Source organism: Coenobita brevimanus, chromosome 29 (genome assembly GCF_032717465.1).
Source record: "Coenobita brevimanus isolate Jiangsu-jjx chromosome 29, ASM3271746v2, whole genome shotgun sequence".
Classification (NCBI taxonomy): Eukaryota; Metazoa; Arthropoda; class Malacostraca; order Decapoda; family Coenobitidae; genus Coenobita; species Coenobita brevimanus.
The window spans coordinates 31,889,693-31,961,781 of record NC_136982.1 but is presented as its reverse complement, the minus strand read 5'-3'; the positions used below and the strand labels follow the sequence as shown (position 1 = coordinate 31,961,781).

Here is a 72,089-nt window from a genome sequence, read left to right as displayed (position 1 = left end):
AAAAGACGGAGATGGGAAAGGAGAGAAAGGGAGAGGAGAAAGGTGGAGGGGGAGAGAATAGAGGCTGGGGGGGGGATAGGGGAAGGATAGGGGAGGGGAGGGGGTTATGGAGATGGGGGGAAGGGGGGAGGAGAGACTGAGAAAAGGCAGAAGAGATGGGTGAGGGAGAAAAGGAAATCCTGTGAGATATGGGGAAAGGGAGGTTTGGGGAGGCGAAGGGAGAACAGCGAAGGGAGAAAGATGGAAGGTTGAGGGGGAATGGGAAAATGTGGAGGTTGGAGAGGGAGGAGGAGGAGGAGGAGATGATAATGAGAAAGAAGAGAGGGGAACAATGAGGGGAGGAAAGGGAAAGAGAAGACAGAGGCTGAGGAAGAGGGGAAAGTGGGAGGCAGAGGGGAAGAGGCAGGGGATGGCAGGGGGGAGCTGAGGCCAATCAGTGCTGAGCCTCACTACTTGTGGGTGTCTACTCTTAATCTCCCCCTCCACCTCCTCCCCTTCCCTCATCTCACCCTCCCTCCCTCACTCCCTATCTTACCTCCATGCTATAACCCATTCTTCCCTCCACGCCTCCTCCCTCCCTCCACTTTGCCCTCCCTTCGTTTATCACCTATCCTCCCCTCCCCTTCCCTAGCTTTCCTCACGTCCCCTCCCTTCATCCTCCTACATGTGTCCCATTTCCCCTCTATTACCTCCCCTCCCTTCCCTCACCCCTCCCTACTTACCTTAACCTCCTTCTTCCTCCTCATTCCCTTAACAGTCTCCCATCCATACTTCCCCTTACTCAGACCCTTCTCCCTTCTTATCTCCCTCACCTTCCTTCTCTCCTCTCTCCACCCTCTTTACCTCCCCACCCTCCTCTCTAAATCTCCCTCACTATCCTTCCCTTTCCATCTCCCCTTACCCATTCTCCTCGTCTCTTCTCCCTCCATACCCCCTTACCTCTCTTTCCCTTTTCCTCCCCTCCCCTCCACTTCTCTTACTTTCTTCCTCTTCCTCGCCAGTCCTCGTTGTGCAGGAGAGAGAGAAAGGAAGAGGGAGGGAAGGTAAGAGAGAGGAGGGGAGGGAATAAAGATGGAAAGGGAAGGAGAGGAAGAGTAAGACAGAACAGGGAAGAGAAGGGAGAGGACTATGGGAAAGGGAGGGAGAAGGGAAGGGAGGGAAGAGGAAGATAAGAGGAAGGGGGGATGGAAGCAAGAAAGGGAGAGTAAGAAGGGGAAAGGGAAAGGACACGGAGAGGCAGAGGTGGAAGTAGGTGAAGCAGAGAGAGAGAGAGAGAGAGAGGGGGGGGATGAATAAGTGGGTGGGAGAAAATGAGGGGAGGAGGAAAGGAGGGAGGAAAGAGGGAAAGCAATATAGAAGAGGGGAGGAGAGGAGGAAGGGGAGTGTAAAGAGTGGGGGAGGGAAGGAGGAGGGGAGGGAAGTAGGGAGGAGAGGGAGGGAAGAAGGGAGGAACAGGGAGTTGAAGGAGGTATGGCATTAGGTATTAAAGTGAGAGAGAGCGAGCAGGAAGGAGAGAGAGAGAGAGAGAGAGAGAGAGAGAGAGAGAGAGAGAGAGAGAGAGAGAGAGAGAGAGAGAGAGAGAGAGAGGTCTCAAACAAAATATGAAAAAAAAAGAGTGAGAGAGAAGATGAGAAATAGAGAAAAAGAAATAGTTTATAAATAGGAATATGGATGGAGAGAGAGAGAGAGAGAGAGAGAGAGAGAGAGAGAGAGAGAGAGGTAGTAGTGGAGGGGGGAGGAAATGCAAGGGGAGGGGAGAAGGGGAATTGTAATAAAGAACTGGGGAGGGGAGGGGAGGAACAGGAGGAAGGGAGGAGGGGGCTTGGAAGAGAATGGGAGGGGGACAGAGGAGATGGGAAAGGAGGGGAGGGGAGGGGAGGGGAGAGAGGAAGGGAAAGGAGTGGAGGAGAGGGAGGGGAGGGATAGAAGGGAAGGGAAAGGTGTGTTTATATTTACTGTTACATTATAAAGGAACGGAAGAGGGGAGTGAAGGGGAGGGGGTGTGAGGGGAGTGAAAGGGAGGGGAGGTGAGGGGAGTGAAGGGGAGGGTATAGGCTAACAGAGGAGTGGGAGAGAGGAAGGGAAAAGGGGAAGGAAGGAGTGCGTAAAAGAGGAGGAAGGGGAGAAAGAGAGGGGTATGAGGGGGAATGGGGAAGGTGAAGGGGATGGAAGAATGAAATGTGCAGGAGGAAGAATGGGGACGGGAGAGAGGGGGGGAAATGAAGAGAGGGGAGTAAGGAAGGGAAAAATATAAGGAAGGGGAGAGAAAAGGGAAGGGGAGGGGTTAGAAGAAGGAACTGAGAGGGGTAAAAGAGAGGAAGGGAGAGACGCGAAGGAAAAAATAGAAAGATGATGATAGAGGAATGGAGAGGTACGAAAAATTAGGAGGAAGAAAGGAAGAGAGAGAGAGAGAGAGAGAGAGAGAGAGAGAGAGAGAGAGAGAGAGAGAGGAGGGGGAGGGAATGAGAAAAGGGCAGGAGAGAGAATGGAAAGGAGAGGGGAAAGCAGTGGCAGAGAGGGCCAGTGACTGTGAAAATGAGAGAAAAGGAAAGAGAGAGATAACGAACGGAGGAGAGGGTGAGAGGTAGGAGGAGGAAGGAGGAAGACGAAGAAAGATGAGGAAAAATACCTATTGACAACGTAAAGGTCATGAAATTTTTTTTTTCTAAGGTTAAGTCTTCAACCAGAATACGACACGCAATCGTTGAATTCCCTTCCAGGTCCCCAAATGTACTGCTGGATCAACAGAGACAAGGAGGGAAACAAACTTTGTTCAACAGCTTGATCGGTCCAAGAATCGAACTCGAGTCCTTCCAGTTGTGTGCTGGATACGCTACCACTGCACAACTGACTCGCCCAGGGGAGGAAGGATGCTAGGGGGGAGAGGATGGTTAGGGGAGGGGAGGGGAGGGAGGAGGGTGAGGAGAGGGGGAGAAAGGATGGAGGGGAGCGGAGGGGCAGAGGAGAGAGGAGGAGGAGGAGAGGGGGAGAGGGGGAGTGGAGAGGGACGAGGAGTGGAGGGGGAGGGGGAGAGGGAGTTGAATGGAGAGATGCATGAGGTGATGGTAAAGGATGCAGGGAGGGGAGGGGGGAATGCGGGGGGGGGCAAAAGAGAGAGAGAGAGAGAGAGAGAGAGAGAGAGAGAGAGAGAGAGGAATGTGGACAAGAACATAAAGAGTGGAGAGGTCTGAAAGAGAGAGAGAGAGAGAGAGAGAGAGAGGACGAAGAGAGAGAAGGTCGGGAAAAGACAGAGAGAGGAGAATAACAAAAACAGAAAGAGAGAAAAAGAGGAAGTGGAGAAGAGGAAGCAAAAAGAATAAGGAAGAGGTGGATGAAGAAGAGAAATAAAGAGGAAGAGAGAGGAAGAAGAGAAATAAAGAGGAAGAGAGAGGAAGAAGAGAAGAGGGGAAGTAGGAAGGCACAAAGGCGACCAAGGAGAGAGGGGGAGGGGGCGAGAGGAGGGAAAGAGGGAAGGAGGAAGGAGTTATGGAGAGAGAGAGAGAGAGAGAGAGAGAGAGAGAGAGAGAGAGAGAGCACTAGCACAGACAAGGAGAGGAGGAAGCAAGGAGGGAAGGAAGGAGAGAGAGAGAGGAGATGAAGGGAGAAAGGGCAGTCAGGCGGGGAGAGAGGTAGAAGGCAGGGAGAGGGGAAAGGAAGGGGGGTTGGGAGAGAGGGGGAGACTGGGATGGGGAGGTGATGGGGGAGGCAGGAAGAGGAGAGAGTGGGAAGGGATGGCAAGAGTGAAACAGGAGAGAGAGAGAGAGAGAGAGAGAGAGAGAGAGAGAGAGAGAGAGAGGCTGGAAGAGAGGGAGGTACAGCAGGTGGGAGGGAGAGGGTGGGAGAAGGACGGGAGGGTTGAAGGAGAGAGTGGGAAGGGATGGGAGAGAGGAGGGGAGAAGGAGGCAGGGAGTGAGAAAGGACGGGGAGAGAGGGAGGGGAGGATGGGAGAGGTAATGGGGGGGGGGAGAGAAAGAGAGAGAGTGGGAAAGAGAAAAAGGATGGAAAACAGAGGGGTAGGGTGGGGAGGAAGGGTAGGAAGGGGATGGAGGGGAGGGAGGAAAAGAGGAAGGGAGAGGGGCGGAGGGAGGCAAGAGAGAGGCATGAGGAAGGGATGGGGAGGCAGTGGGAGGTATAAGGGAGAGGGGCGGAGGCAGGGATAGGGAGGAGGGAGGCACGGGAGAGGAGTAGGGAGGCAGGGGGAGGCAAGACGGGGGCGTGGGTAGGGGGTGGAGACGCTGGGGAGGTATCGGGGTGTCATGGTGGAGGGGGTGGGGAGGCAGCGAGTGAGGTAGGGACCAGGGTACAAAGTAAAGCTGTACGCTGTTTGCAGAGCTCCGCCAGCCAACCAGCCAGTCAGCCAGCCAACCAACCACTCTGCCAGTCGGCCGCACAGCCAGCCAGTCAGTTAGTCACCCAAACAGTCAGTTAGTCAGTCAGTCAGTCAAACAGTCTCTCATACATTAATCAAGCTCTTAGACAGTGAGTCAGGCCCACACACCGTCAGTTTGATGCACAGTCATCCAGACGGTTAGTCAGTCAGCTGTACAGCCAGTGTTTCAGAGAATCAGTCAGTTTGCCACACAGTCTGACAGCCGCCTGATAAGGTAGTCAGCCACACAGTCAGTCAAGCATCTAATCAGTCAATCAGCCACACAGTCAGTCAGGCACCCAATCAGTCAATTAGCCACACAGTCAGTCAGACACCTAATCAGTCAATCAGCCACACAATCAGTTAAGCACCTAATCAGTCAATCAGCCACACAGTCAGTCGAGCACCTAATCAATCAGCCACACAGTTAGTCAAGCAACAGTCAATCAGCCACACAGTCTGGCGAGCACCTGATCAGTCACACAGTCAGTCAACCACTTAATCAGTCAATCAGCCACACAGTCAGTCAGGCACCTAATCAGTCGATCAGCCACAGTCAGTCAAGAACCTAATCAGTCAATCAGCCACACAGTCAATCGAGCACCTAATCAGTCAATCAACCACACAATTAGTCAAGTAACTAATCAGTCAATCAGCCACAGTCAGTCAGGCACCTAATCAGTCAATCAGCCACACAATCAGTCAAGCATCAGTCAATCAACCACACAGTCAGTCGAGCACCTAATCAGTCAATCAGCCACACAGTCAGTCGAGCACCTAATCAGTCAATCAGCCACACAATCAGTCAAGCATCAGTCAATCAGCCACACAGTCAGGTGAGCACCTGATCAGTCACACAGTCAGTCAAGCACTTAATCAGTCAGTCAACCACACAGTCAGTCAGGCACCTAATCAGTCAATCAGCAACAGAGTCAGTCATGCACCTAATCAGTCAATCAGCCACACAGTCAGTCAAGCAGTTAGTCAACAGCCATACAGTCAGTCAAGCACTTAATCAGTCAATCAGTCACAAAGTCAGTCAGGCAAGAAATCAATCAACCAGCCACACAGTTAGTCAGGTACACAGTCAGTCAAGCACCCAATCACTAAGTCAACCATACAGTCAGTCAGACACACAATCAGTCACTTAGCCATGCAGTCAATCAAGCACACAATCAGTCAGTTAGCCACACAGTCAGTCAGACACACACTCCATCAATCAGCCACACAATCAGTCAAGCACCCAATCACTCGGTCAGCCACACAATCAGTCATGCACCCAATCACTCGGTCAGCCACACAGTCAGTCAAGCACCCAATTGTCAGTCCGCCACACAGCGAGTTAGCCACACAGCCAGCCAACTACACAGCGAGTCAGCCACACAGCCAGCCAGCTACACAGCGAGTCAGCCACACAGCCAGCCAGCTACACAGCGAGTCAGCCACACATCCAGTCAGTTAACTACACAGTTAACCAGTTTTAAATTTACCAATTTTTATAGCCCAGAAGCATTAAGGATTCACCTGGATAAAAAAATTCGAGAAAGCTGACTTTTTTCAGGAAAGCTACATAGAAGCCTCCTGAGTTAAAATCAACAAACATTCAAAACATTCCACGTAAGCTAACCGTGTGGGAAGAAAACTTCAAGATGGTCACCATCGGCATGGGGCGCGTACTGTATATAGCTTAGTGACTAAAATTCACACTTGGCTTTGTAATACCACCTTTTATGGGTTTTAAGGAGTGACAAATTCATTTCTGCTATTATTCTAAGAATTGTATGTCACACACACACACACACACACACACACACACACACACACACACACACACACACACATATATATATATATATATATATATATATATATATATATATACTGTATATAGGGAACGTGCGGCAAACGTAAAATATTGGAACTCTGTACTGACAACTTTGCCATGAATGTATAAAGTAGAGTATATTTCATCAGATGTTTTTATTTTCCAGGTTGGATACAGACTGAAGTGTAGAGGCAGAAGTACACTGATGGATAGATGACAGTGTAAATGGAACGAGATGGCAACACAAGAACAGTGTGATATTTGTGATTTTTGTGATAAGCCAATCACCTCTGACCGAAGAACTGCCACAGAAAGAGGCCTACCTAGCATTTTGAACATCAGCGCTGATCTGAGGAATGGACATATGAACATCTATCTAAACTGTTGCCAGTTCCGGCTCATAAATGGAGCAAAGAATATTACATCATGCCATCACACATGTGTCCTGCCAGAAACAGTTCCTGTTAGTGAGTCACTAGAAGCTTTCTGTAGTCAATATTCTCAGACAGATGACTAACACACAAACCTCCGGGAATCTACAACAGCATGTGATAGCAGACACTTTCTCACCTTTCGGAATTACCTAGCACACCTTTTCGCCGTTTGCTTTCACAGGTGAATACCGCGAGAGACTGGTCTGTATTGATACTGGAGTCGTGGCATCTATTTATTCTAATGCAGATTGTGCAGTCAAATCAGGTGAGGAGGTAGCTGCACGTGTCATTGGCTTGAACTACGCTGTATGCTGATGTTAAACTCAAAAGGAGTGACAAGGTTGTATCTATTGGTGCTGCAACCTGTACTGCCACTATCCGTGGCAAAGACACTGAGGTCGACCCCACACTACTCTTCATGCGGGTCACATGTGTGATAAAGAACCGATCAGATATACTGAATCACCTTAAACATGAGTTTAGCAAACAGCCATCAGCACTATTTGACGGAGGTACAATGCGCAAAAACAGCAAAAGTGGTCTTGCAAAGGTGTTGAAAACTCCAGTAGTCCCAGTGTTCACTGAAGTTCTCAAGAACCCATACTGTGTGGCGGATAGGGGACATTTGCTGTAAAATGTGACATGGCCTGTGGACTGCACATGTGATGTGTGTGACAGCTATGTGAATCACGTTATCAATAACTACGGCAAAGAATGCACTGTCTGCTTTGATGGCTACACAAACCTAACCCTGTCAACCAAGCTAGCTGAACAGAACCGCCGCACTAATCCAAATGTCTCTGCAGACAGAGTGTTTGATTTCAACACATCAGTCACAGGCCATCAACGCTCCATCTTAGCACATCGTAACAAGTAATGGTTAATCAGTAGACTGAAGGACCGGCTTGCATCTGAAGGCGTTGCTTGCTGTCAAAGTCAGGCTAATGCTGACTACTTAATAAGTAGCACAGCAATGGCATTTGTTGGGAATATCGCACGACCTGCTGTACTGGTGGCAAAGGATACATATCTGCTTGTCATGTTGGTTGATAGGGCCACAACAGACAATATCTACATGCAATATGCAAGAGACTTTGTTTACAGCATACACAGCATCCAGTAGGCAATGCATCTACACACCCGACAACACATATTGATAGAACACGCTGTCACAGGACGTGACACGGCCTCTGCCTTATATGGCATTGGCAAAAAGAAGGCCATGACAGTCTTGGAAAGCGAGGATTGGAGGACGTTGGATTGTTTAAGAAGAGCGATTCCAGCCATGAAGATGTAGCCAGAGTGGGGGAAACATTCTTACTAAGTTATATAACACCAATCCGACATGTACAACATGTATTAAGCCGAGATTTGTGCAGAACATGCAGAGGAAGAGCAAAGCATCCAGCAGCTTCCAACTTCAGAGTCTACTTGCCACATCCTCTGTTGCAAAGTATATATATACAGTATATATATATATATATATATATATATATACATACTTCGCTTAAATCACTTCACTACGATAACGCAGTAGTTGAGTTATTCTTACTCCTCCATGCAATTACATTTAACTTTTAATAGGACTTATAGCAGTGAAGGATTTAATCAGTGCTGCGTCAAACTCCTCCAGTTCGAAAAGTCTCTCCTAAGTTTAATATAATCGACTGCAGTTTGCAAGAATTAAAAAAAAAAAAAAAACGTCACTGGACTGAAGTGTAGCAGTAGTAATCGTAGTAGTGTAGGCTAACCCTAGTCTGTCTGGCCGAACAGACCCATCAACCTGCAACTAAACCTGCAGGGTTGTCTTGCGCAGTGAACTGATGTTCCCTTGCGGTGAACAGCGCCTCGCCACAGTGAGGCGCGGGGAAGAATGTAGTTTGGTTCAAGAATGGATGCCGCAATTGCGGCTTTCCACCCAGTTAACAGGGGCACCATAGTAGTCTCCTAATCACCCCGTCCTCTTCTTATATGGTTGCCACCCAGCCTTGTGAATGGTTCCCTCGATTACAGGAAGCAGTTAGGTTAGTCACTCAGTGTTGAGTAACCAAAGAAAAAGTAGGCAGCACTACAACAAGTGAGAGGATGATGGTCGCCACCGCCTACCACAAGGACTGAAGGTGTTAAGTTGTTTAATATCGTCTGGTATTGGCCAGTTTACAATGACAAAATAAGTCACTGGATTAAATAGGTTAAGAGTAAAGATTCTTATACAGTATGGTGCATTGGCATGGTGCTGGAGAGGGACACCTTCACGCGGTGGCATTAATATAATAAGGTTATTCCATGGTCCGATTAAACAACGTCCCTCACTTTTCTCCCTATTCCCCCCAGAAGGGGATGGTGGACTGTAGGAAGGGAAACTTTAGTTTGCATTCCACTGGGTTCATGTTTCAGACGAAACTTGACTAGGAAAAGAAAATTGCATCGAGTTTTCATCTACATCACAAGACACAAGCTATATGAAAGATGCTTGTGCCGATATTATTTTTCTTCATCCTCGTAGGAGAAAAAACTTTAATTAAACCCTTCCGTCAGACGACCTCTTCTTCATTTCAATCAGTTCAGAGCTGGATTCTTTTATTCACCTTCAGGGGAGATCTCTTGTAGTAAAGGAACTAAAGAATGCTCCAGTGTGAAAAGTCTGCTCCTAAGCTGAACAAAACTGACTGGACGTAGCAACAATGAAACAAAAATTACGTCATCGAGTTGGAAGAGATAAACCTCCACTACGCCCATACCATCCAGTTCACAGTACTCATTTTCAGTGAATGTTTCTTGCGGCTTGACCCACCATACAGTATTCACCCTAGCCCGTTCTGTCCTCTCCTCTTCCTCCACCCATCTCATCCCTCTTATTATTCCTCAGATTTGTAAGAGAATTTTTTTTTTTTTAAATAACAGAACGCCTGCCACTACCTGACACAGTATCTCCATCATATGTCTATAAGAGAAATGTATAAAATATACTTTATCAGTCGATCTCCAACACCCATCGTCACAGAATACTCTGAGCTTCCCCACCCTGTCATGTCCCACCATCTATCACCATTCCAACCCGAACCATCCAATTTCTCTGCCCATCCCACCCACTCACCATCACCATCCCAACCCGTAACATCCACTCTTCCCCATAAATTCCACTCACTCACCATGACCATCCCACCCCGGACCATCCACTCCTCTCTACTCATGCTTCCCATTTTTACACTGATATGATGAATATAAAAAATGAATGTCACGGCCACCAGCGAACCTGCACACCCATATTCACAAGGTACACTTCCCCAGCTCCTCTGATTTTTGGTTTCATATGCATGGCCTGAAGTGGTCAGCACTGGCATGAAAAAAAAAAATAAAAAATCTAAATGGACCTGAAAATATGTGAAAACAAAAACAATCACATCTCAAAACCTAACCACTGACAGGGTTGATTTTTGACGCACACCTTAAAGGGCCTGACCTGAAACGATTTGAGGGACCTGAAGTGAAGTGGAATTACTTAAAAGGTTTAAAGTGACTGATGTACATATGAAATGATCTGTTTGGGTATGAACGTGGTTGAAATGAACTACAGTGATCAGAATGTATATAAATTGACTATATGGACGCGGAGCTCCCCGAATCGCTCTGAAACTGCCTGAGTAGACCTGAAGATGCCTGAAAGCATTTAACAGGAGCCAAACTAGTGTAACTGGAAGTGAATTGATTCGAATGGAGTTGAACTGACATAATTAGGCATGATGAAGCTGAATGGACTTAATGATAACAGAATGATTGTGAACTGACCTGAACTGGTTTATTTGTCTAACATGACTGAACGCACACTAAAAATACTGACCTAAAATTAATTGCTTGAACCTGAATTAACAGAAACAGTCTTTAAATGGCTCTTTCCGGGGTTATCCAAGGCTAAAATAACCTAATTCTGGATGCAACACTACCAAAATTGATTTGAATGGACCTGGAATAACTTGACAAAAAATGGATGTGGAGGACCTAAGTAGGCCTGAAATAGCCGAGTCAGCCACTGGACTACTTCCTTCTTAGTCCTTGCAGTCCGATGATGCATTTTCTACTTAATTCTTGCTATTTTCAGGCGATATTATTCACCTTATGATAGATTTCTCGAACCGGAAAGTTTAAATATATGTCATTCACTACTCTCCTGGGGGCTCTCTCGGACTGAATAAAATCGTTTACCTTTTGACTATGGTTCACTGAATTTCATGCAACCGCGATTTAGTTGTCAAACTGTGCAAGTGGTCTAGTTCCATCAGGTAATAAAACACCGATTACAGTTCGGTGTGTTCTCGTTACTTCCAGTTTATTTAATTCATGTCTGGAAAGGACTCTCACGCTGAAGGGATTAGTAAAAGCGATTTCTAATCCCTCCGGTTCGAAATAAATTAAATCAAATAGAGGGAGCAATATTATAATGAAATATACATAAACATAATAGCAGTGATGTGGTTAATGTTTATTTCTCTCATTCAGATCACTTAGGAAACAACCACAACACACCAGTCATACTAGGTCGTTTCCACAGTCGCTGCTTCTTTGTTACGATGGTGACCAGCCAAACCTCCACTGCTTCTGCGCTCGCTCCTGTCATCGTTTTCACATTTGACCTTTGGCGGTGACGTTGGCGATAGGGAACCATAAACATAAGCACTATTAGGAATGGTTACTTTAGAACCCAAAGAGCGCTCTACCTCCATGGCAGTTTCCCGCACTGCAAAGCTTACGATGTTAGGGATTCGTTTCTCTGAGATGCAGACAAATCGACGATAGAATATCGATGCGACTCAAAGTCATCGATACGTTTCTTAACAAATAAACCCCGTCATTGGAATATCTACTTTTGCTGACTTTTGACGACCACATAATAATATTATTATGAGTTAGAAGTATCTTCCGCATTCAGTGGGATAAATATTATCCCCCTTCACCCTTTCATTGTATGAGTCTCCCTGAAGCTGAGTAAAAATTATATTTCGTGGTGGAGGGGCAGAAAAAAAAAAAAGTCATAATATATCTGCACCGGAGTAGGTAATGCAAGGGAAAATACATTTTTTCATTCACTCTTTCTTGCAACATTTCCATGGCAGTTTTCCCGCACTGCAAAGTACTCATTTTCACTTTTTCCGTCCGATTTCGGATGGAGGGATTGCTGGAGGGAGATGGAAGGGGCCCACTATCCTTCTCTGAATTAAGAGAACAGGTACAGTTACTTACAGTCTACCTGATAATGAACATGGTAGAATCATTAAGTCTGTTGCTGTCTGCTTTTAATTATGCAGTTGCGGATAATGATATCGTGCCATGATTTAGCTGAACAGTTATGAGAATTATTCCGTAATACTGTATACTGGCAAGTATGTTGGGCTTCAGAGGTCGCATCACTGGGTTGAAAAAAAATCATCGTTCACTGGCTCGTTATTTATCGCTATGAAATAGATCAGTATATACAGTTTATTCGCAACTGCACATCCATCAACAGGCACAATAAAACTGTGCAGTCTCACTCCATTGCAGGAGACTTTAAATCTAGAGGCTCCTGACAAACGCAAGTAATACCAAATAATAGCAAGAGGTGCTGTAACTATCATAGCCTTAAAATAACTCTTTAGTCTATCGTAACACTTTTCATTAGAACCTCTTGCTATTCATCCTCATCCTCATCCTCAGGGAGACAAGCCGTGCCTTGCCCACCAACAGAGAGCTGTACAGTGAGGAAAAATGTTTCCTTGTCTAAAGGCTCTATGATATTGATAATATGTTCCATAGGTTTCGGAATGTCTGGTTATTCTCAGTCTGTCCCTTAACATTCAATCCTTTATCGCCCCATCAGGACGCAAGGGCCTATAGCAAGGTTAGTTCGTTCAGACCATTACAAGAGAATGTCAAGTCGTTCACCCCTGGGTGACACTATATGAGAACTAAACCTCAACCTGCGGCCGGAGTGCCTTCACTCACTAGACCAACAGAGGCTCATTTGACTACAGTTACTATCCAACGTAGTAGGTGGTCTCTTAGACTACAAGAAATCACTTTGCTTGTCACTCCGCGCAGAATCGCTCTGAAGGATGCACTACGTGGACAGTGGACGCCTCCGCCTACTACCATTTTAAAAGAATCTGTCCGACCTTATAATCGAACTCAGGTTATCCGATTCGTGCGCAGGCCGAGCTAACCAGCACTATAGCATCATAATACTCTTTCATCGAGTGACATACCATAAAATACTGTAATTTATGGAATTGTAACTAGAAACAGGAGAAGGAGGGAACTGTGTTTCAGAATTCCTCGTGCCGAGTTGCAGAATGTTAGGCAAGATAAAATAACTAGACTTTTTGTTGACTGTGCGCGCTCCCTTTGTACTCACACAACAGTCCAGCCTCCCAGCCAATCAACCACCCAGCCATCCAGCCCCTAAAGCCATCCAACCACCCAGCCACCTAACTACACACATATACAACCACCCAGCCATCCAGTCACTGAGCCATCCAACTTCACAGCCGTCCAACTACACAACCATCCAACCGCACAACCATCCAACCACACAACCATCCACCACACAACCATCCAACCGCACAGCCATCCAACCGCACAGCTATCCAACCACACAACCATCCAACTGCACAACAATCCATCTACACTACCATCCAACGCACAACCATCCAACCACACAACCATCCAACCGCATAGCTATCCAACCGCACAACCATCCATCTACATTACCATCCAACTACACTACCATCCAACCACACATCCATCCAACCACACAATCATCCAACCACACAACCATCTAACCACACAACCATCCAACCACAAACCTAAAGCCATCCAAACACGCTACCAGTCACCCAACCGCATAACCCTCCAGCCGTCCAACCACATAACCACCGTCATCCAACCGCTCAACCATCCAGCCACAAAGCCATGCAACCAAACAACCATCCAACCGCACAACCATCCAACCATACAGTCATGCAACCATACAACAATACAATCACACAACCATCCAACCATACAGCCACCCAACCACACAACCATCCAACCACACAACCCCGCAGCCATCCAAACGCAGAACCACTGTCATCCAACCACACAACCATCCAACCAGAGTCATATAGCTACCTAACCACACAACACCACAGCCATCAATCCTACTGCAATCCCACTAATGAGTAAAAAAAATATGTACTGATGCAATACTTCCGACACAATGGTACTGTTATTTTGAGGCTCTGAGCGCCAGTGAATACCGGTACTTTAGAAGAACTGGGGCTAGTGAGAAACTGTACACCAATGATGATTATTATTATTATTATTTGCAGTACCATAGTAGTAGTAGTAGTAGTAGTAACTGTAGCAGCAGTAGTAAGCGTAAGTAAACTTATAAGATTTTTGTTTGTGCCCGATTCTGGGCACATACTTGATAGCTCGTTCAGTGAGGCCCAACAGCCTTCCTCCGTGTCAGACACTCGCATGCTACCGCCTCACCGCCAACACCCACCACGCATACGGAATAGATGCTAAAGGTATATCACTCAAGACTAGTATACTGATACAGCGAAGAGGCTACGTGGAAGTTCGGTAAAGTCTATTTAAAACTAATTTTATTTTTATTCATTTGTTTTTTCCTTCCTCTGTTCTATTATTTAAAGAAATAATAAAAATCACCACATTATGATCTGCTCTATCCTCGGATCGAACTCGCTTCCTTTCGAACGGCAGACAAGTTTTCTAACGCCTTTATCACTATAAACATAAACAAAGTTGGGTCAATGGATTATAGATATATATGAACAATGAAAGAACTGTATGGAGAAGGAAGTTGATCAACTGCTAAGGCCATCGTTAAATAATGCAACCTTGCGTAAAGTAACTACTGTTCCACCTTAACTGTGTCGGAGATCACGCCAACACTACCAGGAGGCAGTCAGACGGCCTACCACTGCGCCATCACCAGACAAAAGTTGTCTCATCCTGTCATATACTTGTTCAGGCACCACGGCGGACACTTATAATCGTTCCACTGACGTACGATAAACAGCAGGCGAGTAAACAATGACTTTTGCTACTTACTGATGTCTTCAAAACCCAACAGAGATCCTAGAATACTGTGTATGAGCTTCGTAATTCCTCTTCAGCTAAAACCCAGAGCGATATTCCTGACCACAACTGTACCCCGCTACCCACTGTCGGCCTGAAGGTAAGAGACAACCCCCTGGCACCGGCAAGAAGGAGTTTATAATCTTACCCAGAGCACATCCTATGAGTCAGTATGATGAGAAGCACCTATAATGTCACAGGAAAACTTAACCATTATTCCACTTTTACTGTGAAGGGGAAATTAGCATAGGCAGTATTCCACTGTAACTGTGCAGGAAAAATCAGTTAAAATTCCACTTTTACTGTACAGGAAAAACCAACAAATATTCCACTTTTACTGTGCAGGGCATATCAGTTAATATTCTATTTTTAGTGTGTAGGACAAATCAACTAATATTCCACTTTTACTGTGCATGACATATCGGTTAATATTCTACTTTTACTGTGCATGACATATCAGTTAATATTCTACTTTTACTGTGCAGGACAAATCAACTAATATTCCACTTTTACTGTGCAGGAGAAACCAGTACATTTTCCACTTTTATTGTGCTGAGGACTTTTATCTCATAGTCTCGATCCGCGCCTCAGTCAAGGCGTAATAAAAATTTATTCTCCCGGATTTTCCTAGGGTATTACAGGTTTCTTTCATCATGGGTAAGGAAGGGAAGAACAGGGAGGCAAAGACTTACAATATATAATAGGTAAAGGAAAAATCTGATATTAGATGAAAAAATAACAAAGCTAAATTGCCTAAGCAATACCTAAACAAATAAAATTAAACATTCTTAACGAGCTCTTCATCACAAAATCATGTTCTATCGTCACTGGGCACAAAACAATAAAAAAAAATAAGAAAATGGAAAATAAAACAAAGTCAAACAGTATGATGAGATTTCTACAATGTTTACTAAAACGAACATTAATACATCTCATAAAAGAGGCAGTTTTGTCATTTATTAGTCAATGTCTCAAAATGCAAGACACTAGAAGTTGTTTTTAAAGCCCGAAGTCACAATTTTTCGATCAGTCTCAGACAATAAATTACTCTGGCAGGTAATTTTTCGGCGTCGGTGTTATAACTACTCGGTCTGTCTATCAAAGGACATTAGTGCACACAAAACACTATTTATTTTTAGCAAATGTCAATTTTTAGGTCAGTGTTTTTTATGCTGCATATCAGTTCCAACACTTTTAGTTTTTCTCTTTCTTTTCGTTCTCTAATACATTTATTAGCCCTAAAATCTTCTGTCAAGATATTTAGCAAATCCACAATGATTATTTTTTTAAATCTTGCTAATTGAAAACGATTTTATTTAGCTTCAGGGTGACTGGTTGAGCTGAAAGGGTTTGATATATCCTTCATCAGCTATCCCAATATGCGAAACTTTTTCTGAGTTGAATAAAATCGCTTGGCAATAACAAGGATAAATGAAAGAAAAGAATTCGGGAGCCGAATGCTAATCGCCCGCCAGAATATGCTGTTGACAATCCAAGATTTGGCCATATCTTCATATCATGAAGGTTTCATGTTGATAGCTCAGGCCGTTCATGAGATATAATGGCGCTAAAGGAGGGCGATAAAAGCTAGTTGACCTTTGGCAGGCATTTTGGTGACCCTGACCTTGACCCCAAATGCCCATTTTTTTTTTTTTTTTTTAGCTCATCCAAGATTTTGGCCATATCTTGATACTCTGAAGGTTTCATGTTGATAACTCAAGCCGTTCATGAGATATAATGGGAACAAACAAACAAACAAACAAACAAACAAACAAACACACACACACACACACACACACACACACACACACACACACACACACACACACACACACACAGGCAAAAACATATCGCTCCGGCTTACTAAAAGGCAGGTGATAACAAAACTAAGACTTCGTCATTCTGATCAGATTTAGCTAAGCCACCCATCCATTCACTTGATTATTTACTTTCCTTTAACCTGCCGTGTGCCGGCAGACTTTGGACCCTCATGGAGCCGTGGTGCTGGCCAATTTTCGACCACTTTTTTTTTTTTGCTAGATAGGTTAGAAATGATGAGAAAACATGGAGAACAACCATAAAAGTACTCACAGAAGCCACTTAGGTTGATTTTGAGGTTGATTCTCCCTGACAGGCAGCTGAAAACTTCGGAGTAACGCCCATAGACTTGATCGGCCGCCACCAACACCCACTGAGTTGAGGTATAGGAGATTTTCGTTTTCTTCATTGGTAACTATGCTATTCGAGCCAAGGACACTCTTGTTGGGTATATAGATGATATAGGATGTGGGTACAGATGCTGGAAGGGTGCATGCGTGTCCATGCCAGTCACCTCCCGCCAAATTTGAAAATTCGCGTGTTGACGCCACTTGCAAATGCAAACCATACATGTACGGCTCCGGCACTGCTCTTGCAGCACTGAAAAATTTCATGAAGACATATTTCGGTTTCTGTCTTCTCCATCTTAATTTGTCTTATTCTTCCTTATCATAATTATCATTACCATCATCACCAGCATCAGCATCCCCCATTCAAACCTTCGAAATCCTTCTTCCACATCCCAAGAATAGTTATTATCCACATGTATCAAGTTTTGCTATGCACAACAAACCTCGACCGACAGCAGTTATTTTATTGCTGTTAAATACTGAAAGCCCAAATGAGACTTCCTACTGTATATGCTGATGATAGTAGACATATATGTGCAACAGGTTTCGAGTTACAACCCCCTGAATATCCGTGAAGTTGAGTTTGACCTTTCAAGGTCACTCTATGTCAAAAATCTTGGTGCCAAATGAACGCCCATATGGAAATTCCTGTATGCTGATAATGGTAAATATCTCTTATCTTCAAGCGGTTTCAAGTTATAGCCCTCTGAAAATTCGTGACCCTGATTTTGACCTTTCATGGTCACCTGATTACCTCCAAAATTTAATCATTTTCCTATTGGGACAAGTGCCCACATATCTTGAAAGTTTCAAGTAATATCATTCAGCTGCTTTTCCGTAATGCTGCTAACAAAGAAAGAAACGAACAAAGACACTCAACCAAAAACAGTACCTCACCAGACTCCGTCCCGGGAAAGGCAATTATACCTTCAGTTGATAGCCCGGAGGGTATAGCAGTGTGCTCAGCGCGCGCACGTGTTGTGAATAAAATAATTCTGATCCTATTTTAACCAAACCTGGTGGAAGGGCAAAGAATCAGGTAAGATTGAGAAAAATAAGTCGAAGGCCAAGGCCACATGGAAAAGTCAACTGAAGCAGTTTTTATTGCGTTAACACTGAGCTTGGTAAAAAGGTTAAGGATAAAGTGAGAACGAAAGTATTCGGTTTTGAGAACAATCAGGCAAAAGTCAAGATCACAGTGTAGTGTCAAAATTCAGCCCGTGTTTTTTTTTTTTTTTTTTTTTTAACCAAATTTGTTGCAAGGATTGAGGGTCAGCTAAAGGGATTGACCTATTGGTTTTTAGAACACTGGGTCAAGGTCGCATGGCAAGGTAAAGTTAAAGTTTTCAATTAGTCTGCGTGAAATGGTCCAAGGTAAAGCCAGGACGAAATTACTTGGTTTTGAGAACAGTCAACAACAAAGGTCACAGTGAATGTCCAAATTCAAGGACACGTGGTGAGGTCTGCTTAAACAGTTTTATCCAGTTTACACCAACGTTGATGGAAAGACTATATGTGGCAATGACGAAGAGATTCAAATTGACAATACTCAGCAAACAAAGTCGCTGGTCAAGGTCAAAGTTCGACCTGTGTGTATCTGAGAGTTAACAAATTAGTCAACACAGCTTTGACTGAATTTTAGCCTAAGTTGATGGAAGGATTAAGGGTCAGCCAAGGGGATGACCTATTGCTTTTTAGGAAAAAACTGTCACAGTAACATAATAAACTTATGTAACCTAGTTTTTCTTCGATACAGACCAAACTTGATGGGAACCTGCGGGTCAGTCAAGGCTGAAGATTCGATTAAAAAAAAAAAGGCAAATGGTTAAGGTTACACGATAAATTAACTCAAAAACTTCATTCCATTTGCAGCGAACACAGATGAAGAGACAAGAATGGAGTAATTCGATTTGGGAAACAATCAGCAGAAGATATAGTTCCAGTGCAGAATCAAATAATTTGCCTTCATTTGTCGTGTGTGTGTGTGTGTGTGTGTGTGTGTGTGTGTGTTTATACATACACTACACATACATTTCGCGGATAGTCATTCCGCCTTGTCCGTAAAGTACATGACGAGAGAGAGAGAGAGAGAGAGAGAGAGAAACAACTCCACCCAGCAAAGCACAACCAGGAAACACAAAACACACTTCATAAGTTTTAATTTTTCACATTTTTATTCACCCGCCCTGAAATAATCCATATACAGGAATTACACATTTATATAAACATCCGATAAGTGACTCAACAACTTTTTACACCAGGATTAAAGGATTAAGGTAGCCATTATAATTATTCCTAGACAATAAATATGTAAGTTCAGACCATATTCCCTTCGCTTCGATGTCATTTTTTTTGCATTTCACTCTTGACACCTCCAGACGATTTTATTTAGCTTCTATTGATGAAAGGATTGAAGGGGATTTTTCTTATTCCCCTGAGTGCAACTGCTCCTTCTTAATCGAAATATAAGTCTTGCTGCAGTCAATCTTAAACAATAAAGACACTAGAATGAAGAATTTTTATCCATCCTCTACACTGACATCATTTCAATTTGTTTTTGCCACTTCCATACGGTTTTATTCAATTTATGAGAGTTTCGAACTGGAGGGGTTAGATTTCGCCTTCATCCTCCAGTACGAGAGGTCTCTGCTAAGCTGAATAAAATCGTCGGAGGCAGCATGACTTCGCCACGACAAAATAAGAGACGATTGTGAGGGACTTAAAAACATTCCCCTTGTCTTCAGTACATTTGTCATCCCACCCAAGAGACGTGAGGGAACTGGGATGTATTGATTCCTCTACCCAGTCCACCCGGTAGCCTCACCAGTACGGTTTTTAATCCTTTTTAATCCAATAACCAAGCGCTTATAATTTGGGTTAGTAGAGATTTTTCTTACTGGACGGATTAGGTAGAGTCCTTTTTTAACCTCAACAATAAGAGAGGCCTTTCCTAAGCGGAATAAAATCGTCTGGAAGCAGCTGAAATCAATAATGGTAAGATAAACATGGTAGTGAAGGATGTTAAAATTTTCTTCTTTAATTTCATTACATAGTCTCTCCCTGCTCAGTGACGTAAGGGAGCTTGGGGATATTGGTTCATCTTCCCAGTTCACCCAGTGGCCTCACCAGTTCACCTATCAACCTTCCCAGTACAATCATTAGCCCCACCAGTACATAATCAGGACACATTTGGCTGGGACTGGAGTCATTAGCGCACTCAGCAACTCGCTCTTGGAAGCTGAGAGTCATTCACCCCGATAATATCAATAAATAAGAGGCGACTGTAAGTATCGCTCCAATGTTTTGTATGAATGTTAAGCCAGAAAACTTTAAAATAATAACAGTAATAATAATGATAATAATAATAATAATAATAATAATAATAATAATAATAATAATAATAATATCATCATCATCAAGAGTAAAAATAATATTAATAACAACGGTGTTAGATCGAACTTAACTAATTCAAATATTCGTTTTCAATAAAGTCATTACATTTTGAACTAACTTCTCCAGCTGCAGTAAAGGAGCGTTTTAGAATGCCTGCTCATTTACCCGCTGCAGACCATAAATGCATTAACCAGTGCTGATATCACATAAAAATTAGCTAATAGTTTGTAGCAGCAGATGCAATTACACACTTTCGAAGCGATAATATATGCAAACTGTTACATAAAGATGACATACCGGTTGTATTTTTTGAGATGCAATGTGACAGTGTACTAACAAGATACAATTTTAAGACAATAAGCAACCTAACAAACCATTAGAAATAATTTCCATTTGCCCCTTCAGCCTGAGAGTATCTTCAGTATCTTTATTCTGGCTAATATCAGGCGACTGTATCAAGTTGGGGTCAACCTCTCAGGATGAAGCGGCAACACTATATCCATTAATCCCCTGAACCTGATGATGTCATACATTTTATTCTGGTTTTCTCAGACGGTTTAATTCAGCTTAACAGCTGACAGGATGAATAGCTCACTCACACACACACACACACACACACACGGTCAGTGATTCAATACCGCTTAGCCTTAAACCTAATTTTATATACTTTTCTTCTATATACCTACTGCCCTTTTAAAATGTAGCTACTAGTATGTATGTTGTGTAAATACGCACTTTTAATATACGCTTGCATTAGGTCACGATACACTTGGCAGGACGGACTAGGACGGGGCCTGGTTGTGCTAGAAAGACTTGGGGTGTAAAAGAGGACAACGTGTACAGAGGGGGTGATATGGAGAGGGAGGGGGGGTAAGTGTGGAGGGGGTAGAAAGGAGGTCAAGAGAGGGTAAAACGATGGGAAGCGGGGTGGAGAGATGGGGAAAGAACGAATTAAAAAAAAAATGGACTCTATGCACTGGGCGGAGGCATTATGAGAAGTGAGCGGAGTTGGAAAGTGTTTGAGCTGGGATTGGGAGGGAGTGGGGAGAAGTGCAAAGGGGGAAAGGAGACGGGGGATGATGGCGGGGGGGAACGAGTGGAGGAAAGGGGAAAAAAAAATGTGGACTATGCATGTGCTGTGGCATTACGGAGAGTGAGAGGCGACTGGGAAGTGTGGAGGGGGTTGGGAAGAGAGAAAGAGATGAAGGAAGCAAGACTGCGGTTGAGTAGGAAGAACTGAGGAAGAGAAGGTAAAGAAAAGAGGGCTGGGAATGGCTGGATACATTTTGGGAAGTGAGAGTGGATTTTGAGGGGATGCAGAGAGAGAAAGAGAAAGAGAGGTGGGGGGCGTGGTGAGGGCCTGAGGAAGACAAAGATTCAGCTGGAGGGATGGCACGGAGTTCGATGTGAGATAACTGGATCGGCGAGAGAAGGACACGGCAGATAAGTATAAGCCGCAAGGGGAGGTGCACAAGAATGGACTATGGCAAAGAAGAAGCAACAGAGAGACTGGGAGGGGCGTGGTGAACTAGAAGATAGCGATGAACAGGCTGAGGTGAGTTGAGGTGGGGTGGGGTGGAGGTGGGGACGAGCGGGGCGGGGCAAAACAAAGGAAGGTGAGCCAGGCTGAGTCAAGGTTGGATTGGGAGGGAGGAGGGGGTGATGGGGAGAGTGGATAGGGGAGGGGAGGTTTTATGGGGAAGCAAGAGGGAATCCGAGAAGGGTGTCTTAGTGGCATTAACCCTTCAGCCCAAAGTCGACGTGTATATTTTATCCTCGTTATCTCCAGAAAAATTATTCTTCTTAGAGATATTTCGAACTGAAAGGGTTTAATTAATTCCTATCAGCCCCTCCACGGATAGGGTGCTCTCTCAGTTCGAGCAAAATCGTCGGACAGCAAGGAAAATAAAGATGAAATACGTCCTCGGGCTGAAGGGTTCATGAGGAGCAGTGAACAGGATAGCGAGGGATGGGGGGGGGGGTGCAAGGGCGTGGCAGTGTGAGGCGGGGTGGGGCAAAGTAAGGAAGGGCGGGTAAGCAACAGTGGAACGGAGTGGGAATGTGAATTTTTGCTCAGGCCTGCTTCTGCCGGATGTACAGAGAATATTCTAACATTCGGGTGGGTACCGGTACACATTCACATGTTAAAGACCACCGGCTTCATACTCAGGCAGGAACAGGTCAGGCTTAACTGAGTTGGGTAAGATTGGGATACGTTATGGTACAACTGATTAGCTGACTTTAGGTAATATCTAGGTGGCTAAAGGGAGGGAAAATTTAGCAGGCTGAAAAGCTGTCGCCTTGAGGTTCGGACCACTCGTAGTAAAATGGCAGAGGCAATCTAGACAACGCATTGTTGATGGAGGGAAGGTGCAGGATAACGTAAGATGACCAACAGTAACGGAACGGAACGGGGCAGGGCAGGGTGACCCAGCCGCAATACAATCGCCTTGCCCGGACCCATGCACGAGGTATTTATTAAGTTAGATGCGAGTATGTTAGATTAAGTCTGGTTGAGACTGGGTGGCTAATAATAAAATAAATAAATAAATAAATAAAAGACTGCCACATGAAAATTAGGGCTGATCCTAATAAAGATGGTAGGAGGAGCAGACTGAAAAGAATTACACAATGGACAGAACAGGGCAGAACCATATAAGGAGAACCACAGTAGGACGGACCGGGGCGAGGCAGGGCGAGCCAGCCGCTATACCATGGTCCCTGCCTTGCCCCATGACCGAGAGAATTAGGACCAGTTTGACAGAGCTCTGTACTCACTGAATTAGGGGTCGAGATAATACAATATTTTTTTTAATACAAAACAATGAACGAAAGGATGGACGCCTTCAAAATGTTTTCCTTTACAGTATGGAACAGAGAATGCCAAAATCAAGACACGTTCATTTAGAGATGCCTAGACACATTACGCTGAACAGACAAGATGTAATAAGTAAACTACAGAATGGAGAAGACCGTTCCTGAGTTGATCCGCTGCATATGTGAAGGACAGAGAGCACTGGTTAACTCTTACACTGATAGCTCGACAGAAAAGGAGTGCGAGTCTTCCTTGATGGGGAAGGAATACAAGCAGACAGTAACTTCCAGCATGGCAACGGATAATAATATTTATTTTTATCTACGTAGCTATTCTCTGCCTATACAAAGGAAAAAACTGTTAAGCAGATCACATTACAGAGACAACCGTGTGTGCTTTGGTGCGTAATTCAGCCCAAGTCCACCCACACTTTCATCAACTTCCATCAGCATAAATGCATTTCACTCGGCCAGCATGAACTTCACTTATTTACGTAGCCTCGCTTCATCCAGTTAGCTTGAAAAAAAACTTTCGTCTGCCATTTCATTATGATGCAAAGTCTCGAGCTTTCAGAGTTATGTACAGTGCGTATATAGAATTATGAATAGTTGCAGTCACAGTAATGGTCTGGGATGTGCCCGTACAAAATAAAACTGTGATAATGATACGAGGCTTGTTTAAGTTCAATTGTTACAACTGTTTTGGAGTAAGGTAGTTTTGCTGGCTGGATAGCAAAATTCCCAAATTAATGCACACTAAACCCGACGGTGTTGAAAATACATTAAAAAAAAAAAACACTAAAAGGCCAGATTAAGTTCTGAAAATTGCAAACAGGTGAATTACGCCAAATTGCATGTCGTGATCAGATACCTTAATTTCTTCTCTACGACGATGCATATTTATAGTTCATTCTTGTTACCTTCAGACAAATTTATACAGTTTTGGAGAGACGTATCGAGCTGGAGGGGTTAGACAGAGCCTTCAATAACTCCTCCATTATTAGAGTTCCTTCCTATCGTTAAGAAAATCATCTGGTAGTAGGTTAAGTAGAATGAAAAGTACGTCATCGCAGTGAAGTGGTAGAGAAAATGTAAAAAGAAATCCAAAAACTTATCACTATTCTACTACAAAGGTGAACATATATGGCTGAACAAAGAACATTAACAGAGCCACCAAATTACTGTCGTTATTATTAATCTGTTACAGACGAAAACATTTATATACCTGAACACTTGGAGAACTTTTACATACCGACCCAGCTAATTATCAAGTTATCATCAATCTGTTATAACTCGGATGAACACTGAACACAGAGAGAACATCAACATAGCAGCCAAACCACTCGCACTGGTTCAATAATACATTTTTTCTTCCTCTCCAGCGAGCGTGGTGAAAATGATGTTAAAATTTGCATGCCTTCATCGATGTGATGGAGACAGCAACTGCTAATTATTAACACACACACACACACACACACACACACACACACACACACACACAGAATCTGTATCTGTGTCTCTGGGAATGCCACGATCATTGTTGTCCTCTTGTGTGTGTGTGTGTGTGTGTGTGTGTGTGTGTGTGTGTGTGTGTGTGTGTGTGTGTGTGTGTGTGTGTGTGTGTGTGTGCACGCGCGCGCCTGAGTCACGTACACCAGTATCTTCGTGAATTTGTGTGTGGGGGTCCGTATGTGCCATGAACACCAAAGTCCTCGTGTGTGTGTGTGTGTGTGTGTGTGTGTGTGTGTGTGTGTGTGTGTGTGTGTGTGTGTGTGTGTGTGTGTGTGTGTGTGTGTGTGTGTGTGTCATTCGCCAGTCTCAGTGCATGCTGCGTCCATGTGTTTGTTTATATTATTGTATGTTAATCCCTGTGTTCAAATTTGCATGTGCTGATAATTTCACTGGGAGATCTGTGTCACCAGCATAGCCTCGCCTGACCACCCCGACCCATTTCAAGCCAGACACTCACTCGACCTCATTCCCGCCCCAGCCTCACCCCCTGCCTCCCTGCCTGCCACCCCTGTCTCACTTCGCCTCGCAACACCCCTCCAGCACCCCGCCACGCATCGCTCGGGGCCACAAAACACAACTCACACAGGCGCCTGGGAGCGTGTGGGGAAGGGGGTAACGGCCTTATTCTTAGAACCGAGAGTGTGAGAGTGTGGAGGGAAAAACTGAGAGCTGATGGGGTGAACCAAGAGTGTAAAGGGGATGAACAGGAGCGTGAAAGGAGAACTGAATGTGAAGGGGGGGAAAAGACGTAGGGAAAATTGAGAGTGTGAAGGGGAAAATTGAGCGTGTGAATGAAAAACTGAGAGCTTAAATGGGCAACTGACAAAGCGAAGGTGAAAACTGGGTGTGAAAGGAAAACTGAGAGTGTGCACAGGAAACTGAGAGTGTGAAGAGGAAACTGAGAGTGTGAAGAGGAAACTGAGGGTGTGAAGAGGAAACTGAGGGTGTGAAGAGGAAACTGAGAGTGTGTAGAGGAAACTGAGAGTGTGAAGAGGAAACTGAGGGTGTGAAGAGGAAACTGAGAGTGTGTGAGCGGGGATAACTGAAAATGGAAATGGAAAACGATGAGTGTGAAAGGGAAAATCAAGAGTGTGAGAGGGGAAAACTGAGGGCGTGTGAGAGAAAACTGAGTGTGCAAAAGGAAACAGAGTGTGAAAGGGAAAACTAAGAGTGTAAAAGAGGAAACTGTGAGTCTAAAAGGGAAAACACTGCATGGATGTAAAAACCAAATATGTAAAACTGAAAACTGGAGCGTGAACGTAGAAACTGAAAAGGTGAAGGCGTGGGAGAACAATAATGGTCATATTCTTAAAAATGAGTACATCAGAGTGTAAGCGGGCTCCTAATTCTGATGATCACTTATGGCACTCCCTTGAGCATAAGATTTGACCGGACTGCATGGCTGGACTACTTGCCACTCATTCAGCGGCGAGGTAGAGAATCTCAACAAACTTCACTCATCAAGATCTACATAAATGACTGTGTGATTTAAGGGCCTCTCAACACCCGCGCCATCTCTGTTGCAGGATTACGTCTATTATTCTGGGTTATTATCAAGTTTTGCTGCGCAGCCTTATTTATGGCCAATTGGCCATTACACCAACAAAATCTCAGAAAATCAAGTATAACCTAGCCGCACACTACATTTTTCAGTCTTTGTCAAGGTTAGAGCCAAAGAATGTCAATTTAGGGCTGACGTATATGGCTTTCACGGTTAGGTTACGACGGTTTAGGTCTGTTTTTTATAATAGGCCTATCCGTAAATACTGTACAACTAATTTTAATAATGACAAACTGTCTCTTCCTTCCTGGCAGTACCGCGCTTATTGGCCTTACAAACACCCCTAACACCTTCAGCTCGGCTGATGGCCAAGGGTAGTCAGACCGGAGGGTCAGTTTTAGTAGTAGCCAAGTAGAGTCACTGCTACCTCTTAACTCTGGCTTATCGAATTGCATGCAACCACGACATACAGTTGTACTCAAAAAGTTATGGAAATGACCTAGTTCCGTCAAGTGAAAACAAACTGACTATACCACCGGGACTGAAGGTAATGATATGACTACGGGATGGCTTCTGAGTGTGTTAAGTGTAGGTGCGTGGGCCCAGGTATGATATCGTGAGGGTGACATGATGGTACAGTTTGAAAATGTCCAGTTGACGGAAGTAGTTCATCCCCGGGAAAGCTAAGTCTTAGTCTTCCGTGCAAAAATATGGAGTCTTCCGATCCAGGGAGAGCAGGAATTTTCTGTAGAAAGAAGAAGCCTTCTTGGGTGTGCAGGAGTCTTCCCGGGTGAGTAGGAGTCTTCTCGGCTATGTAGAAGTCTTCATGGGTGAGCAGGAATCTACTTGGGTGAACAGGAGTCTACTTGGGTAAGCAGGAGTCTTCTTGGATAAACAGGAGTCTTCTTGGGTAAACAGGAGTCTTTTTAGGTAAACAGGAGTCTTTTTGGGTAAACAGGAGTCTTCTTGGGTAAAACAGGCGTCTACTTGGGTAAGCAGGAATCTTCTTGGATGAGCAGGAGTCTTCTTGAGTGAGCAGGAGCCTATTTGGGTGAACAGGAGTCTATTTGGGTGAGCGGGAGTCTACGTGGGTGAGCAGAAGTCTACCTGGATGAGCAGGAATCTTCTCCGGTAAGGAAGAGTTTTCTGGTAGGCAAAAGCCTTACTGAGTAAGCAGGAATTTTGGGGGGTACGCAGGAGTCTTCTTGGGTAGGCACGAGTCTTCTTGAGCAAGGAGGAGTCTTCTGAGTCCAACGAAAGCAAGAGTCTTCTGAGGATGAGCATGAGTGTTTTTGTGTATGGTTTCATGGTGTGTGATGCCATTTACACGTTATGTGGGCTGCAGTTCTGGGCTATGCAAGACTTCCATGAAAATAAAGTCCGTTATTTTAATAACAAATTAAAGAATCGACTGTGATAAGGTTGGGTATTCTGAGACACACCTGGCTCCTTTTGAGTGTTCTTGGGTAAGGTGGCGTCTGAGGGAGTAATCAGGTAATTGCTGGATAAGTAAGAGTCTGATGGAGAACGTATACCCAGACTAAACGCTGATGTGGAGGGGCACACAGATGTGGTGGTGGTGGGGGGGATGAGGCAGACAGGTGTGGTGGAGGGGCAAAAGGAAGTGGCGAAGGGCACAGACAAGTTTGTTGGAGAGGGCAGACTGGTGTGGCGCTGGGGGGAAGATAGGTGAGGTGGTGGGGGGGAAGACAGGTGAGGTGGTGGGAGGAAGACAAGTGTGGTGGAGAGGGCAGACTGGTATGGTGGATGGTGTAGACACGCGTTGGAGGGAGCAGATATGTTTGGTGGAGGGGGCAGACAGGTGTGGTGGTGGGGACAAACAGGTGTGGTGGAGGGGACAGACAAGTAGGGAGGAGGAGGTGGACAGGTGCGGAGGAGGGGCAGACAGGTATGGTGGAGGGGGCAGACAGGTGTGGTGATAAGATTCGCCATGTGGAATGAGAAAACCACATATTCAATGGTCGAGGTGGCAATAAGTGTTGAGATATCCAAACCTGAAGGGTTCATTGCGAAAGTCGCAGGCCGCAGTGACTGTAGAGGAGCTGGGGATGAGGGGATGGGGGTTATGGTAGTAGTGGTAGAGTTGCCAGTTACTGTAAGTGGTGGTGGTATACAGGTGTGGTTGTGGGACGGTGATGGGAGTGGCAGTGAATTCAGATGGCTCTTCCTGCTACCCTTTAAAATGAAGACAACTGGGTGGGACAATAAGAACCTGAGGGGGTCAAACTGGGACAGTAGGTATGTGATGAGTAGACTAGGGAGCGATATTTAAACACTGAAAGTGGAGGAGTGATAAATTAGGGATGGAGTGTGAGCTGGAACTGGATGGACTGGGGAAGGAAGAGAGCTATAAGTGGAGGGACTGGGGTATGGGAATGTTTGGCTATTACAGACAGAAAAACAAGAAATAGAAATGAAAAAGCAAAAACCTAATTTTCAAATCAAAGCTGAAATACTGACGAATAACATGTTGTAGGGTTTGTCAGGGACTAAAAAGAATTAAAGGCTGAAAATCAAATGCTCTTACTCACTAGCTTTTGTTAACTATGATTTCTTTTTCCATCAGCGACACTGGAAGGAATGTACAGAAGGCTTCCTATGTATCTCTTTCTTCTTGCAAAAACAAACTTTAATTACGAGAGCCATCTAACCGTAATTCTGTTTGTAAATCCTGGCCTTGTATTAGAACTGGATAGAATGTTGATACTGACAGGCAAGAGATTGGTGAGGCACTGGGCTGAACTGAAGGGTTAGTAGGCTGGATGTTTGAGAAGTGACAGGCTACATATCAATGGGTGAAGTTCTTTACGATTAAATACGTGGACGGGTAGCAGAGCCTATGTTATCGATATGTGAAGCAGTAGTTACCTATACTTTCATATGTGGAGGGCTAAGGTGTGCGTTATATGATTGTGAATGGAGAAGCGAATACCTGTGTTCAGAAACCCATACGTTGATAAGTGGTTACCGTTATGTAGAGGGAGAGGTGGGATGCGGGTTATATGTGACTGGAGGGGTAGTGTGGTGGAGTGCGGTGTTAAGACTGGAGAGCTGGCGCTAAGTAGCGTGCGTCGTGGCTGATGCGCTGGACACAGACGCAGCCGACGGACACCATCTCCTGGACGGACGCAAACTGGTGGTCGTGGCGCCTTACCCACGTCTTCACCGGCCGCTTCACTGCTTGGCACCTGAAGTCAGCACCCAGGCTGGAGCATGGTTCCTCTTGGCAAAGGCAGCGTGCCTCCACCACGGATGGTGGCCACACGTGTGGGCCCAAGTGTCGCACCTGCAATGTGGAGGGACACATGCCCAGGTGTGGCGTATCCCGCACCCACAATGGCTCTAAGTAGTGTGGCCGAAGGTCCACGCTGAACAGCTGCACTGAGAGGTCGCGGCATATGTCCTGGCCGGCCCGCTGCTGCTGCTGGGAGAAGTTGACCATAGCCTGCGGCACGGACACATATTCCATGTTCCACTCCTGCCGTACCTCGTCTCCCGCCAGGCGAGGCGTCACGCCCCGTCGGCACCGTCTGCCCCCTTCCTCCTTGCAGGTCTCGCTTCGCTTGGCCATGCGGGGTGGCTCCGTGGCCTGTGATGGTGGCAGTGCGCCCAGCGGCAGCAGGACGGACACGGTGGCCTCATCTGAGGCAGAGTCGGTGAGCTGGGAGGCGGTGGTGGCGTGTCGGCGGGGCAGGGACAGGAGCCAGCTGAGCCACCACCACTGCGGCGTGACCCACGGCGCCGCATCATGCAGATCACCGACGCCTTTGCCCACGCCGGTGTCCTGCGGTGTGGAGGCGGCGGTGGAGGCGGCCAGGATGGATGCGGCGGCCAGCAGGAGGTGTAAGAGGTTGTGTGTCATGGTGGCGTGCCGCTGTGCCGCCGCCGATGAGGTGTTGGTGCTGATGCTGGTGGGAGCTGCCTGGCCACACCTGCACCATCCCACATCTTATATCCCCAACCCGCCCCCACAGCCACACACGCAGGGGCTTCACACAAGCTTTTTAATCATGCCAGAGTCTTTCACAGTCTTCAGGCGCGGCCAGGAACCGGAGCCTATAATTACGGCAGCCCCGCACCCGATCAGAAGGTGTTAACGAAGCATTGAGGCAACACGCTCGCCCAGCCTCACACTTGATGCGCAATTCCAAGGATGGACACAAAGATCTAGTTTAACTTTGCAAAAATGATGTGGCGCAGTCCTGAAGCACGGGCAGATTTCACTCAACCATCGCACATATCCTGGCAGAACATATCCTGTACATCATTTAACAAAGGGACATTGTGAAAATTACGATGCTTTACGAAGATGTCTTTGTCATAAGCATCAGGCAGAGCAACACTTGTTAAAGCCTTCAGTACGATGAACTTTTGTATTGTATACTTGTCACTGTTTGACAGTTTTATTCAGCTTTGAAGAAACCTGCCGGAGTAAAACGGGTACACTTACTTCATTATAATGACTAGGAGTATGTATGTTTGCCTCCAGGGTGAACACCGCAGTTGCTTCGCTCCACCAGGGTACACCGCCACTGCGCGTAGGTTCATTGTTTGGAGGTACAGTAGAAGGAAGAAACTAAAAACTACGTCCTCTGGCTGAAGGGCAAATATTCTCTTGTAAGTTTTTATGCTAATTTTGTCCATAGGCCTATTAACCTCTTCACTAAGATGACATCTTTTTCATCGTACTCGTAACACCGAACGCACGATTTATGCAACTTGGGAAAGAATACAAGTACTGAACAAGCTAACGAGGGCAACAGGCAACCCCTTACTCCAAAAGTGTCTCCTAAGCTGAATAAAATCAGGTGGCAGTAGCAAGAATAAACCAATACAGTAAATAAAAATAAACCAATACAGTAAATATCATCGTACTTAAAGGGTAAAAACTGATCTAATGAAACTGCAAGGGAGTACTAAGGTGCGATATGAATAAGTCGCTATAACATGTGGCTAAGGAAGAGGCAAGAATGTGTAAACCCATAATACTTAGGCTAACATTCAGATTCTCCTTACCCGAATAAAATCGTCTAGAATAAAGTATAGTGATCTTTATTTTAGCTCACAACGTTAACCAAGACACTGTCTTGCCTGCTTTGATGCAGTGGCTATCACCAGGCTGAAGTAATATCGTCTGCCACTGAACAACATACTCGTAGTGTATAGACATCGTGCATCGCGGCCAAGCAATTGGAGCATCACCACTGTACCCACAGGATCGTATTCTGCTGCGTTCCATCATCTCAATACTCTCTTCAGTAAGATGACGTATTTTTCTGTGTCACTTTTATTATTCCATGATTATGCTATTCAGGTTACGAGAGCGCCACCGTACTGGTGGGGTTAATGAAGTTTAGTCTAACCCTTCATGTTGGGAATATCCATCTTGACCTGAAAAATCGTCTGAAAATAGTATAAAAAAAAAAAAAAACACGTCGACGGACTGAAGTGGCTAAACGAAACTCGAATTGTGGTGATCGGTTGCTTTGAAAGGTGCTGGAAAGAGGCTGCCTTCAAGTGGTGGCACCGATAGAATGGGTAGCTTCACTGCCCAGCTATACTGTACATACATACCTTAACTCCTTCCCTGTCCACCGTCAAGGAGGCTGGTGGACTGTAGGAGCATTACAACTTCTATACTACTACTACTGCTCCTGCTGCTGTTGCTGCTGCTACAATAACAACAACAACAGCTACTATTACTACTACCGGTACTACTACTAATATTACTACTATTACAACTTTGTGCTACAGGGTTTAAGTATGCCCAATACTAGTATATTCATTCCTGAGAAAAAAATAAGTGCCACGACACTAGAGGCAATACTGACAAAAAAAAAAATTTACGTAGGCTATTATGCTTATATACAAACATATTTTGGGAGTGCGCTTATCCTCGGATTATTATTACAATATTTTTTTCTTTTCAAGACTACAAGGGACTGACCATATTTCTTACATCTCTCTACCCTCCTTCGACACAATCCCCTACAGTGAGATCAGGTTACCTTTTCTTCTTTATCTTTTTCTTCTTTTTTTTAGGATGAATTAGTGTCTATTTCGGCCAGTCAACTAGGCTTCTGTGGGAATCATAACAACTGATAATATTCATTGTGTATCTTAGGCATTTTGTGAAGGAATATTGAAATCCAGTCCAAAAATAAAATGATGCCTGCATTTTTTTACTTTTTACCAACTTTGCAGAAAACGATATAAGTTTCACAGTCTTATGGAATCTATTTCTTCCTGCCAGAGACTGCACAACAACACAGCATCAGTGTCAGCCGTATGTATCCTTACCTTCCATTAGCCCCCTCACAGCCAGGACAATTCTTGCATTCTAATCCAGGTAACGCCAGACGACTTTATTTTAAGGGCGAGTTATAGAAGACAAACTGTTTTCACTCCTGAGAGATTACGTGGGACAAGCACTACTAGTCCCTCGCGCGGAGCAAGAGGGGGCTATGCGTTCGGTTTGGTTTGCTCGTCCTCATGTCTGTCTGTTGGTAATATCAGGGAAAAACAATTGGATAGAATTATATTTGGATAATGACTGAGGGGCATCAGGGCAACAGTTGATAAAATTTTGGCTGAAAAATGTAATATGCAGGTCAAGGGCAAGGTCAACTAACTTGGTGGAAGGACTGAGGGTGAACAGAGAATGAAGTGATTCAGTTTCGAGAACAATCGGTCAGAGGTAAAGATCACAGGGCAAGATCAAAAGGTCGGCCCATCATCACACATTATTTCTTTCTGAACTAAACTTGATGTAAGTGCTTAAGCTTGGCCATGGATGATGTCATTTTATTTTGAAAGTAATGCGTAAATGTTCAAGGCCACAGAACGAGGTTAGCATAATCACTTTTGATCCAACCTGGGCAAACTTGGTGGAAATGTTGAAGGTCTGGCAAGGATAAAGTTATTTCATTTTGAGACCACTCTACCAAAAGTCAAGGTAACAGGGCAGGGTCAGGAATATGGTGGTAGACCAAATGTTTCTCACTCACAGCCCTCAGTGGAATGCAGCCCCTCACAACACAACACATATGCCTCGTGAACTTCACTCTCACAATACAGACAGTCATTCAACATAACATCTACAAAACATCTCTGGGGGCACCCGGCTGAAGTGACTTGTTTCCAACCAGGTTCATGTCCAGATGAGCTTAGAGCCACAAGACGACGACGACGACGACGACGACGTCGAAGAAGAAGAAGAAGAAGAAGAAGAAAGTAGAAGAAGAAGAAGAAGAACAACAACAACAACAACAACAACAACAACAATGCTAATGAGGTAGCTTGTGAGAAATCATTATCCTGTTTTGAATGACTCGTGTGGGATGGCTGCGTGGCTGGTCGATCGCAGAAATGTCTTTTGATCCGTAAGAATATATCTTACTGTCGCAAAGATGTCTTATGAACACAGAAATGTCTTTTGACCGTGGAAATATGTTTTATGGTCGCAAAACTAAGTCTTGTGATTCAGTAATGTGTTATGACTGCAGAAATGTTATGACTACAGAAATGGGTTATAACTGCAGTAATGTGTTATGATTGCAGAAGTTATGTTGTATGATCGTAGAAATATTTATCATATTCCATTACACCTGGTGGTCTAAGGAGTTAATATGCTCTGACAGTATGTAGCCCATAAGGGTTTCAACGCAAGGGCAAGTTGAGGCTTACTGCTAATGTAATGCCATTCAGGGGAAGCGGCTGGTCACCCTCAACTATTATCCAGAATGAGTAGCCTAGTCTTGTGCCCCGACGTTCCTGCTGAGGCAATAAATGATGAATCAATAGGGGAATACAAATTTGGTTCCATTACGATCCCCTGTCATTATAATCGATTTGTTTTTACTTGACAAAGATCCCTAACCCCTTTCAGCTCAGATGATGGCCAAGTGTAGTCAGACTGAAGGGCTGATTTGACTAGTAACCATGGAGACTCATTTCTACCTCATGATTAAGACGGATTGAATTTCATGTAACCGCGACTTAGTATTAACGTCATGTGAGTGATGCAGATCCCTCATAAAAAAAAAAAACGACTGTAGTAAGCAGGTGTGGAGATAACAATATTCTCCTCGCAAATAAAAACCACGGATCTCTACCTATCGCCTTCCACTGACTTCCCCATGACCTCACTATGAATTCTCTCTCACTCTCAACTTTATTTGGAGTTTGTTACACCTTGGAGTTAACAGATCACTCATATCCCTATGGCTTTGTCTGCTGGGTGGGATTGCCAATATTGTTTTCCAGTATACGAGAGGCGTGGCGTGTGGCTGTGATGCTGTGGTAGGTAAGGAAGCCTTCCAGTATTACTTCCTTAACGATTTATTTCTATATTACACCTTTATTTTCTCTTCCATGCTGTTTGTATCTTTGGAGTACTAACATGCTATACGTAACTGACATGTATGATAACACGCATAAATATACTGGTGAGGAAAAGACACTGGTGAAAATCTTTAACCGAAGATAATACGGACCTGAGGAGGTGTGGGTGGGTGAGCAGCGTGAATTTAGTCAGTCTGTTGCAATGTCCGCACTAACACTGCCTACCATCATTATGGTTAATCTGAAACGCGAAACTTAATATGTCTGAAAGAAGCAGTCTGCCAAGCAAGCTGCGACATTAATCGTTTATGCATGCAGTAGCATTATTTTTGTGGTAGGTGAGGGCGCCTCCTGTACACTCACGTGATGCTGCCTTTCAGTGATTCTACACAATGTGACATGCCAGATGGATTCATGGAACCCGGGAAACGATTTACGGAGCCCGGTGGTAACAATACAACCAAACAGACGCCTGGCAGTCTAGCGAGTTTAGGCATTCCAACGAGGAAAGGCTGAAATTTATTGATAATGCCAGTCAGGGAAGAGTAACTCGTCACCTACCTCAAATATTGGGACTACCCAGCCTAGTCGCGGAGCCTCATGCTACTGGTGGTACAATCAAGAATTGGGTAAGGGACTGATATAACAGCAGCATTATTTGACAATTATCGTAACTAGTAAAGTGCGCTTTATGAACGCGTAACGAGCGAGCAAGAGCCAAGTTATCACAATTTCCCTCTGATATAAAATTATAGGCGGAAGCTCCGATATTTAACTGCTAAAGGTGACGCCCAAAATACAGTGTTACAACGGAAAATCTTTTTTTATTTGATCTCGTCAGTGAGGGGTTCACTGATTAAAGCCGAACACTCTCTTGAAAAACTTGAGATTCCAAGGGGTTCCTACGCCTTTATAGGTGAATTTTTAATTGATAACAGAATTTACTGAATGAATGTATCATTATGCTGAAAGAATTTCAATTTCACTTCACACAGGAGTAAAGTTATTAGCTTCTGCTTAGCTTGACGGTTGGATCAGGCCGGGTCGGGTCAGGCTGGGCGCTCATTTTCAAACCTAACAGAGTAAACATCGTTCATTCGCTCGTAATAATAAGTACTATCACATCACGGTCAGTAATTTCGAGAAAGGAAGTTGTGGTCGCTTGGTGGTTTCCATACTCGTCTCGCGATGTGTGAGCCCCACTCGTAGCAGAAATTTAAAGCGGACGTTAGAAACGTGTCCTTTCATATTCATACATATGTTCACACCCCATCGGTGTGATGCAGACACGAAAGGACCATAAGGTCTGTTGCTGTTTGCTTTCCTTTGTACTCCTTTGTACTCTACCACACAGTCATAGCCCTAACACTTTCTTTTTCACATCCATTACTCTTCCTGCAGAAATCCTTCCCTATTGTCATTTCATCAGTATGGGGAAGGGTTAAATTCTGCCTATCAGTTTCCCTTCGGGGGGAAGCTCCGGAGTCCTACAGCGGGCTCTGCAGTGGAGCCTACACGTAGTGGCGCAGACCATCTTGGGTGCACCTCCTCATATTATCCTGCACCTCACCTCGTCGTGGGAAAGACCCTGATTTGACCCTTATGGGATGCTGTTTACCACGAGTGGGCGTTGATTCCCCTCACGATGTATGAATATACTGTATCTGTAGGACAGTCCCACAGAAGCAGTTGCTTGCCTGTGGTCGACGAGCCTGCTCGGCTATACAGACTTGTGTTAAGCAACATCATCAACAACAACAACAACAATGGACTTAATACTGTCTGATAAAGACACCGACTAACGTGGGAAGGATATATGCAGTATCTCATGTCTTGCGGGGATGGCTCAGTCTGCTGGTGTGGATGTGAGTGTGTTAGTGGGAGTACCTGGATATGACTCAGTGATAGACGACAGACGCTGGTAACGCTGAAGGCGCTGTCCCTTCAATACACGAGAAATCGTCCGGCGGAGTGGAATTGAAACGTTAGATATAGACCATCCTGTATATGTGACCTGACCTTTTGTTTGAATTTTTACCTTTTTTGTTCGACTTTAGAAAGCGACCTTGTAGCTCCTACGACACGGAGGCTGGAGAAGAGCATGGGAGTTCCTTCTTTTCTGACAGTACGGAAAGATAGTTCACTCTTCAATAGTCGACACAGCTCTAATATTTCATTCCAGCTTAAGCCAGGCAACTTTATTAAACCAAGTGAATCATATAAGCCCACATACTAAAACAATCCGAGAATTCTATTTCAGCAAACATTGTACGATTTATTCAGCTAAGTGAATACAGGAGCCTGGGAGTGTTAAAAGGCTTACTCCAAAACTTCCCAACCCATGTGAACACAGGAAACAGAGATATTGCAATGATAATGATGACTATAACCTTGCCAGTGTGTTGTGTGAGGCCCGTTTCAACAGCTGCTGCTTACTGTTGTCATGCCAACCAACCAACATAAACGCCTCTGTTTCTCCTTCCACAATCGCCTTTGGAGATGACGCTGGTGAACACACGAACCATTAACAACAGCATTATTACAAAGATTTGTTATTGAATCCTATACGAGTTCCATAGTCGCCTAGTGAAGCTTACCTTGTTGGGGTGCCTACCATCCACTCACATGCTGTAATGCTACCTTCATGTGACTCTAAGTGATGTTACAAGCCAAATGATTTCTTAAATCAGGACACCATTTAATATGTTGGGTGGTATCTACATAATCAAATAGATGCCTGGTAGTTTAGTGGGTTAAGGCACTCCAGTCACATGTGTCCAAGAAAGATTTATGTCCGAGGGGAATTTGGAATTAACTATTAAAAATTGCATTCAGGGACAGGCGACTGGTCACTCTCATCTTAAATGTTGGGGCTAAATACAGTAACCACGGGCCCTACTCTCTGGATGAAGCGGTAAAGAACTGGATGACAGCGGCGTTGATATACGAGTAGAGCGAACAAATTAATCGTAGAAGCGGCCCTCTGTCTGTTGTTTTCTTAATCTTTACGAATTCCACAACCACGTCAAAAAAGTGTATTGGATTTGATGGAAACTCTGGCTTCCTCAGTAAGTCAACGGAAAAAAAAAATGGCCGACAAAGATGGGTGCCGTAAAAATGATGGAAGTTTCAGCTTCCCTTGCGACCCAGTAAAAATGAAACCAGAGGATCAAGTGTTCCAAAGCTTTAACAAAAACCATGAAACTCATTAAGACGACTAAACTAAAACACTCCTAGTTCTGTCTATCAGTCTATATCTATATATCTTGCTATCTGTTTATATCTATATGCTTGACCTTATTAATTCACCTGTCTACATCTATATACCCAACCATCTAACAACCTATCCATCTATCAATCTACCTGTCAATCCATCTATCTATCTATCAATCTCGTTCTCTGGCACACATCCTTTATCAGCGCCAGTCTCTCCCTCAGCATATGGTCGGCTCGAACCCACCTACATGCTGCCTTAAATATCATTCTCACTCACAGCTCTCAGTTCATCTCTCTTCCACAACAGATTTCTGAACTTCCTGTGGTCGATCAGCGGGTGTGAATCATTATCTACATCGCCATTACTGCTGTCGTCATCATCATCATCAGTATCATCAGCAACAGCACCACTACCACCACCATTATCGTCATTATTATCATCGCCATGATCATCGTCATCACAACCACCACCACCACCATCAGACGCTTCCTCCAATCCCACTCTCACTCATCTTCCTTCCATCTGCAAGCTCCTTAAATGTCATGAGGTCAACAAGAGAGTCTGAAGAAAAGACGATAAAACAGGCCAGTCCATATTACCCCAGCTGAGGTTCAGGGACCCTGGGCTTGGCTACGTAGTCCAGTATATTTAAGGCCCTATAACCAGTCTGCTTCACTTGATGGCACTGCATGACCGGAAAAAAAAACACACAGACACCTCCTGGGGGCTGATCCTGTGCTCGTGTCAGTCCCTCTGAGATGTTTTAGCCACTAGTCCAGCAGGCGTCAAAGGGAACGTAAAGAAGGACGGTACGATTAAAAGAGAGAGAGAGAGAGAGAGAGAGAGAGAGAGAGATTAATAATTTTCTAAATATGGATCAGCCTGTGTAATTTTAAGCCATCATCATCATAACTGTCACTTTTTTTTTTTAAATCAACTAGGAAGTATGAGAAAAAGTTCCGATTAACAAAATGGGATGGAGATGATTTCTACGTCCTCCTCCTCCACCTCCTCCTCCCCCTCCTCCACCTCCTCCTCCCCCTCCTCCTCCTCCTCCTGCTCCTCCTCATCATCATCATTATCCTATCTTGAGACAGCGAGACCTTTTCGGGACCAGTATCATCACAGGAAACAAGAAAGCTCCAGTTCCTTCATTCCATTATTTAATACGCATGAACTAAGAAGATGTTTGCGCTCTCTCTCTCTCTCTCTCTCTCTCTCTCTCTGAGGAACATCATACCAAAATAATTATTGCTACCCTTATCCCCACCTACTGACTGCCCTCCTAACTTTACTGAAGTACCCGCACTTGAGTTTCTCACCTCGAGTTACTAATACAGATATACTTATGAAGAATTATGAGGTGGGGTTACTTAAGTGGAGTAATTTGTGGGAATTAACTTTGTGTAGTCACTTATGTAAAGTTTCTTGTGGGATTACTTATGAGGTGTTACTTGTGGAGTTACTTGTGGGAGCTATCTTTACGTAGTTATTAAGTAAAGCTTTATATGTGGGGGGTCAATCATGTAGTGTCAGTTGTGGAGCTGTTTACGTGGAAGTATGTGGGGTTACTTATATGGAGCCGGTGGAAGGTGGGGGTGCCCATCATCCACTCACCTGATGTGCGACCTACTTCTTCCTTCACCTTTATCGTTCTTTTTCAGTGTCTGCTCTCCTCTCTTCCTATTTCTCCTATCCTCCCGGTCATTTAGATTACTCTTCTTTCCACTTTAGGTGACTCTACACTAAGTGACAATCTTAGAGGTTTCCTGTAACCATTTATGGCGTTGGGTGGAAATCATATAACCAAATAGTGGGGTGATGTGGAGCCTACTTTGGTGCCCCTGTTAACTGGGAGGAGATGCAGATGCGTCGTCCATCTAGGAACCAAAACTCTACTTTCTTCCCCACGCCTCGTTGTGGTGGGGCGTTGTCCATTGTAAGGGAACATCGGTTCACAAGATGGGACGGCCGTGCAGGGGCAGTTGCTCGATTCAGACAGATTGGGGTTACACAACAACAACAACAAGAAGCGGTGCCAAGGCACAGCAAACCTGTCCCCGGCAGTCATTTTTGTGCTGACGTATAAACGCAACAGGATATCTAGTGAAAGATGTCGCACATCAAATTTGGAGTAAATAGGGTGAAAACTGACCATTCATGCCAACTTGAAATTTTAGGCCCGATTCACCTGACACTGACCCCCCCCTACGGCTAATTGGGGGTGACCCCCCTGATTCAATGAGGCATATTATAGGATGCAGACTTGTAAGATGCACATTCAGGTTTTTGCTTCATGTCGATACGACGAATTTGAAAGGAGTTATGGGGAAAAGCGATTTTTTTTTACTTTTTTTTTTTTACATATTTTTGTGCCAGCTGCCTGGGCCTACGGCTGATTTGGCCCAAAACTTGATCAGGTGATCAAAAGGCTATAACTCATCATCCCTGTAATTTTTGTCAAAATCGCACCAGTAGTTTTCGCGTAAAGTTGTTAACAGACTGACAGACAGACAAACCGAGTGAAAACAATATCCGTCCCCGAGCCCCTCCGGGGCGGGGACAAGTAATAACTTACGTGGAGATGTCTGTGTGAAAATACCAATGTGGGGCTACTTATAGTTTCTTAAGTGAGTTGCTTATATGAGGTTACTTTTTAGGAGCTATGTAGAGTACTATGTGGGATTACGTATGAAGAGGTACTTACGTGGAGCTACCGAAATGTTAACTATCTGGAATTAAAATGGAGGTACATATGGGAATTACAAAGTTATTTACGTTGAGTTATTTTATCTGGAATTACTTATTCAGGAGTACTTACGTAGATACAAAAAGATGCAAATGAAATTACTTAAAATGTTACTTATTTCGAATTAGTTTTTCTTGCGCGTAAATACAAAAAACAGAGGTTTACAGACAGCAAACCCTTCCAGAGAAAACAACAAAATATAATGAACAAAGAATATAATAATTCAAGGTTTCGTTTAAAAGACCGAGTTCATAGGCAGTGGGAAATACAAACTAAGAACGACAGCTTCAGACTTGACCAACTGCAAGTCATACATTGTTCCGGGAGTTGACGTACTAACTTCAGGAGGTAATTCTGATGTAATACTAAGACAACTGTTCTATTCTGTCCGATTCGCAGAGGTTACCGACTTTTAAATATGAATGGCGGTAATAGAGAAAATGATCTATTTCCACTCCTTCTTATCATCCACTACACTCTTTACTGCTTTAGTTTTATTTTATTTTTTTTTTGTCAGACAACACCTACTGTAATTCCTGAATCTCTATCTATCTATCTATACAGTATATAAATAAATAAATATATATATATATATATATATATATATATATATATATATATATATATATTATGTGTGTGTGTGTGTGTGTGTGTGTGTGTGTGTGTGTGTGTGTGTGTGTGTGTGTGTGTGTGTGTGTGTGTGAGAGAGAGAGAGAGAGAGAGAGAGAGAGAGAGAGAGAGAGAGAGAGAGAGAGAGAGAGGTGCCTGGAGGAAGCAATGAGATTTAGTTACATAAAGTTACATATGTGGAGCCACTTACATGGAATTAGCCATCAGATTTACACGTGTAGAGTTGCATGTTTGCCCCACAGTAATGCGCCCCTAAAGCCAACTATACAAGACACATGAATGCACCTCAGGGATTTGCTGCTGTGTGGGTGGCTTGGTTGCAAGCCAGCGTAGCGAAGAGATGTTTACTCTACGCACAGCTGAGAAATAAGAGGCCCGACACGACCCTGCCCGGTCCAACACGAAACGGCCCGACCGCGATGGTATTCAGAGGCTAATAACTTTTCTATGTGAGACAGAGAAGAGTTTCTTTCAGCAGGTAGTAGATAAATTCAATAAAATTGTTGTTAGCTATATATTTACTCATGAGACCAAAGAAACCCCTTGGAATCCCAGCTTTCCATGGGAATGTACTGAGGGCTTCAACTGACATACTCCATCATGAAACTGAATAAAAAAGATTTCCTGTTGTACGAGTAACACTAAGTTATCTTATACGAGTTCTTACAATTAAATATCGAATATTACACTCATAATTTAACATGAACGTTATTTCCATGTTCAAGGGGTGAATTCAACAAGGGTAATCGCCCCATTTCTGGGTTTTATCATTCGATCAATAGCCAAGCGTTTACCGACGCAGTTCGTTGACACGGCAAGTCGGAAGAGGAGAAATGAACATTGTGCATGCGATAAAAGCTAAGGCGCCTCGCTATATGGACATCCAGAAAGAAAACGTGAGAGACAAAACATGAGAAAGTAAATATTTTAGTTCAGTTATTCTTCTGTTATTGTTCAACTACCTCACCAGAAATGTTGAAAATGTACACCAAGATGAAACTATGATGATAGGCGTATGTACAAACGCTCGCTTGCTCGTCACGCGTTCACAAATGCACTTTACTGGCGCGCGCGCGCGCACACACACACACACACACACACACACACACACACACACACACACACACACACACACACACACACACACACACACACAGGCAGCTGTATATAAACTTTTGAAAAAGATAAATACCATCATTCCGTGCTCTGAATTCACACACACACACACACACACACAACACACACACACATTTAGACCCATGAAGCACACATTTATATAAACTCTCTCAGGTTGCCATGCCTCACCCTCAATGAATATAATACCACGGTGTTAGCCTTCATGAAAGCAGTGGAGTTGAACCCACCGTGAGAGGGTTTGTGGAGACGGTATTTACACACACACTCAGGCCCCTACCATTCACCCTTGCGTGGATTAAATCATACGGTATTAGCCTAAATAGAGTTAACCTGACCATGAGAAGGTTAACTCTCTCTCTCTCTCTCTCTCTCTCTCTCTCTCTCTCTCTCTCTCTCTCTCTCTCATGCACTCAAAAATTCTTAAATCCACACACACACACACACACACACACACACACACACACACACACACACACACACACACACACACACACACACTCCAGCACCAAACCTATAAATAATAACCGCCCCTAACATCTGCCACTCAAAAAAAAAAAAAAAAAATGAAAAACGGAGAAAACAGGAAAAAAAACACCTTCAAACTGTTAAAAAAAAAAAAAAAACTGAAATGACACCAGTTCAATATATATTTTCAGTTATCTCTCAAAAATACATTCAACAATCTTGTGTTCAGCCATTAAAAACGTATAACATTATTGAAACACTGCTGCATTTTACCTGGGACTAGTGGTGGTGGTGGTGGTGGTGGTAGTGACAGTGATGGTGGCAATGGTGATGATGATGGTGGTAGTGAAGGTGATGGTGGTGGTAATGATGGCGGTGGTACTGATAATGATGGTAGTGAAGGTGATGGTGGTGGTAATGATGGCGGTGGTACTGATAATGGTGATGATGATGGTGGTGGTAATGGTGGCAGTGGTACTGATAATGATGGTAGAGAGGGTGATGATGGTGGTAATGATGGCGGTGGTACTGATAATGATGGTAGTGAAGGTGATGGTAGTGGTAATGGTGGCGGTGGCACTGATAATGATGGTAGTGATGGTGATGGTGATGGTGGTATTGATAATGATGGTAGTGATGGTGATGGTGGTACTGATAATGATGGCAGTGATGGTGATGGTGGTGGTAATGGTGGCGGTGGTACTGATAATGATGGTGGTGATGGTGAAGGTGGTGGTGATGGTGATGGTGGTGGTAATGGTGACGGTGGTACTGATAATGAAGGTGGTGGTGGTGGTGGTGGCGGAGGTACTGAAAATGATGGTAAGGATTGTGATGGTGGTGGTGGTAATGGTGGCGGTGGTACTGAGAATGATGGCAGTGATGGTGACGGTGATGGTGGTGGTAATGGTGACAGTGGTACTGATAATGATGGCAGGGATGGTGATGGTGGTGGTAATGGTGGCGGTGGTACTGATAATGGTGGTAGTGAAGGTGGTGGTGGTGGTGGTGGTGGTAATGGTGACAGTGGTACTGATAATGATGGTAGTGATGGTGATAGTGGAGGTAATGGTTGCGGTGGTACTGATAATGGTGGTAGTGAAGGTGGTGGTGGTGGTGGTGGTGGTAATGGTGGCGGTGGTACTGATAATGGTGGTAGTGAAGGTGGTGGTGGTGGTGGTAATGGTGACAGTGGTACTGATAATGATGGTAGTGATGGTGATAGTGGTGGTAATGGTGGCGGTGGTACTGATAATGGTGGTAGTGGTAATGGTGGCGGTGGTACTGATAATGGTGGTAGTGAAGGTGGTGGTGGTGGTAATGGTGGCGGTGGTACTGATAATGGTGGTAGTGAAGGTGGTGGTGGTGGTGGTGGTAATGGTGGCGGTGGTACTGATAATGGTGGTAGTGAAGGAGGTGGTGGTGGTAATGGTGGCGGTGGTACTGATAATGGTGGTAGTGAAGGTGGTGGTGGTGGTAATGGTGGCGGTGGTACTGATAATGATGGTAGTGAAGGTGGTGGTGGTGGTAATGGTGGCGGTGGTACTGATAATGATGGTGATGATGACGATGGTTGTACTGATGGTGATGATAATGGTTGTCATGACGGTGGTGAATCTAACAGACGTAATAATAAGCAGTGCTGTTGATGATGATGATGATGATGATGATGATAAAAAAGGCGGTGGTGATGATAATGATGGCAATAATAATGGGAATGATGGTGATGATAATGGTGGTGGTGAGAGTGGTGACTGACGGGACAGTGGTGGTGGCGGTGGTTGATGATGATGACAGTGCTGGTGATTACGGTCGTAATGATGAAAATGGTGACGGATAACCATGGTGGCAATTGTGGTAGTGATGATGATAATGGGGTGAATGATGATGGTTGTGATGCTCCTGGTGGTGGTTGCGGTACGGTGTTGATAATGGTGATGGTGGCGACAATGGTGATCAGTATGGTAGTAGTGACAGAAACAGCGATGATAGTGGTGGTGATAATGATAATGTAAGAAGAATATTAGAAATGGAAGAATCGAGGTGGTGATGATTTTCGTGGTGAAGACATGAGACAGTAATGTTACTAGTAATAAAAATAGAGGTGGTGGTAATGATGATGATGATTTTAGGTGTGGTGGTGGTGATGATGGTAACAGCGTATGCATGACAGTGATGATATAAGTGGTGATCCTGATGCAGATCTGTGAGAGTGGCCATGCTGATGATAGTGACGATGATTATGAAGGACAATAATGAAGAAGAAGAAGAATCAAATAATAATGATGATGATGACGATGATGATGTCACAGTGATAGCTGAGGTGATAATGGCAATGTTGAAGCTATGGTGGTGACAGGAAGGACGATGGAGATGGTTATTAAGGATGACAATGATGGTGATGATGGTGACAGCGTTAAATCAGACAACTATGTATAAGCCCTCCACTTCAAAATGTCTTTCCTGAGAGTTACAAAAAAAGTGATAATATTAAACGAATGGAGACTTGTTTATCGCAGAAATTGGTAAGGATCCTTTCTAAACACGAACTCTGATCCATATACCTCCCGCTAGCCCAAAATCTCCCTGTTGCTCCTCCCTGATGTAGTCTTCTGCACTTTATAGAACTGTTCCAATTACCAGTCTGCCATACACCTCATTAAGATTACTCAGGGGACATGTACTCAACTCTGTGCTTTCCTCTTACATTTTTTCTATTTTTTAACACAGAGCATGAACGTGTGAAGAGGCCTCCAGTTTTTGACGATGTTTTCTGAAGCACGTGATGATACGAAGTAAAGCATGTCTGGCCATTCTTTATCGTTGCTGTGTACACTCCATTAAGTGCTGAGGAGGCTGGATCTTGAAAAACTATGTGCTTGCTTACATTTTTCCGCATTCAGCTTTATAATACATTCATATGTTTGTATTAGTTTTATACAGAGGTAACATAACACGAACTCTGCCACCCTTTCGATAATACGCCATAATCCCAACGTACAATCAAAAGTCACCATTCCACAACACTAATTCCCTGCCTTCCTTTCTTGAGGTAATCTGTCACAGTCCTATCCACTCCTGCTGATTTTTCACACTTGATTATCTACAGTGCTGCCTAAGCCTCCTCTCACCTAAAGCTAACACACCTTGGCCTGTATTCTCGTCAGCTTTGAAGACTCTGTAGCACCACTTTTTTACTCATTTATCTCTGGGTATGGCACGTTGGGATTCTCTTGTATGATGTCTATGCAACTGTTCTAGTATTAAACATAAGTAGGAAAAAAGAAAATATACGGGCGTAATACGGGAAATATATCGCTACGAAAGAGTGCTAGACATTCCAATACGTCCATTCTCTTTTGGCCCAAATTTTCATTCTTTTGTACCTTATTTCATGCAGCACAAAGGCAGCATAAGAATGTTGCAGTTCTACATCATTTCCACAACGCTTCTTCATGATTAGCATCATACTCTAGTGTTAGCGGTAGCTCAGTCGGTAGAGAGGTGGCCTGCAGTCCTACCTGACCCTGGTTCAAATCTCCGCTGGGGCAGGGAACAGTTTAAGGATTCGAATTTAATAAAAACAGACTTTACTGATCTACCGGAAGACCCGCCGACATATTGTAAAAATACCCCCGCTAATGCCAATACACCAGTCCTGTATAAGACAGCCCTAGCATGTATTCAATCTGGACGGTGGTTGTTAGCGCCGAAGTGGTGACATGTAGAGGTGTGCCTTGGGAGCAGGCTGTGAAGCCTATGCCCAGAGTCGGACACAAAACAAAAAAATCACTTCTCTTTAGCTACATCTCTAACCTCATCGTATCTCCATTTAGTAATTTTTCCTCCTTTTCCTAGAACCTACTTTCTTCATACCCTGTCACTCATAAGCACAAGTTGCTTCAGTTCCCGTTCTTCTACTGTTAATCCATTATCTCTTACCTTCAGTCACTCCTTTCTCAGGCCAGCTTGAAATCCCTGCACTCACTTTAATTACTTCCTTCACACACAAGTCCCTCCTCTTCTGCCAGCCATTTATTTGTATGCTTTCACAACTGATTAAAAGAAAAATGGTCAGGTATCCCTTCTGCTGAACACTCATATCAATCAACCTTTCCTTGACACGCCTATCCACTGACACATAATCCATAAAAGCCCGCTGATCATCCGCTTCTTTCAGCAGTGTAGCTTATACTGATGAATAAATTTTGTAACTTACCTTGTGCTTCCGATGATCAACCTTGCTTGAAGACAAAGCTCTGGAAGAGATAAATATATAGACAGATTAATAAATAAATAAATAAATAAATAAATGAAAATAATAATAATAATAATAATATTAATAATAATAAAAATAATAATAATAACAATAATAATAATAATAATAATAATAATAATAATACTGTAATAATAATAATAATAATAATAATAATAATAATAATAACAATACTACTACTACTACTACTACTAATAATAATAATAATAATACTGTAATAATAATAATAATAATAATGATAATAATAATAATACTTCCTTCCCATGTCCCACGAGTCAGTAATCAGATGAGCGCCTAATGTGTGTACCCAGAGATAGAAAGCTGTGCAGGTGAGGTGAGGGAAAGGGGGCAGAGGAAGAGAACAGGAGAGGGGAGGGGATAGCAGGTGAGAAGAGAGGCTGAGGGCAGGGAAGGGAGGAGGAAGGGAGACTGGAGGCAAGGGAAGGGAGAGGAAGAGAGGCTGGAAGCAGGAAAGGCTGAGGGGGAGAGGGGAGAGGAGGGGAAGGGAAGTTGGGGAGCAGAATAGGAGTGTGAGGGAGGAATGATGTGAGGGGAGGCGAAGGAAGGGGATAGGAGGCTGGGGGACAGGGGAGAGGATGGGATGGGAGACTGGGACCAGGTGAGGAGGGGGAAGGAGGGAGAATAGCGAGTAGGTGAGGGGACGGGAGAGGGGAGGGGAGGGAACTGGGGAAAAGTCGAGGGGGGTGGGAAGCTGGTGGTGGGGGGAGTAGTGGTTAAGGCGATGCTCCTCTTTATTTCTCCAGCCTGCCTCTTCCCGTTCACGCAAGACACACGACAGGCTACAAATAACCCCTTCACTACACCACCTCTTGGCATCGGTGCTGGAGAGGGGCAACTTCATGTGGTAGCACCGTTATGGCCGGGCGATGGAGCTGCCTGGTTATACAAACGTCCCTCTATCCCTCCCGCTCCACCGAAAGGAAGATGGTATAATGTGGAAGGAGGCAATTGCGTTTGCAATCCACCAGGTTCACGTTCAGCTGAACCTGGAGTTGCACGTACGACTAATACTGCTACTGCTACTTCCACTACAATTGCTACTACTGCTACTACTACTACTACTAGCAGAAGTAGTAGTAGTAGGAGTGTCAGCAATACTAGAGAACTATTACTATTTCCAGTGCTTTTACTACTAATGTCTTTGTATCATTATTTTTGTTATCGACAGGCGGCTGAACCCCATGAATCCAATGATGTATTTTTTCAGCCAATTCTTACTATCTGCAGACAATTTTGTTATCCCTCCCCCCCTAGCAAGGCAAGCAGATATAGATTGTGTGTGTGTGTGTGTGTGTGTGTGTGTGTGTGTGTTCCCAACTTCTCACGAATGGCTTGAGCTATCAACATGAAACCTTCAGGGTATCAAGATATGGCCAAAATTTTGGACGAGTTCGAAAATGTGCACTCGGGCTCAAGGTTAAGGTTACCAAATGGTTGCCAAAGGTCAACTAGTTTTTTTTTCCGCCCACCTTTCTCACCATTATATCTCATGAACGGCCTGAGCTATCAACATGAAACCCTTAGGGCATCAAGATACGGCCAAAATCTTGGATGAGTTCGAAAATGTGTACCCGGGGTCAAGGTCAAGGTCACCAAAATGGCTGCCAAAGGTCAACTTGTTTTTATCATCTGCTTTTTACACAATTATATCTCATGAACGGCCTGAGCTATTAACATGAAACCTTCAGGGTAACAAGATATGGCCAAAATCTTGGACAAGTTCGAAAATGGGAACTCGGGGTCAAAGCCAAGGTAACCAAAATGGCTACCTAAGGTTAACTAGTTTTTAAAATATGGATCGGCTTTTGGGGAAACACGCGGTGACTGAATTCCGTAGAGGTTTGCAAATTTTATTCACATTTGAGTTATAAGTTGGTTGTAACTTGGCTAACAGCATATTCTGGCGGGCGATTAGCAATCGGCTCCCGGATGCTTTTCTTTCATTTAATGGACTGGCTTGTGAAACGCGGTGACTAAATTCCGTAGACTTTAGCAAATTCTCTTCAAATTTGGTTTGTTGGTAACTTGTACCTTAGCCAACAACATATTTTGGCGGGCGATTAGCATTCTGCCCCCGCGTGCTTTTGTTTCGTTATATATGGAAACATCATGTATAGTGACGGGATCAAATACAGCCTCCATTAACCCTGCCACAACCATTTCTCTCCTTAATCTGAATGAAATCGTATAGCGGTAGCAAATAATATAAAAATATGTCATCGATTTGAAAGGGCTAATAATACAGCCATAAAAATTAGCTGAAAGTGATGCCCACCGGTTGAAGGAGTTACAAAAGAAAAAAGAATAACAACCCACCTTGACCGACCCTACATATCCAAAGGGCATATTCTTTTGGGTTAAGAAAACTATGTAGCACTTCACACACACACACACACACACACACACACACACACACACACACACACACACACACACACACACACACACACACACACACACACACACACACACACACACACACACACACACACACACACAGAGAGAGAGAGAGAGAGAGAGAGAGAAAGACTGCGTGAGGATGACGTGTAGGATCTGATGTAAAGCATAATGGTGTAGTGTAATATTTGGTGTGGTGTAGGATTTGGTATAGGGATGTAGCGTAAGGATGTGGTGTAAGGATGTGGTGTAAGATCTGATGTAACGTAGAATAAGGACTGGTGTATGATGTGGCATGGAGAAGGAGGTGGTGTGATATAGGACGTGGTGTGGAGTAGAACTTGGTGTTGGAAGTGGTGTGGTGTAACTTGTGGTATAGGATGTGTGTGGCGTAAGATGTGGTGGAGTGTAGGATATCGTACAGGATGTGGTATAGGATGTGGTGTGGTGCAGCATGTGAAGTAAAGATCTTATGTAGGATGTGGTATAGGATGTGGTGTAAGATGTGAAGTAGAATGTGGTGTGGTACAGACTGTGGTGTGGTATACAATGTGGTGCCTACTGTAGGATGTAGTGTGGGATGTGCCGTGGTGTAACGATATGGTAGTAAAAAGGATGTGGTGTAAGAACAGTGTGTGATGCAGGATGTGGTGTAAGGATGTAGTGTGGTGCAGAATATGGTGTGTTCCTGCATGAGATGCGTGCTATGGTGTAGGGTGTGGTGCAAGGATGTGATTTAGGTGTGATGTTGTGTAGGCAAGGATCTGGTGTTGTATACTGTGTAATGTGGGATGTGGTGTGACACAGGATGTGGTGAGGCGTAGGATGTAGTGTGTTGTTGGACCTAGTGTATTACAGGATATGGTATGGTGTGGGATGTGGTGTGGCGTACGATGTGGTGGGATGTGGAATGTTGTATGGCATAGCATGAGTAATAAGTTAGGATACGGTGTGAGGATGTGATGTGCTGTATGATACTGTTTGGTGTACAGTAGTAAGGGTATGGTGTAAGATGTGGTGCAGTGTAGGATATGGTGTAAGATGTAGTGTAGGATAACGTGTGATGAAGGATGTATTAAGGATATGATGCAATGTAGGATATGGTGTAAGTTATAGTGTGGTGTAGGATATGGTAAGGATGTAGTGTAGTATAGAATATTGGGTAAGATGTGGTGTAGTGTAGAATATGGTGAGGTGGTGTGGTGTAGGATATAGTGAGGAAGTGGTGTAGTGTAGGATATTGTGTAAGATGTGGTGTAGGATATAGTGTGGTGTAGGATGTGATGTAGTGCAGGAAATGGTGAAGAGTGTGGTGCAGGATATAGTGTGGTGCAGGGTGTGGTGCTGGATAATGTGTGGTGCAGGGTGTGGTAGGATTCGGTGCACTGTAGGATATGGTGTGGGATGTGATGTAGTGTAGGATAAAGCGTAAGATGTGGTGAAGGGTGTGGTGCAGGATGTGGTGTAGGATGCAGTGCAGTGTAGGATGTGGTGTGGTGTATGTCAAGTGCTCTAGGATACGGTGTGTAGGACGTGGTGCGGATTAGGATGTGGTGTAGGATTTGTTTTCAGTAGGATGTGATGTACGGTGAGGTTTAAGATTTGGTGTGGTGTAAGGATGTGATATAACATATGGTGTAAGATGTGGTCTAGGATGTGACTGGTGTATGATGTGGTGTGTCGTAGGATATGTGGTGTAGGGTGTGGTGTGGGTACGATGTGTATGATTTAAGATGTGATGTAGATCGTGATATGATGTAGGATGTGGCACAGGATGTGGTGTGGTGTTGGATATTGTGAAAGGATGTGATGCAGGGATGATGCAGGGTGTGTTGTAGAATATACTATATGGTGTTGTGTAGGATGTGGTGTAAGTATGCTATGTAGGAAGTGATGTAAGGATGTGCTGTAAATGTAGTGTGAGATGTGGTGTAGGGTGTGGTGCTGAATGTGGTATAGAGTACAGTGGTGTGGGAGGCGCTGAAGAATGTGATATAAGGATGTGGTGTAGATTGTGGTGTATGTTGTGGTGAAGAACATAGTGCAAGGTGTGACGTAAAAAATATCTTGCACGATGTGTATAGTATGTTGTGCGGGATGTGGTGCAAGAAAGTAGTGCAAGAATTATAGTAAAAGGTGTGCCCCAGAATTTAGTGTAATAGTCTCGTAGCTCTTCTGACGCACGAGGAGGGCAGAGAAGCCTAGACAACTTTATCCTCTGATTTGAGTCCCGAGAAAAATGGAGAGTATGCCCATTTAACCCAACCAGCGTTAACCAGAGTCGGATTAGGAAGGATTTCGACAACAATGTTTTACCCTCAATCCATCCTCTTGATATCTTTCTCCTCTCTTTCTCCTCCCCTTCCACCCATTTCCTCCCATTTCTTTCTCCTTCCTTTCATCTTCTTCCCCTAATCCCCCTCCCCTTCCATCTGTCCCATCCCCACCTCTCCCTCCCGTTCCAGCTATCCCCTAATCTTCCCCATTTCTGCCTCTGTTCTCCTTCTATCCCACTTCTTCCGTCTTCCCCTTCCCCTTCCCCTTCCTATTTTCTCACCTCCATCTCCCTTCCCCTCCCCTCCTTCCACTCCCCCATTCCCTTCCCTCCATTCTCTTTCTCCTTCTCCCCCCCACCTTCTCTTGTACCCAACCTCTCCTCCAAACCCTTGCTTCCTTTTCCATCTTTGCCCCCACCCTCCTTTCCCTTCCCTTCCATCCATCATCCACTGTTCCCTAACCATTTTATCCGTCAGTTGACCTGTCCTGGCCTTGCATGCGATGAAAGGTCACACACACACACACACACACACACACACACACACACACACACACACACACACACGCAAGGGTGGGGTGGGTGTGAGCGTAATAGGTCATGTTCTATTTTTAATGCAGGCTCTCAAGCTGACCTCTCATAAACTGACCCGGCCTGACCTGTACCATGCTCAAAGGTCAAATATCAAAGGCCAGCTCACACATGCGCACGCACATGCACACGCTTGCCCATGCAAGCACACACACACACACACACACACACACACACACACACACACACACACACACACACACGCACACACACACGCACGCACGCACGCACGCACACATACGCACACGCACACGCACACACACACACACACACACACACACACACAACATGTACGCCGGTTCAGGCGTATTCAGCCTTGCATAAGCGTTCTTTGTTATGTCTTGTAGCTTTACTCTTGATGATTACTAACACTGTAATGTTACTCGTGTATTTCCTTGCTATACATTAATACAGAAACAACTACTGTATGTTAGATACTTCGTCCACTGAATCATCACCTCACCTATCTATGGCCATAATGTACTTTTTTTTTTTTTTTTTACCGTGAATTACTACTTTGTGTTTGCTGGGGGCATCCACCATCCACTCATTGGATATAATGCAACTTTTAGGTGACTTTGCACTGAATGGTAAATCAGTTACTATTCTGGGTGGTAAATGATAACCACATAACTAAATGGATGCCTAGTGTCTAGTGGGTTACTGGGTTCCAAATGGATGTGGCTCATCCAAGGAGTGAATGGGGTATAATGTAATGCTCACATAATATATATCAGGTAAATTTTTCAGGTAAATAAAACTTCGAGTTGCAGGGAATAATTTTCTACTTAAACACTGGGAACAGGTTTTACTAGTATCTCAGCGCAACGTGTATGAACATTGTATTGCAAAATACACATACGGTTCTGAAGTTCCTTCCTCGCTTCAGGTGTCCGCACTACGCACGAGTGGTTGTATAAACAGGTATAAAAGGGTTGCAGGGATAGTATGCACTTTACCGTGTGTTCTTGTTTAGAATAAGGCCAGTTCAATCCGCAGAAGCCTGACACAGAGAAACACCCATACCGTGTTTTATTTGTTAGAAAAGGAAGTAATTGCAATGAATATATTTAATCTTGATATTTCAACATACTCTTTGATGTTATCTAATTTTTATGGTGTCGCCGATATACAGGATGTAACTGTATCTGTATCAATATCTGTATTAGATCCACTGCAGGACCAGGCCTTCTTATATGAGGGAGAGTGATAGCCAGGTTTAACTATTCCTCATGAGGTTTGGGATTACTGTACATCGAGTAATGCACATCAAAGTCGAGGTGTTGGATTGGCTATATTTGTTTGGTAAAAGTAGTCATCAGTAGGTCCGACAGAGTGCGAACATATGTAAGTATACGAAATAACATACAACCAGCACACTTTAGATGTTCTCCAAGGTGTGGGCTCGAGCCCCAAGCCCCGGACTCACGCATCAGGAGATAAATACACAGCGAGCCACCACATTCCTGGTGTCGCAGGCACAAAAACACAAACGACTGTGCTGGGTTCTGTACAATCATACCTAAGCTAAGTAAGCTGAAGAACGTACCTGTCGCGTCAGACATCGGATGTACCAAGTTCACATTAAGAGCACATATCAGCTGATAAAGTGATCCCTCAGCGAAGGAGTTTATATCTTTGGTAAGGGTTGCCTGTCCATCTGTTTATCTGTCTGCTAACAACATTATGGAAAACTGATGCTTGGGACTGCACCAGGTTTCCTGTCAAATAATTCACTAAATCGACAGTCTTAACAAATTACTTACAAGTAGGTTATGCTGCAAAGACTTCCTTTACTGCCTAAACAAGGTGGTACAAGAAGCTCTGAAATTATATTTTAATTTATTTTTGTTTCTTCATAATATTTTTACGGTCTGCTATGGATAAACTGGAAGGATCTACATGAGCCATTCAGTCCATGTTTCCAATTTTAATTAAATATGGAACAAACGTCGAAAAAAAAAACTTCCATATTCTAGATAATAATAAAAAGGCCCTACTTCTCCACTGCAATATGTAACGTACTTTCAGTGGTCTAATTTCTCTTAGTTGCACCGTCTTTGCACACTGGCACATTGTTTTCTTGCTTTATAAATAACAAATGAAGGAAAACAAATGAATAAAAAATAATCCATACACTAGATTACGTGTGTCCTCCATGCATATAAAATCTGTAGCAGTTGGACTTGAACAGCCGTAGGTTGAAGTTTGGGGGGAAACCACTCTGGGGAAGCGAGTTCCAAAGAGATGCAGTTCGAGGAATAAAAGAATTCTGATAGGCAAAAGTTCTGCAATATGGCTGTGTGACAGTTCATTCATGAGCGCTAACAGCTGTCCGTGTAGTGCGGGGGAAAGCAAGGAGAGATGGCACAATGGATGCAACATCGTCTGAGTATTTGCCATGAAAGCATCTGGAAATAATGCTTAGTTAACTGCAAGGACTCTTCTGCAGCTAGTTCTGTAGGGATGATATGTTGCTGTACTTCACATATATTACCTCTTCAGAAATGATAACAATAATGATAAGAACACATACAAGTAACCTACTCTCAGTGTGTGTGTGTGTGTGTGTGTGTGTGTGTGTGTGTGTGTGTGTGTGTGTGTGTGTGTGTGTGTGTGAGATGGGGCAGCGGGGATGGGAGGAAAGGATGCTTTTCACGTACAGCACTTCTAGACATGGCGGAATCAAAGGCTTTCCGTCTCATTAACTCCCCTCTTCTCACAGATCTCTAACAGTTTCTTTCTTTGCACCGCAGTGTTGCCTCAATTTCTCATTACTATGTTGTTAAACTCGAAATTTTTTTCTGAACTGTTGTATGCCCACACCAAGGCGGGAACGCAGCATCAGTCTGTTTACACAGTGTTGCACCTTTCAGTCGAAATCTTTTCAGCAAAATTAATCTGCATTTCAGTCGAATTTTGGCGCAGTCTTCATAACACTTAATTTCGTGGTAAGTGAGGGCGCTCACCATCCACTCACTTGATGTAGTGTTGCATTAGATGTCTGCCTTCCTTCCTCTTGTGCCTTTCTTTCCTTCGTTCTTTCCTTGTCCTTCTGTCTGTGGGTGACTCTGCACTGAGTGATAAGCCAAATGGTTTCCCGTACACCAGGAAACCATATACTACGCTGGGTGGTAATATATAACCAAATTGTGGCGCCTGGTGGTTTAGTGGGTAATTAAAGTGCACCAATCGGATTGAGCCGATGCAGGTTTATATCCAAGGGGTGGTTGGGGTATATTGCTCACGTAATGCCACTCAGGCATGTGTGAGGCTGGTCACTCATCTTAAATGTCAGGACCAACTTGCCTAGCCCCGGGCTCCTACGATCCTCATGGGGCAACACAGGATTCGATGATGGATGGATGGATGGAAAACCTTCTGTCTTATACAGTACATGAAATATATCAGGCTATCTTTACATGAATGTCACTTCAATTTAACTTTATCTTTGTTTGAATGTTTTTAGATGGGGCAATATTTAAGAATATTCACGTCATTCGTTCCTTCTTTCTCCATGAAAAAGAATAATCATTATCAAAGATTGTCAACAATTACAAGGGAGTTCAGGATGGTCTCCGCACAGCAACAGTAAACTGACGTACACATGAGCAATTTGCCATGAAAATTAGGAAGCATGCAAGAACACAGGATTTCAAAACTTGTGTCTGTGTGGTCTGCCCTATGACCCCATTAATACCATTAAATGACGTACCGTAAATAAACAAGATAAAGGACAACCCTGATAATCACACTCACCCCTGCAATACTGTTTGTGAAAAGAAATAATCATTTACGGGGAAGGCAAAGGGGCGAACCCCGGGGATACCACCCTCTATGAAATCTGGTCCGGGTGAAGGTCTACTACTTGCAAAATCTGGCATGTCTTCGTAAACTGTATGCCGTTGTTCCCCCTGGGTGAAGTCCTCCCCGTGAGGGGTGGCTACTGAGGAAACCACTCCAACTAAAATGTGGCCCTGGTGGACGCCTCTAGCATGCAAAATTTCATGTTCCCAAGAAGCATGACTGTGCATGAAGACTTTGATCAGGGGCATCGGGGGCCGCCCCTTCCTTGTGGGTGGCTTTTGGGGTCACCCTACCTAAAACGTGGCCCCATGTATAGTATTTCGTGTTATTAGGTAAAAAAAAAAAAAAAATCCCTTCTGAGGACGGCCATCCCGCCGTTTCTGGGTGGTCGTCTGAGGTTCCATACTGCCCAAAATGTGACCGGAGTAAACGCCTACCAATATGCAAATTTTCGTGTTTCAGGATTACAAATTATGGCCGTGCATGACAGCTTCAACAGGACCGCTGAGGTCGCCTTCCTCCCCATGAAAGGCGGCCCTCGGTGGTTCCGCCATTTCCAAAACGTGGCCCGAGTGAACATCTGTCAATATGGAAAATTTCATGTTCCTTGGGTGAAAATTCTGGTTCAGCAACACCGGAGGCCTCCTCCAGCAGCCATCAGAGTTTGCACCATGTCCATAACCTGGCATGAGTAAAGCTATACCAGGTGCAAAATTTCGTGTTCGTAGTGGGAAAAATGGCCGTTCCCGAGAGCTTTGGATGGGACACCCTGAGGCTGCCGTTCCCATGGGGGACGGCCCTCTGGGGATCCATTTTGCTTGAAACCTGGTCAGAGGGGAAGTCACTTACCTAAAGCTCATCCCAAAAGGCCTGGACCTCATTCTTCAAGAAAATACACTAACTCAGAGAGTGAGTGGCGGAGGGAGGGAGTGGCATAGTTAGGGACAAATTCTGTATTTGGCCGCCATGTGGGTGCTGCAAAAATCAGTCAATAAAATATATGAAAAAAAAAAACATTCGGGAGTCGAATGCTAATCGCCCCCCAGAATATACTGTTGGCCAAGTTGCAAGCACGCCCCCTCCAGGGAGACCGGGGGAGGCCGGGGGGCGGTGCCCCCCGGGAGGGACGGGGGCAGGGCCATGCCCGGAGGTGGGCCCCCCTGGAGGGGACCGGGGGTGCCACCCCCTGAAGGACCGGGGGGCCGCGGAGCTGCGGCCCTCCCTGGGGGGGGGGGCGGAAGATTTTGGCCATATCTTGATACCCCGAAGGTTTCATGTTCATAGTTCAAGTCGTTCATGAGATATAATGGTGCTAAAGACAGGCGACAGAAACTAGTTGAACTTTGGCAGCCATTCTGCTGACCTTGACCTTGACCCAGAGTCCCCATTATCGAACTTGGCCAAAATTTTCGCCATATATTGATACACTGAAGGTTCATGTTGATAGCTCAAGCCGTTCATGAGATACGATGGTAAAACACACACACACACACACACACACACACACACACACACACACACACACACACACACACACACACAGAGGCAGGCAAAAACATTATCATTCCGCCTTGGTAAAGGAGGGCGACAATAAACAATTAAATAGAAAAAACGAGCGTGTCTGCCAATGTTTGCACAACGAAAATTTGTATCAAGTTTGAAGTGAACTGATGATGATGAAATACGTCTGAGAGAAAATATTAGAAGAGGAAGAAGAAGACAAGAATCAGGAGAAGGAGAAGGAGGAGGAGGAGGAGTGATGATGATGATGATGATGATGATGATGATGATGACGATGATGAGCAGGAGGAGGAGGAGGAGGAGGAGGAGTGATGATGATGATGATGATACTGATGATGATGATGATGATGAGGAGGAGGAGGAGGAGGAGTAGTGATGATGATGATAATGATGATGATGATGGAGGAGGAGGAGGAGGAGAAGGAGGAGGAGGATGACGATGATAATGATGATGAGGAGGAGGAGGAAGAGGAGGCGGAGGAACAGGAGGAGGAGGAGGTGGAGGAGGAAAGCAACTGAGGAAATACTGTAGGTCACCACATCATGTTGTGAAAACCAAACCTAATTACCATTAATTCTATCCTGGTTCATTTACCTACCTGCTGCCACACATCAGACCCTCCATTACCACTCCCTACTGTCAGTTCATTACCACTCATCTTCACTCCCTACTGTCAGTTCATTACCACTCATCTAGACTCCCTACTGTCAGTTCATTACCACTCATCTACATTCCCTACTGTCAGTTCATTACTACTCATCTACACTCCCTACTGCCAGTTCATTACCACTCATCTACACTCCCTGCTGCCAGTTCATTACCACTCATCTACACCTCCTACTGCCAGTTCATTGCCACTCATCTACACTCCCTACTGCCAGTTCATTGCCACTCATCTACACTCCCTACTGTCAGTTAACCCTTTGGCTACGATGTTCAGGCTTCAGGGTTTCATTCAGTCTACAAGCAAGCGATTTTAATTAGCTGGGAATATTTTGGCATTCATATGGCTAAAGTTATGCAGTTCGGCAGTTACCTTCAGCGACTACACTTCGTCTACTTTAACTGGCCTGAAACTGCCACTTCTCCAATATGAATTCATAAATGTAATAAGAGAACACTTGAATACGACTGTGTTCACAAAGAAGTGCTATGCAAAGGATGGTGAGCAATATTCTGTACTCTGACTTACGCTGCCATAATGTGGTGCTAGTCACGAAGAAGTATTAGAGAAAGGGTGCCGAGCCGCAGTATTGTCCTATTCTGTCAATGAGCTTTGAGAAATGTGGTGGGAAGGGGGAATTGCATCATCCAAGGTGAGTGGGCAAACGATAGCAGAAATGCTATGGTAATTGTGTAGAGCTGTAGCAATAGTGTCTAAAGCCACTGAGCTGCATGAAATAAGCTACAAAACGAAGAAAACCTCCGCCAAGATAAAGTGAATGATTTACAGAGCAGACGAGTATTTAGAGTATCACTGGAATATTGTGATGTTTCACTCCATCTTTCCTGCTTGACTACATCTCACACGCACTACTCTTTGGTGAGAGGTCAGAGGTCTCACACACACACACACACACACACACACACACACACACACACACACCTTCGCACGTGCATGACGCGAAGGTACCCCCTCACACACAGGCACGCACGCATGCGCGCGCACACACACACATACACATTCACACGCTCCGCGCGCGCACGCGCACACGCACACACACACACACACACACACACACACACACACAATAATATGCACCTTCGCACTCATGCACGTACACATACACGCATGCACTCACATATACGCACACAAAGCTTTCCATACGCGCACATGCGCGCACGCATTTGGAAGCATATACCTGTAAGGATGAACACACGCACACGAGCACACGCACACAATAAGGAGAACATTGAGAAAAGGATGGGATGAGAGAGAGAGAGAGAGAGAGGAAAGAGAGCGGATCGTAAGAGAGCAGTTTAATGGAGAACCCAGAGAGAGAGAGAGAGAGAGATGAAAGAGAGCGGATCGTAAGAGAGCGGATAGAGAGCAGTTTAATGGAGAACCCAGAGAGAGAGAGAGAGAGAGAGAGAGAGAGAGAGAACTATAAAGAGAAAATGGTAAAAAGGAAAGAAGAGGGCGAGTGACAAATATGAAAAGTTGTACAAAAGGGAAAGTAGTAAGAGGCAGGGTAGGGACAGTGAAGGCAAAGCGAAGGGGAAAAGGATTACTGTACAATACCTCAAGGAAAATCTGTGAAATTACTAGGAAGTAGTACTGAAAATGATGATACTAATAATATGAAACTAAATAACACTCAGAGAGCGCATAAGTCCGCCAAAGCCATTATAAAGGATCTGAATCCGGATCCATGGATATAGGATCCGGAACCGGATCAGCCTCCAAATTTAATTCTTTCTTGGTCAATTGCCCGCCTTTCTACAAACTTTCATTGATAATCATTGACAAATTCAGGAGATATTGTGCGGATACTCCGGATCCGGATCCGGCCCAAATTTATTATTTCTTGGCCCATGGCCTACCCCTCCACAAAATGAAAGAAAAAAGAAAAAAGCGTTCATAACTGTTTGACTTAACTCGCTAACGGAGAGACAGACAAACCAATGTAGGGAAAAACAAAACCTCCTTGGCGGAGGTAATACAGTGATAAAACTGTGCTTTACTTTTATTATTTCAATCATAAGTTTTACTTTTTAAAGAATTTCATTAGGATATATATATATATATATATATATTTACTGATAGATAGATAGATAGACAGACAGATATAGATATATATATATATATATATATATATATTTATATATATATATATAAATTTGTATATAAATTTATATATAGATATAGATATATACACACACACATAATATATATATATATATATGTACGCATGCTTTTCCTTCGTTATATCCACTTACATTTTGTGTGACACTGATTACACATGGTATACTTATTATTATTATTATTTTGTTTTTACTGAGGAGATGATGCGAAGATGCACTTGACAGATTAGTGACTGGCTGAAAGCAACATGTTCAAATAGCTTATTTACTAACTCAAATCTCCCCCTCAGATATATGTTATGTCAATTAATGATGTTAACGAGTAAAGAGATCATGAAGTAATGTTGCATTCAGCCAATCATCACCAACCTGTGAAGTGCATCTTCGCCTCGATTAAAAAAAAAAAAAAAAAAAAAAGAGTATAGTGCATGTGTACTCTACATTCTAGTTACGCTAACTGCTAACGAATGACGATCTGACATGTTTTTAATATATTTTTGGTGGCATATTTCAACACATTTTCGGCTAATATGTTTAACACATCGATCACATCACTGACTGATGAAAAACTACTCTAGTCTACACGTTAACTCCAAATCATTTAAATTCAAAGGTATTCCAGCTTGTTGGCATGTATGTGGCAGAGGAAACAAAATTTTGCAATATCGACACTGTCATACCCTTCAGTTATTTATTTATTTATTTATTTATTAGCTTGTCTTTAACCTATTTAAGTCTCTCATCATAAAACTGATTACGAAGGGAAAGCTTTGACTTTTTTGCTCTGAGGTGTACAGATATATATTTGGCTGTCAATATGTAACTAAGTGGTGTACATCTGTACTGCATATACCGTGTATGACCGTATCAGGCTCTTGTATGCGCTGAGGATTCTTCAGCAACAGACGTAAAGTTTTTGTTGATGTATTCCAGCATTCAACGCGCTGCCTTGGCGGATTAAATATACTGCTGCGTGAACTTGACGTAGTTTGATAGTGTCACTTCTAAATCTTTAACGCGACTTACTACCCTGATTTTTCCCCCGATTCGCTGAACTTAACATTTGCTATATTAAATTACAGTTTCAATTTTAATGTCCATTTATTTTTTCTAAATAGGTCCTACTGTAATCTGATACTGTTGCCAGGTGATAAAATAACACCACCAACCGCTATTACAACAGCTACAAGTCTTGATCTATCCTCTAAGGCAGGGTTGGGTCCAAGTACAGTACTTGTACTTGGACTTAAGTACAGTTTTTCGTGTATTTGTACTTGTACTTGGAGTTTAAAATTTTGGTTGAACTTGTACTTGTACTTGTACTTAGACCCTAAGTACTTGAAAAAATACCAAGTACTTTCAAGTACAATCAAGTACATTACTGTATATTTAACAAAAATTTATTTATTCTATTGGACTTTATAAATGTATTCTTAAGTAGACTTAATATTCTGTCATAGAAGAAATGGTTTGAGTAATAAAATATACTTATATTCTAATACGCTACTTTCTACCTTATTAACTTAACCTTTAGAATGTGACGATCATTTAATTTCCTTCTTCGAAACAGGAGCAATTTTGTATGGTATCAAGTACTTGTACTTATACTTAAGTATAATGACATGTACTTGGACTTGGACTTAAGTAAATTGGAAAAAGGCTGTACTTGTACTTGAAAAATTTCCGGGTACTTGGACTTAAGTACAGTAGCCTGTACTTGGACCCAACCCTGCTCTAAGGTTGTCTAGACCCATGTCGATGTCGCTGGTATATAATGTGAAGAGAACGAACCCAGTCACAGAATCCTGTGAATCGTCACTATCTTCTGGCCTCAGAGAGATACTTCACCTTTAGCCACTACTGTTTTTGAGAGATGCCGATGGCGTAGTTATTGAGACTGGGTTCGTTTCTACAGTATACATCTGTGTGTTTGTATTAAAATATCTCACGAATGCCTGATTCTACTTAGATCGAATTTGTACACGCACGGCATGTGAGCCTATGAAGAAATGATTCGAATTTGTTGCAGGCTGATCAAAGAACCAGATCTCGTGCAAGTTCATAGTTAAGAGTGCGGCGTTATTTCATGAATGTCTGATGCTATCTGGATCAGACATGACACATACATTCTTTGTTGAGATGACATGAAGTGAAATGACTTTGAAGCAGATCGATCAAAGGTCAAGATTAAGGATCAAGGTGAAACTCTGGGCACGGTGTCACTGAAGTCTACCAGTACTTTTGGTATAGTTTGGCTGTATCTGAGAAGAGTAGTGACTGAGTCGGTCGAGAGGTGGTCTGCTGTCCTGCTGGACGTGAATTCGATTTCTGGTTGGAGCAGGGAACAGTTTATGAATTTTACATTAAAAATGATTTCACTGACCTAACATAAGACCAACCAATAAGCCGTAAAAACACTCCAGCTAATACCATAACACCAGTCCTGAATGAGACACGCCAGGCATGTATTCAGTATGGACAGTGAGTGGTACCGCCGACGTGGTGAGATGTGGTTGTGTGTGGTACACTGAATGACTACTGAATCTTACAGAACAGGATGTTTAGTTTATGTCCAGAGTCGTACGTGTGTGTGTGTGTGTGTGTGTGTGTGTGTGTGTGTGTGTGTGTGTGATATATATATATATATATATATATATATATATATATATATATATATATATATATATATATCTATATCTATAGACAGAGAGAGAGAGAGAGAGATAGGCCGGTCCTGCAGTGGACCTCAACGGCTGATGATGATGATGATGATGATGATGATGATATATATATATATATATATATATATATATATATATATATATATATATATATATATAGAGAGCCTCTGTGGTACAGTGATAGAGTGTGCGTCTCGTGCACGGATGGACCAGGGTTCGCGCCCCGCCAGGGTAATAAACTTTGAGAGTGTTCACCCGGCCACGTACTGCATTGGCGGACACAAGGGGTGCTGTGGTTGAACCAGTGTCGCTTACTATAAAGTATGCTTGCACCCAGTCGGCTTCGCGGGCCGATTACACTTGGTTCACAGACTACACACACATTCAAAGCCACTCCAACACTACAATACACTTACAAGCACTTCTCACCCTACATACAATCTCTACTCGTACCAGACAGCCTAAGCCACTTGGTAGAGATACATTGGCTGTAACGTCCCGACTTCGGTAGGGATAGGCCGGTCCTGCAGTGGATACTCAAACGGCTGATGATGATGATGATATATATATATATATATATACCATTTCTTGCCCGCAAAAAACTGGCGTGACTAATAACCTTTTCATCATAAAATGTTTGCAAATACTTTTGTTTCCATACTGCTACTGAGCCCACAACGACAAATTCTGACCAAAAAGTCGAAGATATTATACTGTATTTGCATATTTCCACATGTCGCGATTTCGCGCCGTCGCGCCGCGCGCGATCTTTGAAATTTTTGCTTGGTATTTTTGACACTCAATGGACTTACCTCGACCTAGTGCAAAAAGAATTTGGTGGCTCTGTATTACCGTTCTCGTGAAAGAAACGAACAAACGCACTGACAGACATTCTCGCATGTCGCGATTTCCGACGATTTCGCACCGTCGCGTTGTACGCTATAGCCATTTTTTTTTTTTTTAAGCTCCCTCGACTTACCTCAACCTAATGCAGAAAGAATTATGAATCAGGTCGATATACTGTATATATTACCGTCCTCGTAATAAAAAATAAAAAAACGAACAAACGCACAGACAAACACACACATACACAGCTTGTCTTTATCACAAATATGTACACATATAGATAGATAGATAGACAGACTGACAGATATACAGACAGATTGATAGATAGATAGATATAGATAGATAGACAGATAGGCAGAAACAGATATAAAAATATAAGAAAGACAGAATGACAGAGACAGACATACTGTAGACAGACAGACGGATAGATATATAGTTGTGAACAGACGGGGGGAGAGAGAGGGCGGGAAAGAGAGAGAGAGAGAGAGTAACTGACACACACACACACACAAATATATATATATATATATATATATATATATATATATATATATGTGTGTGTGTGTGTGTGTGTGTGTGTGTGTGTGTGTAATATTACATTCACATATTCTTGAATATGTATATATACTGTATTATATTTATATATATATTATATATATATTCATATATAAATTTTATATATATTTATATATACAATAACCGTTACAGAGGGAATGTGAGAGATGACAAAGGAGAAATGAAAGAGATGAGGGATGGAATGGGTGAGATGAAGAGGATGAAAGGTGTAAATGAAGGCCTGACAACGTAGAGGAGAGTGGCAAGAGGAGTAAGGAGTGACAGGAGACAGGTAGGGGACGAAAAGAGGGTGATGACACAGTTGGGGCGAGGGGGTGGGATGATAGGAATGACAATGGCGAAAGGGGAGGCGAAAAGTGAGAAAGGTGAAAACGTAAATTGAAAGGGGTGGGAGGTGAGAGAGATTAGAGGAGTGACAGTGATGAAAGGGAGGGGTGAAGAGTGCGAGAGGTGACAGAAGTGAGGTGAGATGGGTAGAAGCGTAGAAGGATGAGAGGTGAGATGGATGAAATGAGTGAAGAGATGTGGTCGAAAGCCTGAAATTAGAGGGCTGTGAACAGGGGGAAGAGAGGGGTGAAGAACGAGGACTGAAAGGAGAGATGTGAAAGGAAAGAGAGCGATGGGTGAAGTAAAATGGGATGAGAAGCAGCGAAATGAGGGGTGAAGTGAGGGGTGAGAAGTGATACTGAAGAAATGAGGAGTGAGAGATGACGCGTGTGGGGGCTATGTGAGCAGTGAGGGGATACAGTAATTGGAGAGGGATGAGAGGTGAGGGGAAAGGGAAAAGAGTACAAAGGAGTAAAGCGGAAAGCAAACAGCAACAGACCTGTTGGTAATTTCGTGGCTGTTTGGTAAGGGGAAAGTTGAAACTAACAAAACTATTCTATCAGTTAAGGACAAAGATAGAAAAGTGGCAAGGCTCTCTGCTCCCCCCTCCCCCCTACTAAGGAGTAAGAGAAGTGGAATGAAAGTGAGGGATGAGGAATAAGTGGACAGGGGAGCCGAGTAAGATGTGAAAAGTGAGGGTGAGGGGAAGAGTGAGAAATGAGGGGATAGAAGGGGTGAGGGCTGAGGAATGGAAGATGAGGAGTGAGGGATGAGGGATAAGAGGTGAGGGGTGAGGGATGGGGGTAAGATGTGGGAGGTAAGTAGCATGAAGAATGGACTGATGGGGTAGGGGTGAGGGCAAAGGATGAGGGGTGAGAGATGAGGGGGAAGAGTAAGGTTGAAAAGGGTGAAGTGAGAGAGCTGATGATTGAGAAAAGAGGGATGCGTTGAGGGGAGGAGTTAGGGGAGAGGAAAATGAGAGCCAAAAAGTGAGAGGGGGGGGGGTGATGAGGAACGAGAGGGGCGGGAAGGGGTGCGGAAGGAGAGGTTGAGTGGAACTGGGGGCAGAGGTGGGACTGAGAGGGGCTGGGTGAGAGAAGAGGCGTAAAATTTGAGAAGGAAGGGGTGAGGGGTGAAAGATGAGGGAAAGGAGAACCGGGGTGAGAAATGAGACGTGAGGGATGAGATGACAGTGCTGAGGTGAAAGGGATGTTAAGAAATGGAGCCGCATGGGGTTGGGGATATGAGGAGGGGTGAGAGGAATGAGAGGACTACGGTGAAAGTAATGGTGTGGGATGAGAGGTTGGATAAGAGAAGGAGAAAGGCGAAGGGTGAGAGACGGGGTGAGGGGGAGGTGGTCAGATGTGGGAAGTGGGATACAGGGGATGTGGAAAGGCGAGATGGGAGAGGTAAGAGGAGCCGGGCGAGAGGAAAGAGGTATGGTGAAGTGAAGAGGACTTGGCGGGGAAAGACGTGAGTGGGGTTAGTGGGGACTGGGGCAAGTGGTGAGTGGAGTGAGAGATAAGAGGGATGGGATGAGACAGCTGAGATGTGAGAGGAGTGATGTGAAAGGCATGTGGAGAGATGAGGTCGGGTAAGGTCACACACAAGAGGTGAAGTGGAGTAGGGATAGGAGTAAGAGGTGAGGGGTGAGAGACAGGTTGAGAGACGAGGGGTTCGGGGTGAGTGAGAGAAAAGAGATGAGAGGGCAGGGGTGAGAGGAGAGGGATGAGAAATGGGGTGAGATGTAAGGCGAAAAGAGGATGAAGAAGGATGGGGTGAAAAGGGCGTGGGGAGGTGAGTGGGGTGGGGTTAAGAATTAAGTGGAGGGGTGTAAAAGGATGAGAGGCGTGAGCTTAGGTGTGGCAGGTGAGGTGAGAATCGGAGTGAAAGGACAGAGATTGATAGAAAGTCTGGGTGGGTTTGGAGGTGAGAGGAGATAAAAAGGATGAAAGGAAAGGGGTGAAGAAAGAGAGGTGAGGTATGAAAGGGGAAGGGTGAAGGGTGAGAGGTGACGTGAGAAGTGAGGGATGGGGTGAGACGTAAGGAGTGGCATGAGTGATGAGGAGTGGCATGAGGGGTGTGAGGTGGGAGGCAGGGAAAGAGGTAAGGGGAAGGGTATGGAGTAAGAGGAGGGGTGAGGGGCAGGGTGAGGGAAGGGGTATGGGGTGAGAGGAGGGGTGAGGGGCAGGGTGAGGGGTGGAGTGAGAGATGCAGGATGAAGAAGGGGAGGGGTGAGGGATGAGAGGTGAAGGGTGAGGGGCTTTAGGAATTAAGGAATGAAGGGTGGAGTGAGAGTCGTGGAGAAAGGTGGGGTGAGGCGTGAGGGATGGGGTGGGGCAAAAGGGGAAGGGCTGGGAGAGGAGTGGTGCGAGAGATGAAGGACGGCATTAGAGGTGAGGGCTGGGGTTAGGGGTGCCATGAGAACTGAGGGGTGTAATAAGAGGTGAGCAGTGTGAAAGGGGTGAGGGGTGAGTGATGTGATGAGCTACGGGGTGAGTGGTGAGGGGTGGGGTAAGGGGTAAGGGGTGGGGTGAGGGGTGAGGGGGTCCGTATTGATCATCCCCCGGCCTGCAGTTCACCTCTGTGCCTCGCCTTTAATAAAACAAAAAAACACCAAAAATTATATCTCCCTTGTACTCCCATACTGAACAAAAAAAGAGGGAGAAAAAATAGTTCCATGATCCATCCATATCAAAGGGAAAAATGATGGAGTGAAAAAAAGATGGTGATTTGGATTTTTTTTTTTTTGTATTATGCATAAATATCGGTTAATGCTGTGTGTGTGTGTGTGTGTGTGTGTGTGTGTGTGTGTGTGAGTGTGAGTGAGAGAGAGAGAGAGAGGAGTTTTGCGCGTGCATGTGTGTGGGTTTGTGCACGTGACGGTATGAGCACAAATGTGTGCACGGTAAATGAAAGGGGGAATGTTTTTCTTTGTGTGTGTGTGTGTGTGTGTGTGTGTGTGTGTGTGTGTGTGTGTGTGTGTGTGTGTGTGTGTGTGTGTGTGAGAGAGAGAGAGAGAGAGAGAGAGAGAGAGAGAGAGAGAGACTAAACGTATAATGAACCAACGAGAAATATCCCTCATTAACCTGATCACAGCATCGTTTTATTAAATTTTTATCAATTAAATTATAATTCCTCCTATAACTCAGATAGCCTGATATAATAAACAGTCACGTATGATATATTGTGCAAACCAATTTTCCAACTGTTATTACGTCCGCGCGCGCGTAGTGATAGGGGTTAGTTTGTTTGGTTTGGTTTGTTTGTACTTATCAGTCTGTACATTGCAAGATTATATAAAAAACAATAATGAATGGAATTGCAAAGACGTGGATTAATAATCGAGAGCCATCGCAGGATCACATGACTAAATTTGGACATAATAAGGCCATAGACCTATGGTTAAAAGCAAGATAAATTCAGTTAGTCTTTATTCGATTTAGACCAATGGATGAGAGCGAGGAAAGGATGAAAGGATTAAATTTGAGGACAATCGGACAAATGTCGAGGTCACACGATGTAGTTAAATCTTGTTCGTAAACTCATATCATAATGATTCGATTATGGGTGACTCTACACCGAGTGACAAGCCAAATGGTTTCCTGTACACCAGGAAACCATTTACTAAGCTGGGTGGTAACCATATAACCATATTTTGGCGCCTGGTGGTTTAGTGGGTGATTATTGCACTCCAATCGGATTAAGCCGGTGAAGGTTTATATCCAAGGGATGGTTGGGGTTGATTGCCACTCAGGGATGAGTGAGGCCGGTCACTCTCATCTTAAATGTCGGGATCAACTGCCTAGTCCCGGGTTCCTACGCTCCTCATAGGGCAATGTAGGATTGGATGATGATGATGGATGGATTAAGATCAAACTTTAAGAAAGGGATTAGGATCAGCCAAGGATGAAGGGATTCTAGAGAATATTAGGTCAAAGGTCAACGTCAAGCCAAGGTCAACTTAAACACTTTCGATCCAGGTAGAGCATCTAAGAGTTAAGCAATTGGCAAGGATAGAAATTATGAAAAGACTCGACCAAATGTTAAGGTAATAGGGTCGACTGTTGGAGCTGGTATTGCACTCTGTGTGCACCTTGTTGCTGTTGGTTACGGTACAGACTCTTTTCTGGCCCTTCAGTACAATGATGACATTTATACTTATTCTAACCACACTTACACAGTTTTGATAATCTTGGTTTTGATCAGCTTATGGGATAGTTCTCGTATAAAGAGTGGTTAATGAAGTTTGAGAGTCCTGTACCACCAGACTTCTCTCCTAATCTAAGTACAATCGTAAGGCGGTGGCAGGAGTAAAATACAATTGGCGTCCTTGGTCTGACAGGTTTCATGAGCCATCGAATAGTCTTGATTTTAGTCCACGACGTTGCATACTCACTGGTATATCATGGTCACGGCTTAGGCCATCCAGCTGCAGGGAAGAGTTAAGGGAAGTAACTGTTTAGTGGCTAGAACGCCCAACATAGAGTGATGGTATTGTATAGGCTACATAACAAGAGGTGACTGAAGGTTGTTCGGGCATGTAATGTCATCAAGGGATGTAGGCTAGTCATCTACCCAAACCTGTTGACTACCGCACGCGATTTCCAGTTGGTTCCTGAAAGGGTCCCTTTTTCCAACAAAAAATGAAAGTATCTGTTTTATATTTTCTTGGTATTTCCTAAGCTGACCTGACCATGAAGGTTCAGTATTGTTAAGAAGCGGGATTTGCCAGTTAGGAAGTCGAGGAGCTTCTCGACGTTTCCCGATGTTTACGGTAGGCTGGTTCTGATTCGGGTTAGAGTTGCCAGTTTTCCTGCTGTTAGTGAGCGTAGTTACTTCCCAAGTTGTGCATTAATTTTTGAGCTCTTTTTCTCTATGATGTTTTATTTAAGTGATTGTTTGTTAAATTGTGTAATTCAGTTTTAGCTTGTGTGCTAAATAATTTACAGTGTTATGTAATGTAAGAAAACTCTGGCATGTTTTGATGTCTCCTAGTTGGTAACTGTTAACTGTTGCACCGTCGAGTTTGTCTGAAGTTTCTCGAATAATGCAAGCTAATAAATTATAAGGATGGGGAAGAGATTAGTTCAAGTTCAGTCGGTTTTCAGTTCTGTTTGAGTGTAGTGCAGTGTCAGTGTATTGAAGTTTGTATATTTTCGGTACCTGTGAAAACAGTAAAGTGTTGGCAAACAGTGAAGTGTTACTGAAGTTCGTATATCATCAATACTCATCAAAATAGTGAAGTGTTGTCAAACATTAAGTGAAACTGCAGTCAGTAAAGTTTGTATAGCTCCAGTGCTTGTGAGAATAGTGAAGTGAAGTTGGAAAGCATTAAGTGTAATTATCTGGAAAACAAAGATAGTGAACTTAAGAAGCCTGTGTTTATTTACAACTCCTGAGCTGATCCTGTGTACTGTACACCTAAAGGCTGACCACAGGAAGAACAACTCACTGGGCAACGTCCTTCCTCTACTACTGCTGCTGGAGCCTGTGGCAGTGTGGGTTGGGGATGTAACAATATCTACCACTAAAAATGCATGGAAACTGTAAATAAGTTCAAAATTTAATATTTCTTACTAAAAATATTCATTATATATATATATTCATTATATATATATATATATATATATATATATATATATATATATATATATATATATATATATATCAAAAAAACGAGTTTAAATGATATAGTTTGCCAGAAGTACAAATGTTAATTATAAAATTCCATAAAATTCATAAGTTTACATCTGTTGTGTTTTTGACACCTGGAAACATAAAAACAATGGTGAAAATAAAGAAACCAAAATACAATAATGACTGGAAATATATTGAAAATTCTTGTCATAGAATACATTTAATAACTGCAGGAACTATCAGACAATATGGAGAACGCATAATATTTGTATGGTATCATATTAACTGCAAAAATACGTGAATATAAGAATATGTGGTATAATAAAGGATTATAAAACTGAAAAAAATAATTTACCCACTACTGCTGGTCATTATTGTAATTACTGAATATCATGTATTCAGTTGCACATTTACTACTGTAGGACTCCTGCTCTAACAGTTACATACTAGGTAACTTACCAATAAAGGTGGATTTTGATATGAAAAGGGTGCAGCCTTCCTGTGCAGCAGTAGTGGATGACAACAGCTGAGGCTCCAGACAGGAATGTATTTTGATACAAGTTTTTACTTGCTTTCATTTATTAGCCTTCTTATGCGCAAATATCTTTGTGCATCCCATTAAAAGTTATTTGCCGTCCTACACTTATTACTGAGTCGCCTGAACTGATTTCAGTGTAAGATTACCTCCAACTATGCTACTTAGGTAATCAGCAGATTGCGAGCGTCATAAACACACCCACATTTCTCTTGCTGTACGACAAAATATCGCATTATTTTATACATCGCATTGTTCTATAGTTGTTCACTGTTCATCAGTAATAGTATTATGTACGTAACTTACCTGTACAGGAGGATCCCGAGGTGAAATAGCGGTAGCGTCCCATTGCGTGGATCCCCGTTAGGGGCTCGACACCGGCTCGTCATTATGTTTACATTGGCGGAGATGCCAGAGGCCACCAGAAAGTCCGATGAGGATGAGGGCCAGTTTCAGACCTCCTCGATGACTATCGAGTTAAGCAGTGTAGTCCAAAAATTTTTCCAAAGCCGTGGACTAAAGTCGAGTAAGGAACCACTAGCAATATTTGTCTAGTTGACTTTACAGGCGATAAGCAGTCAAAGGGTTGTACTGAAATACAAGTTGCCAAGTCTCAAGCACCTACATCCTCGAATGGGGTACCATGGGAGGGAATGTTCCGTTTTACTTAACTTCTGTTGTCCTCAACACAGCTCAGAGTCTCATCGATTTAATTACTATCTGATACAATTACACTACTTTCTTCACTTCAGCGTGGCCTTAAATTAGGCTACCAATTTCCATCTTCAATGATAGCCTAAGCTGTAGCAAAAGATCAGCATTAGAATATGATGCTAGTTACGAAAAAGTAACCCATGGTATTGTCTTCTGCCCCTGGGCTGAGGGTAATAAGTCGCAAAATTAAGAAAACCTCGGCACAGGGAAGATGGACGAAGCATAGTCGTGAATGAGATACTCTCCCCATGACACAAAACACACTGTGATATATTCTCGTGGGGTTAGCAGGCTCTTTTGCACCTCTTCTTTACCGATTTTTTTTTTCTTAATCTACACCTTTATATTCTTGGGGAGACAGAGAGGAAGAAGGGAGT

At 43.8% G+C, this 72,089-nt stretch overlaps 1 protein-coding gene across 1 annotated transcript; it reads right to left on the bottom strand.

The window, feature by feature from the left end:
• Positions 1-29,195: 29,195 nt before the first annotated feature.
• LOC145395002 (uncharacterized) lies at positions 29,196-56,314 on the bottom strand. The gene is made up of 4 exons (XM_080268747.1): positions 56,128-56,314; positions 53,640-53,808; positions 30,257-30,360; positions 29,196-30,076 (listed from the first exon to the last, which is right to left on the bottom strand). The coding sequence occupies exons 1-4, from the start codon at positions 56,312-56,314 to the stop codon at positions 29,196-29,198; spliced, it is 1,341 nt and encodes a 446-aa protein (XP_080124873.1).
• Positions 56,315-72,089: the final 15,775 nt, after the last annotated feature.

What these genes read in the sequence shown, in the direction of transcription:
- LOC145395002 (XM_080268747.1), bottom strand. Translation starts at nt 56,314, where the DNA reads ATGCCCCTGATCAAAGTCTTCATGCACAGTCATGCTTCTTGGGAACAT. An exon ending in AGACATGCCAGATTTTGCAA is followed by an intron (nt 53,809 to 56,127) that starts GTAGTAGACCTT and finishes CTGACGCGACAG; the next exon opens with GTACGTTCTTCAGCTTACTT. An exon ending in CACCTTGGAGAACATCTAAA is followed by an intron (nt 30,361 to 53,639) that starts GTGTGCTGGTTG and finishes CCCGTGCTTCAG; the next exon opens with GACTGCGCCACATCATTTTT.